The 68,246-nt window shown below is 34.3% G+C and overlaps 10 protein-coding genes, 1 long non-coding RNA gene and 2 pseudogenes across 14 annotated transcripts; 6 read left to right on the top strand and 7 right to left on the bottom strand.

The window, feature by feature from the left end:
• Window positions 1-1,315: 1,315 nt before the first annotated feature.
• On the bottom strand, window positions 1,316-5,409 carry LOC147552509 (non-specific lipid transfer protein GPI-anchored 7-like). Its single transcript, XM_086669426.1, has 3 exons — window positions 4,895-5,409; window positions 4,710-4,760; window positions 1,316-1,633 (listed from the first exon to the last, which is right to left on the bottom strand). The coding sequence occupies exons 1-3, from the start codon at window positions 5,205-5,207 to the stop codon at window positions 1,521-1,523; spliced, it is 477 nt and encodes a 158-aa protein (XP_086525552.1). The 5' UTR covers window positions 5,208-5,409; the 3' UTR covers window positions 1,316-1,520.
• A 2,376-nt stretch (window positions 5,410-7,785) lies between these two features.
• On the bottom strand, window positions 7,786-8,930 carry LOC147552508 (uncharacterized). The gene is made up of 2 exons (XR_015238237.1): window positions 8,812-8,930; window positions 7,786-8,113 (listed from the first exon to the last, which is right to left on the bottom strand). It is a non-coding gene; the product is annotated as an uncharacterized LOC147552508 (long non-coding RNA).
• Window positions 8,931-16,082: 7,152 nt separating this feature from the next.
• On the top strand, window positions 16,083-19,710 carry LOC147552507 (dimethylallyl, adenosine tRNA methylthiotransferase). Its single transcript, XM_086666018.1, has 8 exons — window positions 16,083-16,891; window positions 16,994-17,140; window positions 17,224-17,321; window positions 18,341-18,413; window positions 18,501-18,561; window positions 18,646-18,731; window positions 18,826-18,915; window positions 19,477-19,710. Exons 1-8 carry the CDS (start codon window positions 16,793-16,795, stop codon window positions 19,537-19,539), a joined length of 717 nt encoding a protein of 238 aa, XP_086522144.1. The 5' UTR covers window positions 16,083-16,792; the 3' UTR covers window positions 19,540-19,710.
• A 2,550-nt stretch (window positions 19,711-22,260) lies between these two features.
• Window positions 22,261-25,018, top strand: LOC147552506 (uncharacterized). The gene is made up of 4 exons (XM_086666017.1): window positions 22,261-22,477; window positions 23,155-24,062; window positions 24,147-24,287; window positions 24,422-25,018. The coding sequence occupies exons 1-4, from the start codon at window positions 22,411-22,413 to the stop codon at window positions 24,701-24,703; spliced, it is 1,398 nt and encodes a 465-aa protein (XP_086522143.1). The 5' UTR covers window positions 22,261-22,410; the 3' UTR covers window positions 24,704-25,018.
• Window positions 24,655-31,690, top strand: LOC147552504 (nitroreductase family protein). Of its 3 annotated transcripts, none has more exons than XM_086666015.1 (4): window positions 24,655-27,082; window positions 28,213-28,402; window positions 28,509-28,672; window positions 30,275-31,690. In XM_086666015.1, exons 1-3 carry the CDS (start codon window positions 25,430-25,432, stop codon window positions 28,634-28,636), a joined length of 1,971 nt encoding a protein of 656 aa, XP_086522141.1. In that variant the 5' UTR covers window positions 24,655-25,429; the 3' UTR covers window positions 28,637-28,672; window positions 30,275-31,690. The 3 variants fall into 3 exon arrangements, with proteins under 3 accessions (XP_086522141.1, XP_086522140.1, XP_086522139.1); XM_086666014.1 differs by having other exon boundaries at window positions 29,295-31,690; XM_086666013.1 differs by lacking the exon at window positions 30,275-31,690 and having other exon boundaries at window positions 28,509-28,792.
• OTP70 (Tetratricopeptide repeat (TPR)-like superfamily protein) lies at window positions 29,861-31,690 on the top strand. The gene has a single exon (XM_086666016.1). It carries the CDS (start codon window positions 29,861-29,863, stop codon window positions 31,550-31,552), a length of 1,692 nt encoding a protein of 563 aa, XP_086522142.1. The 3' UTR covers window positions 31,553-31,690.
• Window positions 31,691-31,824: 134 nt separating this feature from the next.
• On the top strand, window positions 31,825-32,776 carry LOC147552503 (pectinesterase inhibitor 7 pseudogene; annotated as a pseudogene). Its single transcript, XR_015236942.1, has one exon. The product of XR_015236942.1 is annotated as a pectinesterase inhibitor 7 pseudogene (transcript).
• A 532-nt stretch (window positions 32,777-33,308) lies between these two features.
• LOC147552502 (pectinesterase inhibitor 9 pseudogene) lies at window positions 33,309-34,340 on the top strand (annotated as a pseudogene).
• A 273-nt stretch (window positions 34,341-34,613) lies between these two features.
• Window positions 34,614-38,016, bottom strand: LOC147552501 (endoglucanase 8-like). The gene is made up of 7 exons (XM_086667629.1): window positions 37,738-38,016; window positions 36,666-37,073; window positions 36,365-36,457; window positions 36,092-36,250; window positions 35,737-35,851; window positions 35,387-35,550; window positions 34,614-35,249 (listed from the first exon to the last, which is right to left on the bottom strand). Exons 1-7 carry the CDS (start codon window positions 37,951-37,953, stop codon window positions 34,926-34,928), a joined length of 1,479 nt encoding a protein of 492 aa, XP_086523755.1. The 5' UTR covers window positions 37,954-38,016; the 3' UTR covers window positions 34,614-34,925.
• Window positions 38,017-40,370: 2,354 nt separating this feature from the next.
• Window positions 40,371-45,823, bottom strand: LOC147552500 (hsp70-Hsp90 organizing protein 3-like). The gene is made up of 7 exons (XM_086667628.1): window positions 44,413-45,823; window positions 41,908-42,196; window positions 41,525-41,610; window positions 41,176-41,399; window positions 40,954-41,020; window positions 40,792-40,851; window positions 40,371-40,662 (listed from the first exon to the last, which is right to left on the bottom strand). Exons 1-7 carry the CDS (start codon window positions 45,328-45,330, stop codon window positions 40,549-40,551), a joined length of 1,758 nt encoding a protein of 585 aa, XP_086523754.1. The 5' UTR covers window positions 45,331-45,823; the 3' UTR covers window positions 40,371-40,548.
• A 359-nt stretch (window positions 45,824-46,182) lies between these two features.
• On the bottom strand, window positions 46,183-48,980 carry LOC147552499 (Plant invertase/pectin methylesterase inhibitor superfamily). The gene is made up of 3 exons (XM_086669477.1): window positions 48,471-48,980; window positions 47,189-47,527; window positions 46,183-47,064 (listed from the first exon to the last, which is right to left on the bottom strand). Exons 1-3 carry the CDS (start codon window positions 48,970-48,972, stop codon window positions 46,373-46,375), a joined length of 1,533 nt encoding a protein of 510 aa, XP_086525603.1. The 5' UTR covers window positions 48,973-48,980; the 3' UTR covers window positions 46,183-46,372.
• A 3,185-nt stretch (window positions 48,981-52,165) lies between these two features.
• Window positions 52,166-55,311, bottom strand: PDLP8 (plasmodesmata-located protein 8). The gene is made up of 3 exons (XM_086672396.1): window positions 54,406-55,311; window positions 52,771-52,878; window positions 52,166-52,367 (listed from the first exon to the last, which is right to left on the bottom strand). Exons 1-3 carry the CDS (start codon window positions 55,175-55,177, stop codon window positions 52,363-52,365), a joined length of 885 nt encoding a protein of 294 aa, XP_086528522.1. The 5' UTR covers window positions 55,178-55,311; the 3' UTR covers window positions 52,166-52,362.
• A 4,488-nt stretch (window positions 55,312-59,799) lies between these two features.
• On the bottom strand, window positions 59,800-61,079 carry LOC147552497 (auxin-responsive protein SAUR36-like). Its single transcript, XM_086665174.1, has one exon. It carries the CDS (start codon window positions 60,521-60,523, stop codon window positions 60,020-60,022), a length of 504 nt encoding a protein of 167 aa, XP_086521300.1. The 5' UTR covers window positions 60,524-61,079; the 3' UTR covers window positions 59,800-60,019.
• Between the last annotated feature and the right edge of the window lie 7,167 nt (window positions 61,080-68,246).

Here is a 68,246-nt window from a genome sequence, read left to right as displayed (position 1 = left end):
CGTCAAAATAACTACTCACTCCCTGTAAACTCTTTAATTATTTTTCTTTTTTTTCCTCTTTTCTCCCTCCAAATAACTCAATATAATCTCGGTTATTATTTTAATATATTTTTATTATTTTTCTTTTTTTTCCTCTTTTCTAACTCCAAATAACTCAATATAATCTCGGTTATTATTTTAATATATTTTTATTACTTCAATATCTGTATAAAACCAAAATATTTGATAATTTTGTATAACATAAATATAGAAATTTGCGTGCCCGGCACGGGCTTTACCCTAGTTCAAAAAAAATGAGAATATTTACATAGCTAACTAATGTTTATTTTAATCTTGTGTTTGTTTTAACATACATGATAACATTATTCTCAAGATGGTTAGGTTTTTAGAACGAATCATCATTCTATTGGATTTATCTCATATTGTCAATTATCAAGAAGGTGGGTGATGCGGGGAATTAAAGGAATTTTCCGGGGTACAAAGTTTTGGAAATTATTTTTTTGTTTCTTCCAAACACTTAATATTTTCAGCTTCTTCCTCTCTCACCGTGAACTCCGACAACCTCCATAAATTCCGACGATATTTTCACGACAACACTTCTTCCTCTTTCTCTCTCTAATTCCGACGAAGGGGATGAACCCCTTCGTCAGAACCCTAATTTCCAGACGATACCAAACCAGTCTCATTTGATTCCAGACGAAACCAGATCTCGTCTGGTTTCTAGACGAAACCAGATCTCGTCTGGTTTCTAGACGAAACCGAGAAATCCGACGAAAGAGTTCCTCCCCTTCGTCGGAGTTAGAGAGAGAGTGAGAGAGAGAGAGAGAGAGAGAGAGAGAGAGAGAGAGAGAGAGAGAGAGAGAGAGAAGAGAGCGAGAGAGAAGAGAGGGGGAGAGTGAAGAGAGAGAGAAGAGAGAAACATGAGAGAGAAGAGAGGAACAGGAAAGAGATAGAAGAGACAAGAAGTCGCGGACCTTTGTCGAATAATTCCATCCGACGACATTTTACTGGCGACTATAAGAGTGTGTGTTTCGTTCATGTTTTTTTGTGTTTCCACTTTTTTCTCCGAAAACTATTCTTGTTTCCCCAAATGATCACCAGCCATCGGGAATTATTTGTTTGTTTTATATTTTTTTCAGCCCAAGACTACTGCTTTGTTGACCTGCAAATTATTTATCTTCTACACGAAACCCGTACCTTAATTCTGGAAAATTATTCGGCCTTTGGCCCAATTCGCCTATCCAAACTTCACATAATGCTGTCTACAGATATATATAGCCTAATAATACTGAAAAAGTAGAATTAACACAATGTATTTCATACCAAAATAAATAAAACATTCATATAATCACATAATAAACATCCACACTGATTTCATCCAAATGATTTAAAAAAGTGACATCCTTAGATAAATGAATAAAATCTTCCTCTGATTTGGGTTCCATCAAACAAATACTCAACGATAACAAACTCGAAAATAAAATGAACTAATGCAGAATATAAAATGCCAAAAATGGCACCTAGTAAGCAATCATAAATCCCCAGAACAAAAGTATGCTTGATAATCCTGTCCATGCCATTTTGCTTGAGCTTCCTTTATCAGATCCAGGAGCCCCTGGAACCCCTGGTACTCCTGCAATAAAAACGTAGTAAGAAAAAGAAGATTCAGTGCCTGAGGTATTATAAATCCGTGAACATCTCGTGGTCGGTCACCATTTTTTCTACTTAGATTCAGTTCCTGAGGACCGTTTTATTTTCTTTAATTTTTATTTTTCGAGATTGCCAACCCAAATCTTCATGAAATGTTGACAATAAATGGTTGGATTGTCCCAAAAGGGTGTGATAACTATATAATTGGGAGTTAATTGAACGCTGCTGTAAGAATTTTCTATTTTCTTCATTTTTTTTTTTATAGAAAGTTAAATCAATAGATAAGTCGCGGGTGTCGGTTCGTGAAAAGTATATAACTCCAACAACCCTGATAAAAATAATAGAATTGCATAAGACTTATTATGCCCTCTATCCCACCCTTACACGAAAATTCGGCTACCTATTTCTAGGGGTGTCAACTAATGCTTAACGAAACATAGAGCATTATCTGAATACGTCTTGAATTATCCAAATTATCTGGTTTCCGAATGGATAGCATACTTGCCATCTGTATCGGCATCTGATTTATTCAAAAATTATCCAAATCAAATAAAGCTTAACAAGACTTTATATTTGCATAACATGAGCAAACAAAAAAGATGTAATACCTCTTATGAGAAGTCATTTGATTATAGTGCCTATCTGTAGGAGACTAAATCCTTGATATATGATTTCTAGTAAGAACCCTTTTAATTCAGTTTATATCCTTATTTCCCCTAATCTTTGTAGTGCACTCGAAGTAAAATATCATTATCTAATATTTTATATGTATTCAATAATTATGTCTTTTATTTAATGTATTTAAATATGTTAAATATTTTTTTGCAGATATTTCCGGCTATTGACGGTGCAGTATCTGTATCTGAATATTCGGAAATTACTATACATATCTGTTGACAGGATTATCTATTGCGAGCAGAGATCTAAGCTACATGTTTTATATGCAATTATTAATTTCATGTGCTTCCTCCTGCATATAACTATATAGGCTAAGACGAAGAGCTTAACATGAATCTCCTCTTTTTCATGTTGCCATAAAGAACATGTCCTTTAAAAGACCTTAGTTTATATCGCCAGACGACTCAGACATATTAACCACTAAACAAATTGTCAGTGTGAGAATAATCCACATGGGAGAAGGGGTATCTAACAACCAATAATACAATGCATATAGGTCCGCTCCACTCATTGCCAATGAGTTTTGAGTTTGATGACCACAAATTTAACCATCAATAGTTTAATCTAGATCATCTCTGTTCATTGTCAATTAATTTTAATTTGGATGACCACAAATTTAACAGTAGACATTTTTCCACTTTTTACATACATGGACTACTTGAGGTTGACACTTTACTAGCAAATCACTTTCTCACAAAAATATCACAAGTTTATCACTTTACTCTTTATTGGATTCTTACTTTCCATTGTTATTTTCCTTTTTCTTTTTTGACTCCATTGCATGGAAGTTATTTTCTTAAGGGCAAGTCCAATGTGGGGTTCCCCTGAATTTCGAGAGTCCCGGGGTTTTCTCAATTCTAACGTTGTCCTCCCAACAGGGGCTCCCAAATCCAAATTATGTACGTGCGCGATGTACGTATGCGGAATTTTGATTTCAATTTTCGACTATGAATTATTGTTTCAAATACAAAATAAAAATTTGATAGTATGAGAAGATAAAAAAATTTGAAGAAACAATTGAAAAAGAAATGATTTCAAACAAATTAACATTTTTAAAAAAAGAAAAGAAAAATACAAAACTATTGAGGGGATCCACCCAATTATGTCTGTTGGGGAAGCCTCCAACGATTATAATTGGGGTTGGGAGCCCGGGAGGGTGGGGCTCCCAGCCCCACTACGTTGGATATGACCTAACACCCTAGAATTTTTTCACCATCTATTTTCAACAAACTTCTAAAGGGCCAAAAAACAATTTTGAACAAAAAAAACCAAAGTCAAAGGCGTGATTTAGAGGAGGGTCGAACGTGGACGGGAAGGAAAATAGATGGTCAGAGAAGAATTAATCAAAAAACCCATCAACGATTAGGAACGGGATTTAAACCTTGGCTGCTCTGACGCCAATATGAGCAAGTGGTCGAGTTGCCAAAGCTAGTTTTATGATTTCATATTCGTCTAAATTCTAAGTACTAATTTAATACTGACCCCCTAACTACATCCAGGGTCAGCCAATAACTAGCTCCGTCGATGGGCATAGCTCTTTAGACCATGTTAGGAGCATGAGAAGTGAATGCGATTACTAAGAATCAAATTTTCACATTGTGTTTGGTTTGGGGATCCCAAGGTAGGAATTACAATCTTAGGGAATAAAGACCCTTAAAATCAATCTACACGATCTATACCAATCTTATTCGAGACCAAATCAAACAATAAAAAAAATATTTACAGTCGTCGAGAGTTACATCAATGGAATAATTCGGATTGTTGTTTTAGGTTATCACATTCTTTCACTCTCCCCATCGTAAATGTGGATTTTAAGGGGTTTCTACAAATGAATAAACTCTATTCGAATTCTTCATGACTCTACATAACAAAATGTTTTCTTTTGTGGACCAAGCACATCACATGGCCCTTGATCAACTAAAAGAAAGGTATTTAATATTTGTTGGCCAGACAAACATGGCTGTCATCCTTCCCCATAAGCATCTATTCTAAATTATTAGTACTTCCATATCTTTCTGATTTTAAATTATTATATTATATTTTTCCAATTTTACTGTATTGACTATTTGGTATTTTGGTGTATATCTTTTAACAAAAGAAAGAAAATACCACTTGGTTGATTTTTAACATTTTAGTTGCATATTTTTTCTCCTCATCAAATCCCCAAAGGGTTGAGAAAACAAAATTGATGACCCAAAATCTGGTAATGAGAGAGGCCTAAATTTTCATATTTGAAGCAAGCAGAATAAAAAATGCTTGAAAAATCTGGATTTACCACATCAATTGGGATCTTTCCAGATTTACTAACCATACACCACCTTACGAAGAAAATCAGAACAAAGGCAGAGAGAGAAAAACAACAGAGAAAGAAGGAGAAGTACCTGGAGGAGTTAGGGTGGCACTGGGAGAAGGGGCTTTGGCTGAGCCCGAGGCTGAATCAGAGCAAATAAAAATAAATAAGTACACATAAAATCGCCGGTAACCGATTCATGCACCGATTCCAAAACCACAATAATATTAATTTTGAAAGACAAATAGGATAGTATGGGAGTGAAAGAAAGTTAACCTTGTTTGCAAAGATTGGAACCAACAGAGACACCACAATGTTTAGGAAGTTCAAGGGCTTGGGTAACATTAATTCCCAGAGATGGTAATAAACTTGGATCGTTGTAAAGTTTGCATAAACATGGAAGTTGTTTTTCTATAGTTTCTCTAAGCGGTTTACAACATGACTCTGGTGGTTTTGTTGAGTTCAAGAAAGTTGCACAAGGTATCAAACCAGAAGTACAATCTCCTTGTGCTCTTGTTTTTTCCATCATACAAATACCCAATACCACCACCACCATCATCATCAAAACACTAATCCTGGAAAAACCCATCTTTCTATTCTCTCTCTAGAACTGATTTTCCCTCTTTCTCTCTCTAGAAATGATTTCTCTGTTTTGCTTTGGTGTTAGGTTTGCTTTATAGTAGTAGTAGTTGAGGAGAGGGGTAGTTTTGAGTTTTTGGAGGAGGAAGAATATTTTGTTTTTTTTTTGAAGAAAGATTACAACCGTCTCAGAAATGGTAATTTTGACTGTGGTAGGGTGTGGCAGAATAAAACTGCAAATTTTGTAGGTTGTTGCCACGTTTTGTGAATTTAAACTTTAATTTCTGCCGTCCACACTAGACTAGTTGAGGTGAGGTGAGGTGAGGTGAGGTGAGGTGAGGTGAGGTGAGGTGAGGTAAAGGAAAGATCTCCCACGCATAAAGACCTTCGTCCACGACGAGATAGGGACTTATTGGCTATCTCCAATACAACACTCAAATTGAAAAATTTTAAGTGTGACTTAATTTATTTTGAGATTTATGTAAAAAGTCCTCTCCGATGCAGCATTCAATTTTGATCTCAAAATGATGTGGCATCATTCAATGTTGAGATATCTCAAGAAGAAATTCAATATTTGAGATTCTTTTAAAGATCTCAATTGATCACTCAATATTCTCATATTAAAAATAAATCTAACCATTTAGGAAATGACACCTCGTTATTTTTAAATTTTTTAGAGTGTTGCACTGGAGATGTCTTTTCAATTGAGGATCTCAACATTGACATCTAAGAGCATCTCCAATGCAAGACTTAAGAAAAACTCTAAAAATCTTATGTGTCAAGTGTGAAAAATGGATCTTTAAATATTCTCTTTCCTATTTGGCTATTTAGAGACACTCTATTACAAAACCTTCACCAATACAACACTCAAGAAAAACATTAAAAACGTATATTTTGGTTTAGAGTCTCTAAAATGAATCTTGACACATCACTTTAATGATTCATGTTGAGTTTTGCATTGGAGATGAATTTTAAAGAAAAACTCCAAAAAATTCTATCTCACGTTATGAGATTTAGAGTTTGAGTGTTGCACTAGAGATACTTTAAGAAAAAGAAACTCAATTGAACCTTGACACATAGGACAATTTCAGTTTTTTTTTTTTGAATTTTGCATTGGAGATGCTCTAAAGGACGTATCTGTTTTTGGCCTAAAAATTGTTTTTTTTTTTTTTGTCTTCTAATCTTCATCTCCTCATCTTTCTCTTTCCTTATCTCTTCCGCACTATTTCTCTCATACGGTGCTCTCTCTTTGTCGCGTTCCCTCTCTCACGGTCTTTCATAATGTATCGCTCCCTCTTTTACTATCAATCTTTCTCTTTCCTTTCTTTTACCGTCAAAGTGTGTGCCACAAAGGCGGTGATTCAACAGAACAAATCATTCGTAGCTAGAGCTTGTTCGATAGATTTAATCGATCTATTAAAGGTCCAAGAGCTCCGACTAAAATTGCTCTAGGTTAATTCTGTTTCATTAAACACAAAGCAAAGAATGATCTATTTCTGATTTTAAGTGCTTTTGGATAAAATAATTGATACGTTAATATTTCAATAATTCCTTCAGAGATTCCTTCTGTATTTCTGATCAAAATTCGAAGATCTAATGAACGAGCTCCCATGACTGTTACATGGACTAAAGTGGCCACTTTTACTCCACTTTCAATTTAAGGATTTGATCGAAAGGATGACACGAAAGAAATTTGATCTGGTTTAGAAGACATTGAGTCACACCCCGATTCACTAAGTTGAAACATAATGAGTAATGCAATAGATCTTTAATTACATCTTATAACCCTCAAATACTTTAATTTCTATCATTTTCTCCTGCAAAGAATCTGATTCAAATGAGATTTACAAAAGAGTCCATGGGTATATAAACCAAAATTAATTTGATAATAGGTCTATAGACCATTCTTCTTAGATTATGGATTTTTGGTCCTTTTACAAGAAGGGTATAAAGTATGGCTAATTTATTGGGTAATACCAAATGTATCCCAAATCAAAAAACCCCGGGTTTTTTGAATTTACTAGGGTTTTAGGAAACTTTCCCAAAACCCGTGGGCGTGATTTGTGGGGGATCTTTATTCAGCCGAAACAGATTGGATACCAATCTTCATAAAGACACTTTCTCTCTCTAAACCTACTTCATTTGGGATTTCAATCGGTTTAATGTACCTTGATTTTAGGATAAATTTAGGAAAAAACGGTTAGATTCTCACGAAAATTTCTCTCTTCTATAATCTGTTTAGAAACAAAATCTAAACTTTCCCAAATCAATTTTCTCTCTCTTCTTTACAGATTTAATATGGAGATTTATTAGCCAAAAATATGGAGATTTATTAGAAAAAAAAAGATAGAAACAAATCATAATTTCTCTCTCCTCTAAACAGATTTGGAAATCAAAATTTCTCTTTCCTATTATCTGAATCAATCTAGGATCAATTTAGCGTGATTTGGGGGTTAATATACAAAACATATATATCACTTTCTCTCACTTAACTTTCAGTTTTGGAAATAGTATATTTTTCTGGGAACATTAAAGCAGCATTTGTTTTCGTTTTTACTCATACATAAATACAAATCGAATACAAATTATGAAACAAATACGTAAATTATGTATTATTTATGACGAATAAACCATCATTAGTCAAGTATACAACGTAATTTATCAAATGTATTTGGGTCTTGTTCAGTAAATTACACATACTTTCTATTACATAACACATAATTTCTTTTACATTACACATCGTTTACATTCTGTTACCAAAAAATCGTTTACACTATATTGTCGAAGAGCATATGTAGTCTTGAGCAGGACAAACAACATTTACACTATATTGTCGAAGAGCATATCCAAATGATTTTGCACCACCAGGAAACAAATGACCAACTTCAGTAGCAAATTCCATAAGTAACAACAAAACTGCAAAAATAAAACATATACATTTGTTAACAAAACAAACAATTTACTAGAAACAACATGTATAATGGAATAAATTATGCATACTGTTTGTTAAACTTCATAATGTGTTAGAAGACAAACATAACGTTAGTTCGAATCACAAGGTCACTGTTATGTGAAAAAATATGTATAATGTGCAATAAATTACATATAATTTTTGGAACATTTATTGTACTATAAACGGCAACTGTTTTGTGAAAAAAGTACGCGTAAAGTACATGTACTTTATATTTGAGTCCGTCAGTGAAGATGAATCTGATCTGAAAAAAACTTCAGTAATGATTAAACGAAAATCTTAAGATACATACCACGAAAATTGAAAGATATAGAACATACCTAGATTCAATAAAACATTAAATATGATATAAAGATCAAAGATTTCATTATTGATATTAAAATTTTAGAGAGAGAGAGAGAGAAGTTTAGACTTCCATTTCAGATCTATCAAAGATGGAAATATATATTATGACTTATGAGAAAGATCTACACTTGAATCGTTTTTTCAGAAATAATACATAACAATTTGATACAGTTTAAAAAATTAATTATTAGATCTTAAAAATGAATCTAAATACAAAACAGTAATATCAAATACATGTAAACAAAAACGAAATCTTACAAATGAATGTTCTCATTATGATTTTAGCAAAAATAATTACCTTCAAGAATTGATCTTCGATAAGTTTAATGGAGATGAATGTAGAGTTCTGATGTTAATAGTGGTTAAACAACTAGGTTAATGTTCTTGAAAATGAGATATACTATATTACGGTTACATATTAGATTTGTTAATATTTCTTTCATTATAATTCTGATTGGAGAGAGAAAGATGGAGACAATTAAGGAAATGATATATACATGATTATTTTGGCAAAAACGGTTACAAAAATATATGGAAAGGTTATAATAGGTATTAATAAGGATTAAATATTATAGAGATTTGATATTTCTCTCGAGATGAATACAAATGGACTAGATCTCTTTTATGATGATTAATTTGGTTTTTAAATCCTTTTTAGGATTATAGAGGATTAAATCTCCTATTAGGACCCTATTTTTGGTCTATAGACTCAAAAATTATTTACAAAATTACATAAATTTGAAACAACAGTTCACCCCTAAAAACATATTCTCTCTAAAGATCTTGGTTAAAGAATAAAGACACGAAAATAAATGATCTATAAAGAGAGAACTGCAACTACAAAATGTTGTTTTTTAAAAGATATAGAGTATGTGTTACGACCCACAGTCCCACACTATCACCTGGTATCCTTGGGCAGACTCATTTGAAAAATAATCTATAAGGTTTCCTGAAGATATAACTAATTAAATATAGAAGAGCTAATATTCTTTTTAAGGATAATATTATAAATATGGTTTTTTTTTTGTTGAAGTATAAATATGGATTTGATCCACTAATATTAGTGGATGTGTCACGTCTATTTCATTTAATATCTTTTCTTATGTACTATCTTATAGAACTTCGTAGAAAATTGAAAACTGAAAATATAAATCTGAACACGATGAAATCTAAATATTTAGAGATTACTTTCGGTGATTTTTTCAAACAAGATAAGGTCCCGTTTGCAAAATGATGTTCATAAACTAAAGGTATGTCGGCTTGGTCTTAATGTTTTTAACTAATTAAGCTAGATAAAAATATATTCATTATGTTTCTATACTCCTCAATCCAAAGTTTTCTTTCTATCCAGACAATAAATCTTAAGACCTTCTTGCCAGATCAACCTCCTGTCATCACAAAATTGTCCCCTCCTCCCCAAGGATACCTCAAAATCAATTATGTTGCAGCTTGGGATAAAGCCTCTCTGCTAACTTATATTGTCATTGGTATTTCAGACTGCACAGGTAGACAACTTGCCAAAGGATCCACCAAGCTCCTCAGCAGAACGGTAGACGAAGGAGAGAGCAAAGCATGCTATTTTGGAATAGAATGGGCTAAGCAACACAATATAAATCGAGTCATTTTGGAAAGAGATTCGATGACTGTCTCCAACTTTTTGAATGGACGACATAGCTCGATTCACTGGACTGCTACTCATGTTTTGAAAAAAGTCAAGAGCATTGCTTCTTCACTAGATCATGTTACTTTCTTGTTTGTTAATAGGCAGTTCAACAGCTTAGCTCATAACTTAGCTGTAAACTCTAGAAAGACAAAAACTTGTATCTTTAATTGTCTTTCTTCTTGCACTCTTTCTCATTGTAATATCTTAAACTTTAATCAATAGATGTTACTTTGTCTCAAAAAAAAAACTTCTTTTTTTTTTTGTTGGAATTGGATAATCAACTTAATATGAATAACTCTTCAACTAAAAAGAAAAACTTAATATGAATAACATGTCCCATGGCCCATGGGGCACCACATAGTATAGGAACCTATGACCTTAAAATATTCAAAAATATACTATTGAGCTATGTAACCTGTAAATATTCAAGAATGAGTTATTCAGCAACTCTAACTTAGAAATTTCGAAAAATGAAATGACATAGAAATGAAATTGTGATGGTCTCCTCCCTCAAGTGAAATATATTAATATTGCACATCTTATCACGATCAAAATTTTAAAATCTATTGATGTTTTAAATGCTGGCAGTGTGACTCTCTCTACGGTCCTACCACATTCAACAAATTCAATATTGTAAAGTCAAATGTTTTTGTAATTTATTAGAAGAATTATTATATAGTATTTGTTTAGAGAACTGACTTGGAAAGAAGACTTTGCTAATTCTATTAGAATAAAGATGATAATTGTCACATTATTATCCATTTTTTTTCGTTGAAACATTGCATTAAATTAACACTTCAAAACGTTATTACAATACATATTAACTAAAAGATAAGTAACATTATTTCATGTCTTAGTTCTATTCTTCTTCCGCGCCCATTTCGCTAACTTATCCGCTGGAGAATTCAATTCTCTTTTTGTATGCTTGAATTTGACACTGACAAATTTGCTTGTAATTTCTTGGATTCTTCGTATGCATCACGGATTGCCATTGAACTGAGTGACTTTTGTGTTGTATATGCTTGATGATGTTGATATTATCACTTTCTATGATGATGGACCTGTAATTATTTTCATCCGTCCACGAGAGACTTTTGAGAATTGTCATTGCTTCACTTTCTTCCCTGTTTCGAGTCCTGGTGGCAAAGACTTGTGCTTCTATAGGATTCTGCATTATGGACTATTAGACTCATTTCTGTGATCGATTCAACCGAGGTAAAAGATGCGTCAACATTTATTTAGTCATATTTTTATATTATTTGTTCGATACCAAAATATCAACTAGAGGGATATAATATTATAATCTACTCTAAGTTGTTCATGTACTGATATTGAGTAATATACTAAAACTTCCGAGTTAAAACTCCATCCATCATTCACATTGGTGGTGCCATCTAGAGTGAACTTTAATGAAGTAGATAGAGAGCTCTCAACATGGCCATTTATTATACACACTTGCCTTTTTGACCAAAATAATGCTTAAATTTTGGGTGCCATTGAGTCATTGTTGGCCATCCTTCATTAAAGAAGAACTTTTCCCCTCGTTTCTTTTTCAAATTTGTTCTCCTTCTTCCTTCTTCTCCCCCAATTTTTTTTTCTTTTCTTGTTCTAAATAAAGAGTCACTGACACTAGCAGACCTTCGGTAAACAAGGTCAAGAGAAGGAGCAGAAAGGGTTGGGATATCTAAGACTTTTCTACCCAATCCTCTAACTTTAAGAAGTACTTTTATCCTAAATTCTAGATAAATATATCTAATATTTAGAATATAATTAAAATTCCATTCCAAAGTTTGTTATATCTCAATCCCAGCAAGCTAGGGTTATGTTTAATAATCATGTTTCATTCATGACTGATGACTTTGGGCACAAATTATATGACTAATTGACAACTTGTCCTTGAGTTTGAACAATTCTTTTCTCATATGCCATAAGTACTCCTCCATATATTAAACAACAAAATTAGGTTTAGATTTCCATATGAGTCGGAATCTAAAACAATTTCATCTACTAATTTCTCAAGAAACTAGATCAAAACCAACTAATGCTCAAATGCCCTATAAATCCACAAAAATATATTATGTGACATCTTATGCCGATTTACTTCGGGCTATTGCTGATTCTAAATAAACAAATACAAAGAAAACTTTTACGTATCACATGAAGAAATGTCTCTTCTAAGAAACCTCCAAAGACCAAGGTAGACGACAAAGTAGGAGAGAAAACATTTTTGGAAGTTGAGTTATGAATCAAACAAAGATATGTTGCTTTGGAACTTCAAGATTTGATTTGTTCAAACTCTTAAAACAAAATTCTTCTGTTGTTTATAGACTAAGAAATGGAAATCCCATGACTTTTATGTAGTTTTTGTTGTCATTCACACTTTTCTTTACGTTTCCTTCTCCCTTGTCACTCATCAAGTGTGAATCCCTCATTTTGAACATTATTTTCTTTCTCATCATTCACACTTTCCACATTCACATGCACACTCTTTGAAAATTTGTATATACATTTCTTACTCATCTATATTCAAACAAGTCGATGGATTTTGTAGGGTATTATTATTTGGGTCCGTGGGTATATAGACCAAAATAATATTCAAAAAAGGTTTATGATCCAATCATCCCAAAACATGGATATTTAGTCCTTTTACATTATGGACATAATAACCCATTCTTTATGAGAGAACTACCGTCCATGTCCCTCCTACAAAAATCACGGGATTTTTAATTTTCCAGGGTGAATTTGGAATGTTTCTAATGTGGGCGTGATTTAGGGGATTTAACGCAACTAACTATAAATCCGAAATTGATTTTTCTCTATCTTCTAACCGTTTTGGAAAGCAAATCTATTTCCAAATCAATTCAAAACAAAAATCGTAACCAAATCAATTTTCTCTCTCTTTACAGATTTGGAAACCAAATCAATTTTCTCTCTTTTACTATTAAATTTTTTTCAATTCAAATCAATTTTCTCTCACTTAACTTTCAGATTTGGAAATAGTATATTTTCTAGGATCAATTTAGCGTGATTTGGGGGTTAATATACAAAACATATATATCACTTTCTCTCACTTAACTTTCAGTTTTGGAAATAGTATATTTTTCTGGGAACATTAAAGCAACATATGTTTTCGTTTTTACTCATACATAAATACACATAGAATACAAATTATGAAACAAATACGTAAATTATGTACTATTTATGAGGAGGAAACCATCATTTGTCAAGTATAAAACATAATTTATCAAATGTATGTGGGTCTTGTTCAATAAATTACACATAATTTCTTTTACATGACACATAACTTTTTTTACATTACACATCCTTTACATTCTGTTACAAAAAAAAAGTACAAAATCTTCATTGGTTCAAAAATGGTGCCCATCCATGTACTCTCCATCAGTTTCGTTGACTCACTTTGATTTGATGATTCTCTTTGAAATTTCATCTGGTATATCAAATCTATACACATAAATACACATACATTAAAGAAAAAAAAAATCATATATTGTATTATAAACTACATGTACGGTTTCGTAAATTATATATAATGTTTGTCAAATTTTGACAACATTTGAAAGTTTTGAGTAGTTTGGTAAACTTATCAAGGCTACTATTTTAGGTGAAAAGTACACGTAATGGTAAATAAATAATACATAATTTATGTGCACTTATACATAAATTGTATACATAATGGTAAGAACATGAAGATATACGTAAATTATATATACTTTATTGCAAAGTACACGAGATTTGATAGTAAAGCGAAGTATTTCTACTAATGAAATGAGTACTGTTTTGGTGTTAAAGCACGGGTAATGTTCTAAAAATTACCCATAATTTACTATATATTATGGTAATTTACGATACAGTACATGTACTGTAAATTCTGTTATGAGTAACCGTACGAAAGAACAAATGTTTCATAAATTCGTACGGATTGAAAACCAGATCTGAACAAAAAAATGAGAATATCATTAAGCTTAAACTACAAATCTAAAGATATCCTTTTTTGATGATTGATTGCAATAATGTCAAACTCGAGTTGAAGGATTAAACATCAAGATCAAAAACATAAATGAAATTTTAAGAGAGAGAAAGAAAATAAACATCAAACATTTGATTGATGATTGATAATCTGATCTCACGAAATATCAGAAACAACAGAAGATTAAACATAGATCTAAAGAAATATGATATTATCACTGGATGCAAACATAACATACTAACTTTGAAGGAATCATTGAATAAGGAATAAACATAAAGATCTTAAAAGTTATGAAAATTTTAGGGTTTTAGTTATAAATCATTGAATAAGGAATAAACATAAAGATCTTAAACAGTTATGAAAATTTTAGAGAGAGAAAATAAACATCATACATTCGAAGTTAATGAATTAGTAAACAGATCTTATAGATATGTATCATAAATCTGATACGTTTTATAATAGAGCGAAATAGTTAGGGTTTTAGTTATAAGAAGAAATATTAGATATTAACAATGGTGTTTATAAAGATTTCGAAAGTATTAAACCTGATAAATGATGAATTTGGACAACAATATAATGTAGAAGAAGAAGATTTTCTGAGTTTAATGGAGGTTTGTCAACTAAATCGATTTTAGAGAAATCAAATAAAGAGTTTCAGTTACTGAAAATAATAAAGATATCCTTACTTTGAATAGAAACATGATTGGAGAGAAATATGAAAGATAATAATGAAGATATCCTTACTTTGAATAGAAACATGATTGGAGAGAAATATGGGAGATAAATATGGAAAAAGATATGCATAGATTTCGAAGATAAATTTGTTATAAAATATGGAAAGGTTAGATTAGGGATTATGAAATAATATTTATTCTAGAGATTTGTGTTTTCTCTCTAGATGAGACCAAATGGACTAGATATCAATTTATATTATTTTTTTGGTTTTAAAACCCTTTATAGGATTAGAGAGGATTATATCTACTATTAGGACCTGTTTTTTGGACTATAAACCTAAAAATTCTTATTATTTAATCTGTGTGTACATATATCATATATGTATCCCTCTCAAAAACTCCTTCTTAGAAACTCGAAATATGCTATTAAGTATAAACATACGTGACTCTACCATTATCCACCCGAAACTCGACTATACACCTGTCCAGATAACAAGCCTATAAGTCAGGTCATATAATGTCTCTATTATGTATCACATAATACCTTTTTTTTTTTGTTGAAGATGTATCACATAATACCTATGACCTTTCTTTGGTGATTTAGATAATTGTGTTTTTTTTTTGTTTTTTTACATTAGAGCATCATCTCCAATGGGACACTCAGGGCTGAGGCCCTTAATTTGCCCTTAATTCAAATTAAGGGCCCAACCCCCCAGGTCTGTCCCCATGTCTAACAGGCGGCCCTTATTAGGGGCCGGCTGAACAAGGGCTAAATAGTCCCAACGCCCAACGGTGGATGTGATCCAACAATGATCTAACGACTAATTTAAAAAAAAATTTAGTTAATTTGATTAATTTTTTTTAAAAATCTAACAAAAACTCACAAATATGAAGAAATTGAGCCCCTTTGAATCATATTTGGACACCACTGTAGCATGTGCAATTTATAGGGGCTAGGGCTCCCAAATTCAAAATTGAGAGCCCTAGCCCTAACTAGACAAGCTCCAACCCGGGAGCCCACCTTCCCGGGCTCCCATACCCATTCTTGTTACTGCTGGGAGTCCCCAACAACAAAATAGGATAAAGGAGATCCACCTCATATTATTTTTATAATTCATATTTAATTTTTTAATAATATTTATTTCATTAAAAAACAAATTTATTTAAAACTTTTTTTTTTGTTAAGCTAATTTTATTTTAAACTCAAATGCGTATAACTAATATATAGAAAAACAAGTAAATTAATGATGAAAGATTCGTTAGTTGTTGAGATCTTTGGTATTCCAAAAGTGCTTTGTAAGATCCGCCCTTAATTCTGTATAAACTTTTCTGCTTCTAACTCGGGCAAGACGAGCAAACATTTCTTCGGTAATATCTGACCTATGAAACACTGATTCTGGCCCATGAAACACGGGTTCAAGAACACTCCCATCACAACTTGTTGTAACATTAGATCATTCATTTTGGTAAACTTTGAAATTCAAAATTTATGGTTGAAATTGAAACCAAAATCACACACACGTACATTTCACATGTATATAATTTGGATTTGGAAGCTCTTGTTAGGAGCCCGACATTGGAATTGAAAAAATTCAGGGGCTCCAAAAACTGAAAGCTCGAATCCCTACATTCTTCCACTTGCTCCAACATAAGTCTTCCAAGGGACTATTTTTCGTATTTTATTTTGAGAAATTTTATAGGGGCCTCTCATAAGTGCTATAGGCACCTCCTTCCTTCACACTCAAATTTACCTAAAGGGAGGCGCCTGTAACCCTTATAGGGCGCCTTTAAAACTACCCTTTTATTTTTGAGATTCATTAAAGACTTCAAATATGCCCCAATTGAAACAGATAATTACACTTGATCCTGCCACTTATCAACTGCAAGTATCAGCCCTGTGCACATAGATAGGAACCAGAGGGAAGAAAGAAGATAGGGAGAGACAAGATAAGCCATGGCCTCCTCTATTAGCATCATGAACTCAAGCATCTTCCTCCGTTCAAGCTCCACCAGAAGTTCTTCAAGACCTAGAATTGTCTGCAGCGTTGCATGGGTCTCTCTCTCTCTTACTCTCTCTCTCTCTTTTTCCTTTCATTTTAGTATAGAATTGAGTTCAGGATTTCTAAATCAATCCAATTTGGGTATGTGAAGGAAGGATCCAGAAGGTCTACTAGGTCCTCCCCAAACAGGACATATAGCAAGAGCTGAGTTCAAGAAACGTCTTGAAAAGGATTCTGATGCTCGTGAAGCCTTCCAACGTCAAGTTCTTGAAGAACAAGAACGACGTCGAGCTGCTCGTGAAGTAATTCCTATTTTCACTTTTCTTCTTCCATAACTCTGTTTCTTAAACTTGCTTATTAGTATAATTGTCTTTCTCTTTCTTAGGCTCGTGTTGTGCCAGATAACCCTGAAGATTTGATTGAATACTTGCTTGATACAGAAGCTAGAGAGCTTGAATTCGAGATTGCTCGGATAAGACCTCAGTGAGTTTTCATTTATAAATATTTCTTAAGTTGTAATAATTGCCTCTATGTTATGACATTTTGAGCAACTTCTTAAGAGTACTAACCTGATTTTGTGAGAATAATCCCACATTCACAAAAGGAAATCCTCGTTTAGGTAACATGAGCACATGTGACTTTTGAGCCTACATGTGTGTTGGCGTCGAATTTAATCTCATTTGTCAATAGGTGGAGATCATACTAAATTGCCCGCGCATTAGAAATTCTGAAGTTGATTAGTCTTCTCTTTGATGTATGTGTGACTATTTTTGTTCAAACTACCTAAGAAGTTGGTTAATCATGCTTAGCTAGCTGCATCTTCTCCTAGTTTTATCAAATGTATGGGGATTGTTAGATAATATATGTGTGTTTGTATGTTTGCGCGCGAGTGGGCAAACAAATTAACGAGGTGTGGTTGGGGCATGGCATGGTGATTGAATCTTCCCCATTGCGCTACGAAGGAGCTTCCCAAGTTGGTTTTCACCAACTTGATCACTCTTTCTTTGTTGTTGATCTGATAGTTGGTTTTAAAAAGTCTTCTATCACAGAGACAAAAATCTCTAGGACCATTTTTGTATACTCATAAGTTATAGTCTAAGAACATAAGTTTTAGATGTTTTTCTACCAACATTAGTATATGCTCAAAGAGGAATCGACGAATCATGTGGGCTAATTGTCGCGGAAGCAAAAGTACGGATTAAACCCACTGCTCGGATTTGAGTTCAAGAAAACGTTCTTGTATGGTACTCTTAGAGTTAGTTATGATCAAAGAAGAAAATAAATAAGTGAGACTAGATAGAGGAGATTCATTTAGACATCCTTACAAGTGATTCAAATGAGAAGACCACAAACAAATTCTTGACCCAGGATCCTCTTTTAACAGTTTTGTTAGTGATCTTAATCGGGAAGTACGTTTAATCTCTTGAAGAAAATAGAACTTATTGTCAATAATTTTTTATTTTCTTAAGCAACAGGTATTGACAGACAATTATTCTATGCAGATTAAACAAGGAGTTTTTCTCCCATCTTAAATTTGAATTGGGTCAACTTCGGTTCGCTGTTTCGAGGACTAAGGTTGATATTCAAGACCTCCATTTTCAGCATTACCTTCTGCAGATGATGGTTGAAATAGTATAAAATTTTCGATTGTTGTTCTTGCAGGACATGGAGGATAGACTAATCGAGCTAGAAGCTATGGAAAAGGTTTTATCAGAAGGGACTGGTAATCTACAACTTCATTTGTTTGTCTAACAGAATCGACAATACGGTTTCTCGTAAATTCTAATCTATATTTTTTGTTCTACAGAGGCTTATGATAAATTGCAATCAGAAATGATTTCTGCAAAAGAAAACTTAGGCAAAATATTGAGATCGAGCGACGTAAAAGCAACTGTACGATACTATATACTCTTCGAGCAGTGGAATTGTTATTTTGTCTTTGTGAACTTCTATTTTAGACTCATATTGTTCTATAAAATATGTGCAGTTATTAGATATGGTTGAGCAAAATGAGCTGAATAGGTCTTTATTGACACTTCTTGATGAAAATATTGCAAGTGCACACATGGGTGATCAGGTGACACAAAATTTCATTTCTTTTATCTTTATTGAATAGGTTCTCTTAGGGTTTATGTAAATTTTTTAGATCTGAAATCTGACTTGGGTTCTTTGATTGATACAATTCGAGTTTCAATACATTTGTTTTCTTTTTCATTTCTGACTTGCCAAATCTGACTCGTTTGAACATATGAGTCGGAGTTACTTTGGACATTTTTATCCAATATATTTTAGGTTGAATTAAGAAATGGATACCTGACTTAGGTTAAGTTACTACATTATACTCGGACAAGTCAAATGTCGATGAGTTAAATGCATATGAATGAGACATAAATGAGTCAAATTTAGAAATTGAGGCAATGCCCTCTACTGTATGACCAATGTTACCTGGAAGGCAGATCACACTAATATGTATTACTGGTAGAGAGGTACCCGGTACCTAGAAATAGAGAGGAGAACCCAATATCCTGTTTGTTAAGGAAGGCAGGAGAATTTTCGATAAAAGTGGTTTGACATTGATTAAATCCTCAAGGTGGTGATATTTGAAATCTAAAGAATGCATATTTGGCTTCTCTTGCAGAAACAAGCAGCAGAATTCATGGAGAGGGTTCGTTCAGCAGTTCTCAAGTACATAACTGTGTAAGGTTCAAATTTTTGTGGGTCGGTAAATGCCGTATTTCTTTCTTCAGTAGAACTTCTTGCATTTTATATCTGTATCCATGTAGTTTATCTTTGGTTATTCTTTCTGGTGTTAGGATTGGAATCCTGAAAAACTTGCTTGCCAAAATAAATTATGTCTCTGGTTTTCTGTTTCTTTTGTTTCTCCATTTTACTTCTTTTCAGCACAACACTTTAGTGAGTTGTTGTGGAAAACTAGTAATGCTATACCGAAGCGAGATATTCTCATCTATCAAGATTATTCGAGGATCGAAGCGAGACTGTAATCCATTGATTACGATCTCCAGACTAAACCGCGTAAAATTCCTGCTTTCTTTGTTTCAGTTTAATTATGAATCTAATACATCGTAGAATCTTGAGTTTATTATCATCCTTATGCTTTTCTTGTTTCTCTTTGTTATGTGTGAAGAATTAATTGTAAAGACAACAAAAAAAGTGTTTTCTAAAGGTAAAGGCCCAGTGGAAGTTATGAAATATTTGTTTTCCTTGCTTTCGATTGAAAGGTGCGACCCCTATTTATATTGCTTTAAGATGTCCATACAAGGTAGCTACAATGGGTGAAAGGAGAGGGAATACAAAGAGAAAAGATCTTTGGTGACACTTACCAAACAAGATTATGTTTTTTTTTTTTGAATTGTTCAGCGTGTGCCTCGAACCTTGACCTCTAAGGTGAAAGATTATACATTTTTGAAAACTGTGTTGTTTATATAGGCTTGCATTGCGGTAGTGAATCACCGACTTAAAGAAGTCCACGTGGTACGACCGTTAATAAAATCTTTCTAATCACAGCGGACATGATCTTATCTTGAAATACGACAAGTGGATATTCAACGATATCTAACCTTCCGCGTTCATTTCTCTCTGACAAAGCAAAGTTCATAGTACCGAATATACTTTTGCAGACCTCATGTTCCGAATTTCAAGTTTAAGAGTTGAATCAGATCCACCCCTACATAGGCCATTAAGAGCATCTCCAATGCAACACTCAAACTCTAAATCTTAGAGTGCCACATAGGATATTTTAGAATTTTTCTTTAAAAGTCATCTCCAATGCAAAACTCAACATAAATCTCTAAAGTGATGTGTCAAGATTTATTTTAGAGATCCTGAAGAGGACACTCTAAATTTAGAGTTTAGGCCACATAAGCAAATCAATTAATTTTCAACCAAAATGTAGGCCTTTAAAGTTTCTCTTGAGTGTTGCATTGGAGAAGGTTTCACAATAGAGTTTCTTAAAATGGCCAAATAGGAAAGAGACCATTTAGAGATCCATTTTTCATACTTGATACATAGGAATTTTAAAGTTTTTCTTGAGTCTAGCATTAGAGATGCTCTAAGTCATGATAGAGCTCATGGTGCATGGGAAACTCGTGCTGACCTTCCTTGTTATGGCTCAGGTGGAAGAGGTGGCAGAGTTCTCTACGACTCTACCGAATCTCTTTCACTTTTGTGCTTCGTTCTTAACCTTAGAATCCTGCTACTTTTTCCTTGGTTTATGTCCACCAACCAAGGTCTTTTTTTTTTCCAGCAGATCACCCCTTAAGCTTTGTTGTCAAACTATACCTCCACATCTTGAGATAAGGCAAGAAGGTAGTCGAAGCAAGCTGGCCTTCCCCATCATTGACATTTCTCTCGGATTCAAGAAAACTCAGGATGTGGAGCATTCCTCTGCAAATCTCCTATCCCACAACAGGTTGTAGAGCTGACTCAGATCCACCCTTTTGCCGACCTTTAAATCATGACAGGACTCAAGGGGCCTAGGAGACTTATATCGACATCCCAGGTTAGGGTTCAGGTGGTAGAGTTTTCTCGGGTCACCTTTTTATAGGTTTTGCCAAGGTCTCACTCGTGCGTATTCAAATGTTTGACACGTTACACCTAAGTCGCTGAGGTGACTTATTTGATTGGTGAAGGCTGACCAATATTTGGTTCAAGTGGGTTTCTATTTTTTCTTTCTTTTGGGTTGATATTGTTGTTTTTTTGTTTGATTTAAAATGTTCAAAAATCGAGATTCAAAGATATCTCAAGATGACAACATTGAAATATGGTCCAATTGCGGATATGTATTCTAGCTACATTGGCATCATCTTCGAAATCAAGTCGAGTTTAGCATTAGGGAAAGTTTACAAATTTTAAAATAGTGTGACACTCAAATTTTCTAAGAATGAGCGTCGCATTAGTATGCACTAAATAAAAAGGTAAATAAAAAGAAAGTAACGAGTCAATGAAAATATTGAGAGCCTTACTCGAAATATGCGTGGTACCTCTTTTTGTTATAAATAACATAAATTTTACTGAACTGGTAAATCTAATTGCGTAGTATGGTGATAACTCCAAAGTATGAATAAAAATACGCGTAAGATTTTGAGAAAATACAACTTTCACCTTATATGTCCATTACATAATTATATATCACTCTTCTAAACCACATATCAATATTCAGTTTCACGAACCTATTACATATTGTGAATCTCTGAGCTACAAAATGTCATCTACCTGAGTCTTGTTAGGCTCTTGAGACAGTAACGAGTTTATTCCGAAATAAAAGAATAATGCTAGAAGAGTCTGCAAATCAAACTCTACTCTAAATCTAAAGGAAATCAATTACAGTATCTCGATTTTTAAGTCAACTCTCTGTCTCTCTCAATAGATTTTTTTACTCTCGATAGGTAGATGATTCCTATTTAGACCCGGAGTAACTTGTAATATCCTCTACCTTTACTCTTTCCAAAAAAAAATTGGAAAATTGGGAAGCCATCTTTACTCCGTCTAAATTAAGCCTTTTTTCTAGGGTTCTTCCAATTTTCAGTGGGTACCCTCTCCGACGAGATCAGACATGAATCTTGATTCCGAAGAATCAGTTGCAAGGTCTCTCCTGGAGCTCCAGCATAACCTCAACACAGGCAAGCTGTTAACTACTAGTGGATTTTACCTCTTCAATATTTTTTTGTTCAATTTGATCGGGTCTTGTTTTGCCATCCATTTCACAATAGGATTTTTGAGCTTTACCATCTCCTGATTACTTTCTTGGTTAGAAAAGCAATAGATTTCTCTGTTGTTTGGAAGAGTATTAGGGTTTTGACTAAAACCCAAATCAGAAACCAGTGAAATCTGAACTATTTCTCTCTCTCTAGATGTGTTATCATGGGTATGTGTCAAATTGTAATGTTATTGAGAAATTGGGTATCTAGACCAACTACTACAATCTTAGTTGAAACCCTTAGTTCTAAATATCTTTGTTTATTGGGTACTAAATTCTACAAATTAAAGGATAAATAACTCTAATCTTGGGAAACTTGAATTGTTTTCGTATATGATACTTTGATTCTTATAAATCTTTTAGATCTGAGCAACTAATTAGGTTTGTTTTATCTTACATGGTTTGTGCAACCAGTATGGTTGCATATGCATAAATGACTTATTTTTACAGTAAATGTCTGAACATATCTATTATCTAGCAACATTACTAGTACTGACCGATGTGTGCAACCTCTCAGGTTGCATCGCCAACATCCAACATATATATATATATATATATATTCTCATAACTGTGATCAAATTAGTTGTTGTTTGCTTTCAGTGACAGGGAAAGAGGAGGATAACAAGAAGGAACCAACACAAGAAAATCTTGTTGGACATAGCATGGGTTTGAGGAAGAAGACTTTTCAGAAAACCAAATCTAAAAGTTCGGAGGAGAAAGGTACAAATAAGAAAGATAAACCCATCATAGATCAAAGTGGTGAAAATAAAGACAAAGCAAGAAATAAGAGAAAAGGAATAAAGCATAGTGATGCAACAAAAACAGGTAAGAAAAGAAAGGGTAATGTGGGAGGAAGGATAAGCTTTAGATCAAGCCTCCAACTTCTTATTAAATGCATTACTAACTTCAAGTGTTTCATCAATGAGAATCACAAGGAGTTGATGATGAATACTCCATTCGGTAAATTGTTCAGTATAATATACAATGGAGATATAACCATCAATGAAGCACATATATCAACGGAAGCAATTCTTAAGATAATGAAAACTTTCGATGTTAAGACAAAGCAGTTCAAAGTTGGGGAAAAGAACATTACGATGACATCTAATGATATTGCGCTACTCTTCGGATTACCTAATGTAGGTGATGAGCTACCAAAGGACGAATTTGATCACAAGAGTAGTGCATTTGTGAAAAAATATTTCGATGGGAAACCGAAGATTAAGAAGAAAGATATACTAAAAAGTATGAATGATGTAATAAGAAATGAAGCAAGAGAAGTAGATAGCGATGTGGATTTTGTGAAGCTTCTCATACTTTTCATGCTAGCGACATTATTTTATGCCAATGCTATAGGAACACTGCCATGGAGCATAATTCCTTCAGTAATTGATTTAAGTGAGATCAAAACATACAATTGGGCGGCCGATATTAATCAAGATACTATGGATAAGTTGTCAAAGTACGGAACCATTTCGAATATAGCTGGTTGCCCACTCGCAATTCTAGTAAGTATATAGATACATATTTGTTGATAGTTGAGTTGGCTAATTGATGATGTATTAATGGGTGAACTCATATTTTCTTTATAGTATTTCTTTTGTGAAAGAGTTCAAATTATTGGGAAGACCATGGGGAAAGAAGATATGCTGCCAAGAGTTGCGAGATGGGACTTACAAAAACTTCAATGGAAACTGAAGCTTACAGATCTAACCAAGGTTGCCAATCAAATTGTAAGACCGAATCCCCTTTTTCATTTGATAAGATATGATGTGTTTATCGAAGTCTCGAAACAATACTTTGATGGTTAGAAAACAAATGAGCTAAGCAATCTTGATCTCACATATTGTCATACGTTTCATTTCAGGTTCTGGATGAGTGTATTGAGGTAAGTGATGAGGAGAAACTTTTGTTGACAGCACCAGCGAGTGTGGAAAGAGGAAATGAGACAAAGGTTGGGAAGTCTATAAGGAAGAAAGAACAAAGGGAAGAAACTATTTCGGTGAGTGAGAGGTTATCCAACAACAATGTACAGATGGAATTGATGAAAAAAATGATTGGAAATCAAAACAAAAAGATAACTGCGTTGACAGATATGGTGAATCAACTTCTGAAAAGGGTGGAAGAGTTGGAAAAAAAAGAAAGATAGAGAAGAGTGAAAAATCAGAAGTTGGACCGAAAGATAATGAGGTTGAAGAGGTGGAGAAAGAAGACTCCATGTATGAAAGTCAACGAAAGAAGAAAGGAAGGATGAGATCAGAGAGAGATTGTAGTTGATCTTGAAAAGAGGTAAGCCAAAGATGGATAAAATGTTTCAAAAAAGAGATGATTATGTTTTAGTGAATCAAATACGAAAGTCTGATATTGAAGTTATACTATTAGTAAATAGAATGTGATATTGTAATTTTTGTGGAATCAAATACAGAAGTTTTAGTAAATCAAATACAGAAGTTTCAAAATCAAATATTGAGATATGGGAGACCCATTTGTTAACGCTCTCCTTTTCTTAAAGGTCGGTGTTTCAGGAAAATAAGAAAAAATTCAGATGAAAAAGGTGGAAAACACTCTGGCCGGCACCTCCGTAGCTCGTCTTCTCTATTTCTTCTCTCTCTCATCTCTCTCTAAGTTCCGGCGAAGAGAGAGATGCTTAGAGAGAGATGACGGTGGTGGGAAAAAAAGACGGAAAAATAAGAAATAAAAATATCAAGAATAGGTAATGGTCGGACGAAACAATTTTTTTTTTTTATTTCCGCCCAAAATTTTCTCCCCTCCAAAATTTTCTCCCCTGAAAAATAAAACTTTCGAGAAGACGTGAGAAACGAACAGAAATAGAATGAAATGAAGACACTCTCAAGGACAGAAAATAAAACCAGAGATGCCGCCACTCCTCCATGCCCGGATCTTTCTCTCTCATCACACAAACTTCATCCCTTCCACGACAATCACTTCTCTCCTTAATAACAACAACAAGAAAACAAGATCAACAATCACAATCTCAAGAAGAATATCAACCACCACTTCAATCTCAATGTCTTCTTCTTCTTCCCCTGTTATTCCTCCCAAAGAAGAAATTTCAAACCCACACAACAACGAACAAGATCAAGAGGTGGTTTTGAAATACCATAATCAAACCAAACACAATTTCACCAAGTATGCTAGAGGACCTCACGGTCTTGATTGGGCAAATCAACCTAACCCATTTCGTCGCTATATTTCTTCTCCTCTTCTCTCTCTTCAACACTTCCCTCCTGAAGAAATCCCACCATCTGATCAATCTTCTCCTTCAGTTTCTTACTCTTCTGTCTTTCTCTCACTACCATCTCCAAAACCCATCTCTAATTCATCTATTTCTCAACTGTTCTATGATTCTCTCGCTCTTTCTGCTTGGAAAACTACTGGGTTTTCCACTTGGTCCCTTCGAGTTAACCCTAGCAGTGGTAATCTTCATCCAACTGAAGCTTATATCATATCCCCACCGATTCCTTCTCTCTCTAACTCTTCTTTTATTGCTCATTACGCCCCAAAGGAGCATTCTTTAGAGGTTAGATCTGAAATTCCATCTGGGTTTTTCCAGAATTCATTTCCAGAAGGATCATTTCTTATTGGGTTGTCTTCAATTTTTTGGCGGGAAGCTTGGAAATATGGGGAACGAGCTTTTAGGTATTGTAATCATGATGTTGGTCATGCAATTGCTGCTGTTTCAATGGCTGCTGCTGGACTTGGTTGGGATGTTAAGCTTCTTGATGGTCTAGGTTATTCTGATTTGGAAAAACTTATGGGTTTAGGGTTAGGGTTTGGTTCTTCTTCCCCAAATTTTAAAATTCCATCTAGTGCTAAAAAAGGTGAATTACCCGAGATCGAATTCGAACACCCAGATTGTATTCTTCTTGTTTTTCCAAGTGGAACTCATGATTTTTCTGTAGATTATGAAAATTTAAGTTCTAAGATATCTTCATTATTCTCCAATTTAGAGTGGAAAGGAAAACCTAATTCTCTTAGTAAAGAACATGTCTGTTGGGATGTCATTTATAAAACTGCTGAAGCAGTGAAGAAACCATTGACAAGTAAAGATGAGTTTTCTGTAAACTCATTTCAGAGAAGTGGGTTAATTTCAGAAGAGGTTTATAATGGTTCTAAATTAAGGGAAGTTATTAGGAAGAGGAGAAGTGCTGTTGACATGAAGAAAAGTTATGTAATGGAGAGAGAAACCTTTTATCAAATTCTTTTGCACTGTCTTCCTTCTGGTTCTAAAGAAGGAGAGAAACAAGGGAAGCAACTTGCGTTGCCATTTCGGGTTCTTCCATGGGATGCAGAAGTTCATACTGTTCTGTTTGTTCATAGAGTATCTGGGTTATTGAGTGGTTCGTATTTCTTGGTGAGAAATGAAGGTCATTTTGATGATCTGAAAAAAGCAACAAGATCCGATTTTGAGTGGGTCAAACCAGAAGGTTGTCCCGATGATCTCCCTCTGTATAGACTTGAATCAGGTGATTGTCAAGTGCTTGCCCAGCGACTTTCATGTCATCAGGTCTGTTATTTTATTTCTTACCTCTTCTAGGAGGAGTATATTTTATATGCATGTCTTAGGAAGTATTTTGAACTTGCTTTTGGAAGCAGTTGAGATTCATCTTTAACTTAAAACTAACAACATACTAGCTAGAGTGTTAGACCAGCGTTACCAGAAACTCTATCACACTTTGACACCTTGTACATAGTGTACTCGTTCGCCTCCCATGTGGCCGTGTTTGTGTGCTTTCACTGTTTCACATCCCAATACTCCATATTTGGCACATCAAAGTTTTGAGCTCTATGGAGATGGGATTTGGTCGATTACCGAGGTAAATTAGATATGTATTATAGAGAATAAACGTGGGTTCTACTATCTAGTAATTATTATGGGTCTAAAAAGATTGATCAAGCAGGTATATAATTTAATTTTCTGTGTATCCATTTATACAATACTAAGAAATATAAGTAACAAAGGGAACACAAGAAATGGTCTGTATGGAGACGATAAGACAACGTCATGGTCATCCAAAATATTTATTTTTTAACAAGAACAAATTTTTGTATTGATATAGAATGGTATGGTCATCCAAAGTAAACAAGCTTTTCTAGATGGTATCCCAAGTCCTATCTCCAAAAGTATTTCAAATTGAAACCGATGAGGTCTCCAATACAAGAACTCTGTGTGGCATTAGCTTTAACACCAAAAGTATTAGCATGGCCTGTTTAGTTTCTTGGATTTAGCATCTAATCTTTCGCGGAACTGCTCTAGTTCTGTGTTGGTTCGAAGATTTCGGGTTTTCCGATGACCTTTTAGTTTGTCTATGACTTATCTTTTCTCAGCTGTTCCCCTGCGTTTTTATTGTGGTCCTTAATAATCTTTCGTTCCTTTTTGTCTTAATTAAACTTCTTGTTTCTCGAAGAAAATGTGAAGAAATATCTCAGAGTCTCTAAAGATAGCTTCTATTCAGATTATTGAATAACTTGCGAGATTGCAAGCCAAGAAAGTCGTCCTTGAAGATTAGACTATAGAAGGAATACAAAAACCTTTCCCATCACATCTGAAACTACGGATGAGCTAACCATGAATTATAAGACCGCACTAGAATATTTGTTAAACGATATCTCATTCTTAGGCTGGAATTTATGCAGGAAATAGCCTCGGATGGTTGCTTCAGTCTCGGAATGGTAGCTCGTTTTGAGCCAGCTCTGCGTGAAAAACATGCATGGATGTATCCTCGGTTGTTCTGGGAAGCTGGAATTCTTGGTCAAGTTTTATACCTTGAGGCTCACGCAGTTGGCATCTCTGCCACTGGAATAGGTTGTTATTTTGATGACCCTGGTAAGTTTCTTCTTTTGAACACTGTTTTTGAAAGTGTTGATAATGTTCTTAGACACCGCACACCGTAATATACCTAAGAATTTGTTTTTTGCTATTTTTGTTGCAGTACATATCTACCTTGGGCTGGAAGGATCAAAATTTCAAAGTCTTTATCATTTTACTGTGGGAAGCCCAGTCGTCGACAAACGGATAATGAGTCTACCTGCATATCCAGGCACTGCTGTTGACACTTGAGCGGTTGAGGCGTTGAGCCTGCCATCATGTTTAAACGTAAAGCCTTTACTATTACAGCATTACCATTATATATTTAATACTCTAAAAAGCTTCTAAAACTCATCTTGTCCAAATCCCATATCATAATACGAAAAGTAATAATGTGGTAGGCTTTTAGCAGTCGGGCAACACAATCGTATCCTGTACTTACATCTTCTATGTTAACCGGAACGTCGTGAATTCGAGTTGCTCAAAGGATTCAGCCTGGTCTAGAACCCGGCTCGTCTACTCGTAGGTCTGCACCTGACCACCACCATCACTCCAACCACAACCAACCATGCCTCAGCTAGTACCGACTACCGTCATAACACTATCCGACATAACCAACACCATCGACATCACGGCCAGCCACCATCACTGACCATATGCCACCACCATAACCCCAACCCCACCAATCATGCCTCGGCCAATATAGTCATAACATCATCACCACCTGTCAGTCATCACAAGGTCCACCGCCATTGTATTGTTTTAGTTTTCTACTTTCCAGCAAAAGAACATATATTACATGAAATAGTTGTCTACTTTATGTTGGTAAACGATTCCTAAAACATCGTCAAGTAACTAAACATGCAACTCCAACCTAATGCCCGGTGTAACGACCTTTCTTTCTTGTTAGGTGTGTGTGGTATTTGTGCGCGCTCACGATGTAAGTCAACCTACAAAAGTAATATTCTAAGCAACAAGATAACTACAAAGATAAGCAAAAAGGTGTAGAAGAGTTTATGGTAAATTTTGAGCGGAAGAGCCCTACCTCTTAAATAGTGGACAACTGAAGATTGAAATATATAGTGATTTTGTAAGCTACAATAACAAATGCAAAATGAAAGTTATCTAAAGACTAAGGAAGCAAATGACTCTTTGACTTTCCACTATTTGGAAAGTAGGGTCTTCTTCTCAAAGTTTACCATCAATTCTCCTATGTACGTTCTCTTGTTGTTTATCTTTGTAGTTGTCATGTTGTTTGGAATATTCCTTTTCTAGTCTGACTTGTACTGAGAGCGCGTGCAAGTGCGGCACACGCCTTACCTGAAAGAAAGGTAGCGCGCAAGTGCGGCACGTGCCTAACCAGAAAGAAAGGTCGTGACACGAGGCAAAACTCTAGGTCACAAAATCATGTTTTTCCCACAATTATTTCGACCCTAAAAACCATGGGGATAATTTCATATTTCCGTTCATTATGAAATGAACCAACTCCCACTCTGTTGGTTTTCCACAAACAATTACCCTCCAATTTTCTCTTCCATGAACTCCATTAACAACACCTCGACCAATTTGTTTCATACTTCAATCTCTTCTTCCTCCCCACTTTTAATTAAATCTTTTCCATTATTCACCCATTCTTCTTCCTTCCAAATCTTCAACGCCTTCAAAAGCAAGAGAAAGAAGAGACAAGAACAACTCCGGCAACGCCAACAACATAAAAAAACCAGACCTTCCTTTACTTCCCCAACTCCTCTCTTAATCCCTCAATCTCCTTATACCCTAACTAAATACCAAGCTCTTGATTCTGTTATTCAAGACCTCAAATCTTCTATTGATCGTGGTGTAAAAATTGATACCCAGATTTTTTCTTCTCTTCTTGAAACTTGTTTTCAGTTACAAGCATTCTCTCATGGGATTCAAATTCACCATCTTATTCCACCAAATGTTCTTCGAAAAAGTATAGGTTTATCGTCGAAAATTATTCGGCTTTATGCCTATTGTGGGCTTGTGGAAGATGCACACCAAGTGTTCGATGAAATGCCTAAGTCAAATAAATCTGCATTTCCATGGAATTCACTTATCTCTGGGTATGCCGAGTTGGGTATATATGAAGATGCATTGTCACTTTATTTTCAAATGGAAGAAGAAAATGTTGAACCTGATCAATTCACATTTCCTCGGGTATTGAAAGCTTGTGCTGGACTTGGTTCCATTCGAGTCGGGGAAGCTATTCATAGAGACGTAGTTCGTTGTGGCTTTGGTTCGGACGGTTTCGTCTTAAATGCACTTGTTGATATGTACTCAAAATGTGGGGACATTGTGAAAGCTCGAAAAATCTTTGATAAGATAGTTGATCGAGACTCTGTTTCATGGAATTCGATCTTGACGGGTTATATCCGGCATGGTTTGTTAATGGATGCGCTCGGAATATTTCGCGAAATGCTCCTAGATGGATTTGAACCTGATTTTGTTGCCATATCAACAATACTCGCAGGATTTTCATCATTGAAGCTTGGAGGAGAAATCCATGGATGGGTACTTCGAAGGGGTTTCGAAAAGAACTTGTCTATTGCTAATTCTTTGATTGGTGTGTATTCAAACCTAGGAAAGTTGGATAAAGCTCGGTGGTTATTTAAAACGATGATAGAACGAGATATCGTTTCATGGAATTCGATAATTAGAGGTCATAACAAGGATTTACAGGCATTGGTGTATTTCAAAGAGATGGAACAATCGGGTGTTTGGCCAGATAATATCACATTCGTTTTGTTACTCTCAGCTTGTGCTCATCTTGGGTTAGTAGATGAAGGGCGAAGTTTGTTCAAGAAAATGAGAGAGAAATTTATGATAAATCCACAAATGGAACACTACGGTTGCTTAGTGAATCTCTTAGGAAGAGCGGGTTTGATCAACGAAGCTTATGAAGTTATAGTGAAGGAGATGGAATTTGAAGCTGGTTCTACTGTTTGGGGAGCTTTACTATTTGCTTGTTCTGTTCATGGAAATGTTGAAATTGGAGAGACAGCTGCATATAAGCTATTCGATTTGGAACCTGATAATTCTCATAATTTTGAGCTTCTTATGAAGATTTACAGAGATGCAGGTAGATTGGAGGATATGAAGAAGGTTATGAAATTAATGGTGGATAGAGGATTGGATTCCATAGATTGAATACGGTTTGTTCTAATCCTCGACGAAACATTACTTACGTGTCATATCATTCGAACTTCTTCGATATATCTTGTGGGTTTCTTTGTACTGGTGTAAAAAGTAAATAGGGTTGTATAGAAGACATTTTTTTAACTCAAATAGTTTTCGATATGCTCTTAAAAAATTACTAAACCAAACGAGGCCTGCCATATCCAAATGCGCACTCTTGTTAGGTTTGAAACAGGTTGAGCAAAATCAAAATTTTAAATCGAACACACGATTTCAACTTTACACCAACTATACACCTTAAATGTAAATATAGAACAACAGTTTCAAATGTAGTCCTCTATATAAAGCAACTCTTCATACCCACCTTTCAACTTCCTATTAACTCAAACCTAATTCATCAAGAACTCTAACATAGCCCCATCTCTAAAATAGATCCAAAACCCTAAGTTTTAATTAGCTTCCCATGGGTAAAATTTACTTCCCCTTTTTCTCTCTCATTCTCTATGTCTTTCACATTTCTTCAACCACATTAGCTCAATGGTCACCGGCGGTCGGTGCAACCAATTTCATTAGGACTTCTTGTGGTCAAACCGAATATCCGGTATTATGCTTTCAATCACTCTCTATATACAGAAACCAAATTCAACAAAGTCCTAAACAATTAGCCCTAATTGCATTATTAGTAAGTTTAGCTACAGCAAGAACAAATGCTGGGTATGTGGCAAGACTGGCAAGAGATAATGGAGTAAAAGATAAAGACCTGAGTGCTATAAAAAGTTGTGCGGATAATATGTATGATAGTGTGGATAGATTGAGTAATGCTATTAAGGAATTAGGGCAAATGGGTCGGGTTGGAAGAGGTCAAAATTTATTGTGGCAAATGACTAATGTTCAGAATTGGGTAACTGCTGCATTAACTGATGAGAACACTTGTGTTGTTGGGTTTTTGGATCATGGGTCGGCTGATAATATTAAGACAGCTATTAAGGGAAGAGTTATTAGGGTTGCAGAAGTTACATGTGTTGCACTTGCTTTGGTTAATCTGTTTGCTGAGAGACCCTATTGATTAGATTAGAAGTTTCACTTTTTAGGGTTTGGTTTACTTTTTTTTTATCTTGGGGGCGTTTGAAGTGGGGTTTTAATGTGATTTTGTATGTTGTATTAGATCTCAATTAAGAAGAATTTTATGGTTTAAAATAACCTAAAATGACTAGTATTATGTTGTGATGTAACTTTCAATAACGTCTAAAATGGAGCATACATTTTCTTTTCTTTCCGAGTTCCCAAGACTTCTTTTGGTCCAATAAAGACTTTAGGTGTGTGGCCAAGGAAATTGTTGATTACCTATCATCTCATAACATAATTATATTATAATATTATTCCTTAAGATTTTGAAAATTTGTGTTTGAGAAGTTAATAATATCTTTAAGTAATAAAGTTATGTTATCTCGAAGGGTAATCGAGATTGATATGAAAATCAATACTACTATTATAAGGTTCTATAATTTTGCCATTGATAAGATAATATATAATAAGTACTAATGCTTTTATGCACCCACATTCTAAAGTTCTTTCTCGTTCTCAGGATGGGGAGATTTCTCTGGCAGAATTACCACAAGATCATTCTATGTCTTAATGATGTAATGACTTCTTTGAGAGTGTCGGTATTTCTAATTTTATATTCGATTTCGCTAAAATAGAATTTGGGTAGCTACCCCGACCACATATTTTTGTTGGAATTTCGGTTTGCAAATTTTTTGCTAGAATTATCATATGGAGCAAGTGGTCATAGTCAATGATTCTTCCCTAGTCTTTACTCTTTCAAGTCAGTCTTCCAAGTTAGGTTTGGAACCCAATATTGGTATGAAAATCAAACTATAAAAGACCCCCAAAACCTCTTTACACATTTAACCCAATTTTGATCTAATTTCAATAACCATGTCCCAAGTTTACCTTCCCTTTCTTCTTTTCCTCATCCTCTCTCTCTTCCATGGATGTTTATCCACTTCACCAAAAAGCTTAGGTTCAACTGATTTCATCAAAACTTCTTGCGGGTCAACCCAATACCCGAATTTATGTTATCAATCCCTCTCTATATTTAGAAACAAAATTCATTATAATCACAAAACATTAGCTCAAATAGCTTTATTAGTTAGCTTATCAACTTCAAGATCTGCTAAAAATTATGCCAAAGTGATGGCCAGAGCTAAAGGGATCAAAGGAATATATAAAAAAGCTATGGAAGATTGTGTTGATAATTTGGGTGATAGTGAGGATATGTTAAGTCAGTCTGTCAAGGAATTCAGGCAAATGGGTCGGGTCAGAAGTGGCCAGAGTTTTAAGTGGCATATGAGTAATATTCAGACTTGGGCAAGTGCTGCACTTACTGATCAGACTACTTGTCTAGATGGGTTTTCAGAATATGGGTTGGATTCTAAAGTTAAGGTTGGTATTAAGAATAGAGTTGTCAAGGTTTCTCAATTTACAAGCAATGCACTTGCTTTGATTAATCGGTTTGCCGATAAGCCCTTCTAGTTCATTTATTCTTTTTTTTTTCATAAAAGTAATATAGTATCTGTGTTTCGAATCCAAACTCTAAAGGGTATAAATGGACTTGGTAACCACTCTAACTAGATAAATATTTCTAGTTAATGTGATCGTGCTAGATCAAACCCTAATTTAGCTTCTATTTTGACCATCTGAAGTTATGTTATTGTTGATCTCAATATTTTCGAAATTTGATAAGTGTGTCTTTATGTTGGTAATGAATAATAATAAAATCACTTATATTCTTTTTCAATTTTGTCATCTGTCTTTTTCACTCTTCGTGTCGGTTGGTTTATATGATTTTTAATTTTGTCATCCCCCAACCCCACCACGGCCCCACTCTCTCTCTTTTATGTGTCTCGGTCGCTCTGTTCAAATTATTTGAGTTGTTTCTTGACAAATTTTATTAAACCGAGTGGTTTCTATATTTTGCAACAAAAAAAGAGTAGTGATTTCTACATAAATTGAGAAAGGGAAAAGGGAGACGTAATAGTAAAAAGAAAAATGATAACCAGAAGCAGTATGATTGTTTTAACTTTTTTTTTTTAACTTGAAGAACAGTTAAAATGGGAACGAAAAATAGAATTTGTGAAAATAAGAAGTCAAAAAGGTGAGTTGGTCATAAGACGGGGCAAATGTGAATTGATTTAGAGGGGGGCAAATGTGAATTGATTTAGAGGAAGTGAAATCCAAGAGCTTTTCCAAATACAAAGACCCCCTTACAAAATAATTGAAATAGCTTATTATTGGAGCAGTTCTAGTAAATTCCTAAAAAAGTGATCTTCAAATAAGCTATTCATGGTTACACTAATCTCCTACTACTACTAATAAACAAACATCAATAATGCTGAGAAAAGTAAGCCAAGAGGCCAACAAAAGGAGCATTTATGTAAGTTGTTGGCTCTGATTGACGAAATTCATATCTAGAATCTGGATATTGATCATTGAATAAAGGTCCTCCAACAAGTGCTCCTGTCAGTTCATTAGGGTTAGGGTTTTGGCTTTCAAAGTATGGTGTCCCTCCATGGCATTCAATGTGTATTGGGTGTTCATCAATGGATGGTAGAGATGAGGCTCTATGATGTATCCTTTGTGGAAAACGGTTCCCATATCCTACCATATATGACATCCCAATAGGATTGCTCCCCAAAATGTAGTCAACCTACATAGTATATACAACATTAAAAAACATTGTTAGTTTTTAATCATAAGCACATACTTATAATTTCTAAGATTAACTTTCGAACATATTCAAACGGTAGCAAGTATGATATATATGCTTGTGACATTATGATTTACCTGGCTCTTAGCGATTGCAATTAGCCTATCTGAATCTACAAGTTTATTGTCGCAGTAGACAACTTGCTTAGCATGTTCCAAATATTGATTGTAAGTAAGTAAAATAAACGAAAGGGCGGTTGGATGTTGTAGGTTACTTCCTCCTTCTTTGAACATAAGCCCACCTGAATTCATAAGTTCAAATTATTACCTTCAAAATTGTAATGTAATCCCTTGAAAATGATCAATAAATTAAATCTCATATTATAGATAAAATATTTAAATAATCATTAAGATAAAATATTTAAATTTTATGTGTGGTCAAGAACAAATTGGGTCAGTTTAAGATCAAAATAAAATAAATATTTAACCTGGAGAGTAGTCGACTCCTCTGGTAGACGAATCAGGTAGGAGAGTACAAACAAATTTATCTGCATATAATTTGTATTCTGTGTTGCCAGCGGGCAATCCTTTCATCAACAATTCCTACAAAATATGCCCGAAAAAAATTAAGTAGAATTATTCAAAAGAGAAAAAAAACCTTTAGCCTCACAAATCAAATAAAACATAGTATTAAAATTTCATCTCCTACAAAGGATTTTCTAAAAGGGGTTTGCAAGAAATAAAGGAATCTTTTAAACATAAGAAGAGTTTTTGAGGATCAAAATCTTGTTTCAAGAAGGGAAACGAATTCGAACTTCATTAGTTGTGATGTTTTATACTTACTATTGCAGCAAGAATGTTAACACCTGCGTGCTTGTCGTCCCAACCAAATTCTCCAAATGGTCCTCCTTGAGCAGGAAGATTCATTTGTATAACATAATTCCAATAGTTCATGATATTTGTAGCCTTGTACAACCATAGAGCAGCCCACACCAATTCATCCTACAACATTGATTTGATAAGAAACTTCTAAATAAAAGAAGATTTCACAAATACGACTACCGGATTACAGACTAAATGAATTGATTGATTTCACAAAGAAGAGTACTTGACTACCTGGTAACCACCCCAGTCGCAGTAGAAGGGACACACGATTGCCCCAAGACAATCGTTATAATTTCCTTGGTATTTATCTGCGAAATAAAATACCTGCAAAATAAAAAATCATCGAATAAATTGAACAATTAGTAAAAGTAAACTTGCTTAGAACATTTGATTAGTATGTCATGGGAAAATATTATTAGCAACACTTTATGAGTGTCACTATTAATATATTTTTAGGTGACAAAAACTCTTGGATAATGTAGCTAAAACTTTTTAGTGGTGACAGAGCTAACAACATATGAGTAGAATTCACCTTTCTAGCCCTATCAAGGAGCTGTTTGGAATAGGATGGGTTAGAGGATCTAAAGACAATGGAGGAAGCAGCTAATGCCGCAGCTATCTCAGCTGAGACCTCTGAACCGGGATGGGTTGCATTCACAGCATAGGCGGTTCGATCTGTATCCATGTCCTCTGGCCTTTGCCAACAATTATGGTCACTATAAGGTTCGGCTACCTGCACGTAAACCACATTAGGAACACTTGTTGACTTTAGAAAGTAGTCTGTGCCCCACTGAATCGCGTCCTTAGCATGTTGTAAGTCAGAGCCCATGGAATCACCGAACTCTATGACACTCCACGCTAACGTTGTTATGGAAAAAGCCATTGGAAAATTGAACTTAATGTTATCGCCAGCATCATAGTATCCCCCTACTAGATCCACCTGTGGAAATAACAAAATTAAATAAAATCAATTCAAACGTGAATAGCGAATAACCAATCATATTTTCGTAGATGATTTATTGTTCTGGAAAATAACAATGCATCAAAATGAAGAAATAGATGAAAATGTATTGAAATCGAAAGATGAACAACAATTCAATTTAGGAACTAAAACTTTGTTAACGGAGGTCCATGAAGATTCAAAATATTAGACCTAAGGTCCAACTAGGGGATGACCCAACCATTTGCTTTTTAAAGACGTATAATTATCTTATTATCTTTCAGATGTCAATAAAAGTTATGTATATTTAGAAATGATTTTCAACGAAATTTCAAAATATTTTTCATAGTATTAGATATAATGAAATGTTGTCTAGATTTTGCATCAAATCCTTTGCAAGAGTAATAACCCAATATCGACGGTTATTTTGGCGGCAGAAAAAATGGTCAACTATGTAAAAGAATATTGTTGGCAGAAAATAAAGATTTTTGTGTGTATCTACAATTAAAAAATTTCGGAAGCAAATAAATGTTGTTTACCACATTCGGAACAATAAATTTTTTCTAATTACGAAAAGGAGGTGAAATTTCCTCCTAATTAGACAAAAAGCTTTGTATAGAATAGAAAAGAAAGACAAGGTAAAAGAGGAATGAATGGATTATACCCCATGAGAATGACCATCATTAAGAGCAGAATCCTTCCTCCAAGTCATCCTTTGAGTAGAAGGTAACTTTCCAGACCTTTGACCTTCAAAAAACAATATGCTTTTTGTCAATGCATCTGCATAGTTGTGAGCAGCTCCTACAGATGAACCATCCCCCATAATCCCTAGTATCATCACTACAAACAATACTCCACAACAAGACGAATACCTCCCCATCTCTCTATCTATATCTATATCTATCTCCTCTTCTCTTTCTCTTTGATCTTTCTAGCTAAGAGTAACTCATTTTGTTTCTCTCCATCTCTCTTATATAGGTTTCATTGTAATAAATCAAAATGGAAAAATCAAATCAAAACGGAAAAATTAGAGAGGGTGGTGATAAGGATCCACATTTTAGTGGGTAAATTCATTATATTCCACTCTAACATTATGGGATACCAAAACTCTAGCCACTTGTCCTTTTTGGTTATCAACAATTTCTTGGTTAACCATATCTCCATCATTTATAATGATAAATGTTTTATTCACTTAATTAATAATTAATATATGTCATATAAACATTTTTCCAGTTTTAACAAGAAAATGCTAGGTTCTCCAAACAAATTTTACTGGTTTTTCCAATTATAGACGAGGGTCATCATAAATTCTTTTTACTTTTAACTAACTAAAAGTCAACTACTCTTGTGTAGGTTCATTGTAATGGTTCAAAATGGAAAAATTAGAGAGGGCTGTGATTAAGAGTCACATTTTAATTCATTTCATTCCATTCTAATATCATCGGTTACCAAATTAAAATTGAACTCTAACCACTTACCTTTTTTTTGTTATCAACAATTTCTTAGTTAACCCTATCTGCATCATTTATAATGATAAATGTTTTATTTGCTTAACTGATATGAACATGCCATATAAACATTTTTCCAGTTTTAACAAGTAAAAATGCTAGGTTCTCCCAAAAAATTGTATTAGGTTGTCTAATTATAGACGAGGGACGTTATAAATCATAAATTCTTTTCACTTTTAACTAATCAAAAGTCAACTACTTGCATGTTAATCAAAAGATTCTAAAAATGGATTATAAGGGTTTTTTTTAAAGTACACGGTAAGTCATAATTTTTTTTCACTTTTAATTAGTCAAAGTTTGCATTCTCCACTATGCCTATTTTATTTTGAATCCGTAGTTTTTCTCAATACAAATTAAGAACGCATCACTAATTTGTTTATTATTTAGTGGAAGTGTAGATATATTTTCATGGGACTTAATTTGTGTTGCCTCAAAAAAGGCTTGTTCGGATGTTCCTATACATGTCTACACCTCCATAATACAATAAACACATTAGTGATGCATTTTTGTATTTGTATTAAGAAAAAATCAGAGACACTTAGTTTTACCAGACAGACTCATGGTTATCGCCCTCACGACTTACACCCATTTTTTACCCAAACACATTCACTCGTCATACACACTCACATTGTGGTCAAAACCCTTGACCAATTCAACTCAAAAAAATAACCGTTGACCAATTTGTTCTCTTTCCTCTCTTCTTCTCCGTCTAAAACTTCCACACGATTTTCCTCTTTTCTCTCTTCTTTTCCGTCTAAAACTTCCACACGGTTTTCCTCCCTAAGGGCAACTCCAATGTGGGGGCTTGGGCTCCCAATTTTGGGAGCCCTTGAATTTTGGGAGCCTCGGGGCTTTGCTCAATTCCAATGTTGGGCTCCCAGCAGGGGCTCCGAAATCAAAATAATATACGTGTGTGAAGTACGTGTGCGAAATTTTGATTTTAAAATTCGACTATAAATTATTAGATTTCGACTATGAATTAAAATGTGATATTATTCAAGAAAGATAATTTCAAAAAGATACACAAAAAAAACAAAAAAATTAAAAATTAGAGAAAAATACTTAAAAATGAAGTAATTAAAATAATAAGAAGATTAAAAAAAAAAATTAGTTAAAAAAAAAATTAAAATAAAGTGGGGTGGACCAAATATGGTCGTTGGAGCTCCCAACGGCCATATTTGGGGCTCCCAGCCCCACCGGGAGCCCAGCCCCGGGGCTCCCGGGTTGGAGGCAAGGGGCTGGGGCTCCCAAATTCAAATTGGGAGCCCCAGTCCCCTATACATTGGAGTTGCTCTAACCCTCTTCTTCTCAAGTTCTGATTTTCATTCCCTCTCCACATAAACAAATTCTTTTTCATTTTTCAAGTTCTGTCTCTCTTTCTTTTTCTCTTTTCTCTTTTTTTCCTGCCAAATTTTTCAGAGAGTTTAAACTAAATTTCCCTTTTAATTTAAATCTCTCCAAAATGTACTAAATTTTTCCTAACTTGCTACTATAAAATTGAATACCATAACTTTAAACTCAAAAACTTAAAATTTTAACAGAGACCCAAATCTTAATTTGTATGAATTCAAAAGTTTTTATATTGCTCGACGAACTTTCTTTACTTCTATTTTTTTAGTTTTGTATTCCCAAACAAGCAATAATTTGCTTCCAAAACCAGCCGGAAAGTGTATTACTGATGGGGTCCCCTCGAGAAGTCTCCGGGATAAATGTTTCATAGACAACATTTTCACAAAGCTGCCTGAGAAAAAAATTTCACTAATTCATGCCATAATGGGGAAAGATGAAGTTAGCTAAATCCTTGTGTTTAATGGTCTCATTTTTGAAATCTGACAAACTCACTTCTTTAAACATATCAATTCTAATCCATTGAAATACACAAATAATGATGACGACGGAGTGATTAAATATTAGTCCAGACTGTTTGCTTATATACTTCTCTGCTTTTCGTCTATCTTTTTCCTTTTCTATTTGAGCTGAAGGATTCCTGCGCTAACCAACTTTTGTATCTTGTTCATCACCTCTGGATTCTTCAGGTGATCTTGTGCTGATCTTGGATTCTCTTGCAAGTCCGTCAACACCTTTAATTTTATAACCAAACAATAATGTCATAAGTTCATACATCTATTTTGAGAATCCACAGACAAGACTAGCATTTTTCGCTCGAGAAAGTTTAAAATCAGTTAAACAAGGACTAGCATTTTTCATACCTGTCTCATGATTGGGTCCGATAAGATGTTCTGTACTTCAGGATCTTGCATGCCCCTTGCCTGTAGAATCAAAAAAATAGGGAATGTGCATTGCTTATGAGTTTTATGACACTTTGTGATATGGTTAAATAGAAGCTGATAAGAAAAAGAGAACCAACTAACCTGTCTCTCCTTCAACTCGTCGGGGTTAATGTCACCACGGTTACCCTTGTTAATTTGTTCAACACACCTGCACAGAAATTTCTATACATCAACATCGCTCTCGAAGTAAAGTGGGAACTGCTTTCTAAATGTTATGGGCTTCTGGCTAGGCTGTAGCCGACAACCCACATCCTTCCTGAATAGATCGAGTGAGAGGATCCATGCATGTCGAAATATCATTACCTTCTAACACCATCCATAAGTTCTGGGTTTTTCTGGTCATGCTTTAGCCCCTCCTGGTATGTCTCTAAAGCTTTGTCGTATTCCTTCATGAAGAACTGGATAGCACCTTTCCTAGTGTAACCCTTGGCAAATGTTGGATCGAGCTCAATGCATTTCTCTGCATCCTTCAATCCTTCAGGTAAGGCTCCCAGCTTCGTGTAGCATGCTGCTCTGTTACTATATACCTATTATGAGTTGACGCATGCAAAAAAGTTAATTAATAAGACGGAGAAAGACCTGGGGTTTTCAGGAGTAATCATTCAAGACAAAAGACTGAAAACAGATGAAAGATAAATTGAGAAAGTAGTACCTTGGGGTCTTTTGGGTTCCTTCTCAAAGCTTCCGAGTAATGTCTCACTGCCTCAGGATACTTTTGCTGCTTGAAACACTCATTGCCTGTACATTACATACAATGAAATAAGGGATCCCACAATATTCCAACAATTTTTTTTCGAAAGACCACACTGGATCTTGAGTCATGTGGCTGACAAAGTTCACATCAAGTTTCTAAACCTAAACATATGATATCAAGATCAGAAAATAAAACAGGAAATAAAGGCCAACCATATATTTAAGACATAAGACAAATACCAGACTAGGGAACGAAGGAAGAAGGATGATTACAACAAAGAGCTGAGATACACGAAATATTTATAAGTAACAGAATTGTACGATGATTAGAGGTCTGTATACCTTTCTCACGCTCCTCGTCTGCTAATTTTGGATCAAAATACTCTTGTTGTTCTAGGTCTTTTTTTGCTTTCTCGGCTTCATTCAGCTTCTTTAATGTATCTGGGTTACGATGCTCGGTGAGAGCTTTCTGGAATGCCTCAATAGCAGGTTCATAGTCCTTTGATGATTTTGCCATCTTCACATAAGAAGTTCCTTTCCGAGTCAATGCCTTTGCAATCATCTTGAAATCTGAGCGAAGTTCTCTTCCCCTCTCTACTGCTCTATCACAGTCCTTGATGCATTCATCATACTGCACATGAAAGTTGACCATGTCATTTCAGAAGGACCGTGTACAGCGTTTTAGATACCACTAGTACAGCGTTTACTATGTTACTCCAGGCCATAAATGCAGAAATAAATAGAAAATGTTGGGAAATTAAGAATACATGTAAAAGTGAACCGAGGATGAGTAGAAACACGAAAATGTATTAATCAATGATTATGTGGAGAAGTTGCTAGCCCATGGAAATGTAAGGCCAGATATTAAAATGGATAGAAGCTGAAGGTGCAAGAATTTTACGATTATTGTCATACTAGTGACTACTGCTTAGAAATATCTGAGGTCGGTCATGCAGAGAGCTAAATATGTTACAACAGCTTACTATTAGTGCACTTTCCCAATTATTGCTTATCCAGTTTATTATTAGAGACCACACACCAACTTGCAAATGTGGATTTGAAGCAATTCTATTAGCCTCCGTAACTAGCATCCACTTGATCCTACACAAATGCACCATCAAGCAACCCGAAACTTGAAATATTGCATAACAGATACAATCACACAGATAAGCACTAATGTCCTAGATTGCATTATGCCGTTACCACCTCATTGGAGATGCATCAATGCTCATTTTACTATGTGGAGGAGAAGTCGGTCAATCACTTGCATCTCAAATGAGACGTTACATGGAAAAGCTGGTGCGTTCTTGTAAGTGCAACGAAGATTAACTACGTGGAAGTTGGAACCAAGAAATGTTAAGGACTTGATTGGGTCATGGGGCTAACTTCCAATTCCTAGGCATCATAAGAAAATTTGGTTTTAAATATCTCATGCAGTCTTATGGGGAATTTGGAAAGCAAAGAATGAAGCTACTTTCAAGGAGAAAGAATTATTCGTGAAAACATTAAACTTTTCGATCTCTTCTGTATTATTGGGACTAGAGGAAAAATTGGCATCTTACTTTGTCTTTTTGTAACTTCACATTAATTTGGGAGGTTATTTGCGGCATTATGATTTGTGCAACTACTTATATTTGTAGTTCTCCCTCCACAGTAAATTCCATTATATTATAGTTATACAAAAGATCTTGCTGTTGTTAAAAGAATAGAATCAATACTCATTCAGCTGCTACTTATAAGATTAGAGATAGGTAATTATACCAAAATTGCTTCAACAAGATAACTACCTAATACATCAAACATTTACTCGCTACAGATTTAAGTTACCCAATTCATTAATCAAGCCTGTCTCAGCCAAGGTAGGCTAAGAAACTCGAGAGTAATGGGGAGTACTCAACCTTGATGCTGCTAAATAAGAGTGAATCTCGAGTTTGACTCTAAAATAAAATGTTGCTTGCCTTGCAAAAAAAACCAAAAAGAAGTGAAATAGAAACTTATAGTATCCTAGACTCAGGACTCATGGCCCTCCAAAATGAGATACCTATTTCACTTTTCACTTAATACATTACTTGTTACTCAGACTTGGGACTTGATTCCCCTACTAAATGAGTTATTCAGATGAAGTCAAACATGGGGAAAACAAATACAAGATATTGGACTGAAGGCCCATTTTAAGTTTTTTAAGTTAAAGAAAAGTTATGCTTTGTTTGGTTAAAACCCAACATTTGTCATTTGTTTGGTTAAAACCCAACATTTGTCATTTGTTTGGTTAAAAACTCAAATATTTGTATTTAGTTTGGTTGAAAACTCAATATTTTTTGCAACCCTTTTGCAAGCAGTAGCAGCCCTTTTGCAAACCAGTTGCAGCTCTTTTGCGAGCAGTTGCAAACCTCTTGCAATCACTTACAAATCTCTTGCAAGCAATTACAAATGTAACAAATCTCTTGCAAGTACTTGCAAATTATGAACATACCTAGGGAGCTCAAGACTAGAAAAAATCGAGTTATCCTTTTTCACCAAAACGAAAAATTTATAGGGAGATTTGACCAAATTTTCCAAATCAATACTCACCTCCACTCATGCCAAAGTTTGCTTTATAATTAACAACCAACAATCATAGTTATGTATTATTTTTAATCCAAGTTATTTGAGCAACCGAAGTTATGTCTTACGATCTGCTCTAAGGTAACATGTCACTTAATCTAAGATAAGAATTCAAGCCTTCGTGAGAAATGCCAAGTAAATTGAGACTACCCTAATCAAAATTATTTCATAAACCTAATATGATGAGCAAGCATTCTATCAAATCTAATTGAGGAAAAAGAAAAATGGAGTTAAAGACCATACCTTTCCCATTTCCAGATAAACAGCTGCCCTATTAGTAATGAAGGAGATATCTTCATCATAAAGTTCCATTGCTTTAGTATAATGAGCAATTGCAGTATCAAAATCCTTCTTCTTATAAGCAGCATTACCAAAATCTTTCTCCTTCTGTGCCTCTTTTTTCCTCTCAATTGCTTCCTTTTCCTCGTCGGCCGGTGTATCCACCGGTTCAGGTTGTGGCTCCGATTGCTTCTTCACTGCTTCACTCTCCTGTTGCTTCTTCTTCAACTCAGACTCAACCACATTATCATCATCACCATCATCCCTCTCCATCATCTCTTCTGGTGTGGCATTACTCATCTTAACATTAAATAAAACACCAAGAACTTTCATCATTCTCTGATCAGACAAATACATATTCATATTATCAGGATTCTTCTGAATATTTTGAATCATCTTAACAAAATCAGGTTCTTGAAGATACGCTCTTGTTGATGGATCAGCCATTAATTTCGCCCATAAATCTGGTCCTTGAAAGATATTACCAAAAGGAGATGAAGATGAAGAAGAAGAACGAGATCTAGAAGAAGCAATAGAAGATTTAGCATCAGATAATCCAGATTTTAGGGCTTCATTATTCGGATCAATTTCAAGACCTTTAGTATAAGAAGAAATTGCTTCTTCATAGTTATTAAGACCAATGTAAGCAGCACCAAGACGACTATAACCTTTAGACCAATCTGGTTTAAGTTCTACTGTCTTTTTTGCATCAATTAGGGCTTCTGAGTACTGATGAAGTGATGCATGAGCTGCCGAACGATTCGAGTAGAGTACATGATTAGTAGGAGCAAGATCAATTGCTTCAGAGAAAAATCCGATTGCTTCGGAGAATCTACCGGCGGAGAAAGCCGAGTTACCTTTGGCTTTTGCTTCTTCCGCCATTATCACCACCAAGATGCAGTTTCAGAATCAATGGCTGCTTGATGGGAAAGCAGTTCTAGAGAGAGAAAGATAGAAAGGTAGTAGAGTAGGTCTAAAAGGGGTTTAGAAGGACTCTGGTTCTACGGGGAGACGGTTCAATTAGGTTTTGGAATGTTCGGTGGTCGAGGAGTTAGCACTCTCCGAGATTTTGTAAACTGGTTCGAAGTATTGGAGATGGAAACGAGGAGTTGCCTGGTCAGGCGGTACAGACTAGGAGAGCTACAAGCTAGACTTCTAGAATGTTTTTTATTTTCTTTGGTGGCAGATAATGTGGGTTGGGTTCTTCGTAATTAAGTAATACCACTCCTATGATACACTCGTGTCGTATAGAAAAAAAAATACTACAATTTTATACGGTCCAACGAACTCTTTAATTACTCTGCTCTCATGACAACTCTAGACGACTCTCTTTTTCTCTTCAAATGTTTACCTGAAAGTTATCCAAAAGATTTATACTGAAGAAAATTGAACCGAGTGTTTATAGAGTTAGTCACGATTCTACAAGATGCATCTTCATTGGGTTGTGACAATCCAAAACTTGTGTTTTTTCACAAGTACGGGGTCGATAATTTCACTCAAACAATATAATAGATTTCAAACAATCGCCTACATGACTGAAATTACCAATAGAAGGCAGGCGACATATAAACAAACATACATATGTGATCACAGCAAGAGATACCATGCATCAGAAAAGAAAACTTTTGACTTTAAATCTTCCCTACTGAATAGATATTGGGTTTGCTTACGAGGACCTCAGTTAACATAGAAGATGAGTAATACTACAATATTAGTTTGTTTAAGAAGCTCCAAAGTATACTTGATTTCTGTTAAAAACATAGAAGAATCTCCACTACTACTTGGGCTAATACAAAAGGTTACACTCCTCTTACATTCCACACACTTACACTTAATATAAGCTTATAACTTAGGTTAATACTCGCATACCTTGTATATCTAACAGTAATACATACACTAATTTCACATTCAACTCCTCTAATCATTAAACTCCAGGTGAGAAAGGTAAACCAGTTTCAGGTATCCATGATTCTCCTTGTATAAACTTACTTACTGTAAATGGCCATACATCACTTTCTTGATTCAAAACATGAAATCCAACCCATTTTACTCTGTTACCAGTAAATGCACCATCTCCTGAATTCATATACTCACCATAAAACAAAGTTGAAAGCCCAAAATCACCTCTCCATTCTTTCCACCCTCTTGGATCAATCAACCCATCAAGATCTGTTTTCAAGAACACAGTTCTTGAGTACTTCTTCCATGGCCTACCCAAATAGCTCTTAAATTCTCCTTTCACTGCTCGAAAATCTGGTGCTGGTAAAACCCTTGATCCATGGATTGATATCCCCGTGTTCTCGTTCACGTTATCTCTTCCTTGGGCTGTAATTAGGTTACTTTGATCATTCATCGGCCTCCGAATGTAAATATTACAGTTTTGAAAAACAGCTGCTGCATTTCCGAAAATGAAGTCGATGGTACCGTAAATGTCACATTCACGGTAGAATTGTCGTAGAGAATGTACCAAAAGTGTGTCTTGATAACCTCTAAAACTACATCGGTAAAAGGCTGAAAAGTCGGAAGCTACTCTTAAAGCTACTGCTTGTTCTTTTTTAGGTCCTGCTGTGTTTTCAAATGTCATGTCTCTTGCCCAGAATCCATCTCCGGATACACCTAAAAACGAATATTTAAAGGAGAATCAGTAAGACCATTTCATTTTCAATATCTATATAGTTAGCTCGAAAAGGTGCTCTAAAATCATTTCCACTTAAGACACTAACACATGTAAATTCCTTACCGAATGTGGCCGAACTTAAAGTGGTTGCACCGTCAATGACATTACGGCTACCCGTGACTATGGTTTTGTCGATGCCATCGCCGACAAACATCACATTCTTCATGTCTCTACCAATCTCTACATTCTCGACATATACTCCTGATTTGACATATATAACTACTCTTGGAGGGTTGTCATGGTTTCGCCCTGAACGTGCAAGTGCAGCTACAACTTCATTGATGGTTTTGAAATTGCCAGATCCATCCTTTGCTACCACAAAATCAAATTTTGAAGTAGATGCATCCCAAGATGCTAAAAGTCCTCTATTTTGGTCTGATTTTGGCATCGACGGCTTCTTATCTGCAACAATACCCACAAGAACAACATTAGGCCCACCCGTCATGTGTGAACTCTCATCTTTCTATGAAATTAACCTTGACATGGGCTAGTAAGTAAAAGTAGAAGATCTAATACCATACGTGTTAGAATAGTCTCACACTAGAAATAGATATTCTAATAACCTCAAAAATTCTATTCATCCCTCCGTTTTGGTCCCTCCCCCAGCCCTCCGCTATTGTGGCGACATATCACTAGAGTATATTTTCTCACCATTCTCTCTCCAATTATTCCACATCAAGTGATATGTCGCCACATCAGCGGAGGGCTGGGAGAGGGACCAAAATGGAGGGATGAATAAAATTTCTCTCCTTTGTGTCATAGAGAAGGGGAGTTCTAATGGTGTCCCTTGTTAGTGTTATAGGCCTCCCTCAAGGCAAGTTTGTGGGGAGTTTGTGAGCGCACCTTTAACCCTCCCTTATAAGAGGTGCCTTTAAAATTTCCCTTGTTATAATAAATCCCTTGATATCTAGGATGGTCACATGTGCCCTATGCCACCAAACAAAGAAAAATGAAAAGTGTGTCAAGTTCACATAACCCAAAGGTGAAGGAACAAAGAAAAATGAAAAGTGTGTCAAGTTCACATAACACCAAAGGTGAAGGGACGTGTGAGAGTAGTCTCGTAGAAAAAAAATACTCTTATAACTAAAACTATAGGTGGGTTGCACGTGCTCCCTGTCGCCCAATCCAAAAAGCGCACGTCTTACGTTTACATAATATCGTCTGCGCGTGAAAATAGTCTCACATAGAAGAAATGATACTCTAGTTATTAATCAACAATATCTAAGTCTACTCGAGTCATGGCCAACGGGTTGATTTTGAAGTGAGTAGGATAGGCACAAACTTATCTATATGCATTTGTTAGAAATAAAAGGAAAACATTCATGACCCAAAAAAAAAGACAAACCTAAAATCTCACTCTTGTTATGGTTGTGATGAAGTCCATACAATTCTAAAGCCTTACTTAGCACAAAACTCAAATTTTGATGGACAACTTGAAGATCAGGTACCAACATTATTCCCTTCTCATGAACTCCATCCAAACAAAACCTATGATTCGTTAACACCCCACTCAACCACGCCCTACCATCATCATCACTACTAACGTATCCGAATGAACTTCGAAGCTTTCGAAGCCGAACCTCACTATCTTGGTAAAGCTTAATACAATCACTAAAAGCTCCTTCGATATTACCATGATCATGATGATGATCACTAGCAACTTCTTGTTCATGATCTTGGTTCATAACTTTAACCCGGTTCATAACATGCATAACCATATCATGAGCGGTTTGTATAGCTTGTTTTCGGTCAATTTTAGGGCTTGAGATGCATGAAATGCTAGTGGTATTTGTTAAGAAGAATAGTAATGATAGGAGAAAAAAGGTTGAAAGTTGTGAAGAAGTCATTGCGTTCTTTTCTAGGTTATTGTCCTCATAAGGTCGTCTCAAAAGTTACAAAATGAGGGCAGTGATTTTTTTTTTGTTGAAAGATGAGGGCAGTGATTTGCTACTTATAAGGCAACTAGAGTCGGTACTTGACCACTTTCATATTCTTGTAGCTAGCCAAGTGGCATATTATATAACTATTTTTTTTTTATACCTCTCATCGTGACTAATCTCATCTAAAAAAAATTGAAAAATGCTATTTAGTCTGAAAAAAAGTCGAGTACCCGCCAAAAGTAGATGTGTCAAGTTTCTACTGTTTTAAATGTTTCTCTGTCTCCACATGTTTACGCTAACATACCATCTTTAGTGCGTAATAATCAGATTATCATTTTCGAACTAAATAGTATTCTTAGTCCATCAAAATTTATCTAAAGGTGAATGTGGGATGGTTTGCTAAACAACTATTATCAAAAAAGTTATAAGAAGGGATTAGGATGCATATGAGAATGAGAGATGTATAGAGGCAGAGGGGTCTACGTGGGAGGAATTTAGAATCTACAAGTGGGGAGTGAGATGGCTAGGTTATGGATGATTGACGTGTTATGTTCAATGATGTTTTATAACATCTGTATGTAGTTAGCTTGGATTTACTGTTCTTGGAGTTTTGTCTTTCTTGGTATTTTATGTACAAAAATGTTGCTGAAATTGCAGCAATTTAGGTCATTTATTAGACATGGCAGGCAGAAATTAAGATTTGTCTATATCTATAGAAGAGAGAGATAAATAGGCAGCGTTGAATATAAACAAAAATCAAGTTATCAAGTTAGGGGATTTTGGCTGAACTTGACCTACTTTGCCCTAAAATATTCTTCGTCCAAAAAAACTTTGGTTAGACATTTATAGGGAGGGTTCTACAAGATGCATGGTTTATCTAAAAAACATAAGGGATCAACTTTGTTTTGAGTTTAATAATTAATTTGTTTGTATTATTGTATACCACCTAATTTTCATTCCCATCTTCTAACTTCACCTTCCAACCACCACCACCACTTCCAACCACTTCCCACCACAACCCACCACCTTCGATCACCGCTACTAGTTTTATTTCTATCCTTCTCTGTTCTCCATTTTTATTCTTCGCTCGAACAAAGAGAAAGAGAGAGAAAAAGTTGGTGGGAGCGATTGGAGATGTTGAGTGGTGGTTGGAGGTGGTCTGAAGTTGTGGTGATGATCGAAGGTGAGGGTAGAAAATAAATCAGTTGATTTTTAGACCAAGAAAAAATGTGCCCCCTAAGTCAATTATGTTTGACTGAAGTCAATGCACCAAATAATATTTTGGATGTCTCAAAATAGTGGACACTTAAACTAGTACTCCAAACTACTACTACCAAAGAATATTTTGGACACATATCTATCAACTACTACTCCAAACTAGTAGTAAACTTTCCACATTTTGGTAGGCACTTAAACTATTGGCCCAAACATCATATACGCCTATTAGATTTTCTGGTATTTTATTGGCACTCCCTTGATTTGATCTTTTCTCAGGTTACGCTTTGGTCAGGGATATTTTGACATTGACCTCCACTCTAACAGTAATATTAAGGTCTACACCTCCGTTTTATTGGAAATAGTTGATATAGATCCCCAGCTATACATCTTGGACGAAAATATCTCTCTCTCTCTCTCTCTCTCTCTCTCAATCTCGATCTCTCGATCCTTTGTAAAGTAAACTATGAAACCGTTACAAAATACAATATTAAATCTCGGTTCAAACTATGAATAACCACTGACAAGTATTGAACTAGGAAATAAGAGAACTAGCTAGAGAAAAATTGAAAAAAAAATGAAAACATCAACTAGATTTTTGAAGCACAAACCTTGCATTGTGGACCTTGTGGTTTTAGTTTTATAGAAAGCAAACCATCAAGATTTCCTTCAATAAATATCTTATTTTAGTTCCCTCATTTCTAGTTGAATTTTGAATTATCTTATGCAAGATTAGATCAGTGAAACAAGAATAGGAAATAGTACAAATTTGATAAAAGAAAAATGGCATTTTTATCCATTGGAATTCTATATGATTAAAAAAAGGTGGCATTTTCGGCACTTTTTCTTTATTTGGTTCATTTGAATCGAAGTTTATCGTAAATTTTTCAGACAGGTGGTCTTAATGTAGGATATTTTTTTTCAAAAGATTGTGTATTTTTGGTGACTCTTAAATTTGTATCTTCTTCTAAAAAATGTAGTTGAACACTATTTTTCGTCCCTCTTCTTCATTTGATTGTTCCTGTGATTGTCTCCCTCTAAATGTCATCAATCTAGCATATCTTAACTTATTTGAGAAAAAAAGACTATTACTCTGAAATGAACACTCGATTGCATGAATACGAAAGCAAAATAGGGCCCAACTTTTGGAATAAAAAAAAAAACATATTCTCCACTAAAGAAGCTCCAAAGGCCTTAAGTGGTTTATATACCCTTTGGCCTACAAAATAAAATTCAAAATTTTGAAAAGCTATGATGGGTCCATACTTGACATAAGTGAAGACCAAGATAAACAAATTTGGGAGATATGAATTTGTTCAATAAATAATAATTAAGGCAAAAAAGATTAATCATAAAAACCAATTATTGGTTAAATAATTGGTTCATTATTAAAGAGATCATCATTATTATGTTTGAAAATAATATTATCCTTTCTGTGAATAAGAAGATTTGGATGGCAGACCAAAAGAAGAATTTTACCCTATTAACAATATATGGTTATTTTAATATCAACTAGTGACTTAGGATATGAGAATAATGAGATATGATTCTTCTTCATAAATTTTAAGATAGAGAAGTTCATAAAGTATTAAAAATAAAATTAAAGCAAAAGAAGGTGAAATTGTTAATGGACATCATAACTTGGAATATTTCCTTCTCTCTAACCTATTGGACAAAGGGATGGACACTAGAAAGCATACTAGTTTATACCTTCTTTTTTCTTTGATCCCCTCTTGCAAAGAATTCTTCACTACTATTACAATTCATTATACGAAATTTAGTTTTAAACAACTAGTAGTTATGACTAACATTTTTTGTTACAATCACAATCGTTTTTACCTATAAATAACTGCTACGGAAAAATGGCATGTCATTACAACTACAGTTTTAATTGTTTTTTCTTGATTTCTAAAACAGATTTCCACAGTTTAAGTTCAACTAAAAATGAGAAAATTGTCGAGGATTGATTTGAAATTGCTATATCAAAATTAAAGCAACCACTTTGGTGCACTACATTGTATTATTTATCAAAGAAAATAAAAGAACATTTTGACAGAAGAATAATCATCATAAGGAAATTTAGTTGCAACTTGAAGTACCATTTATCCAAATTGGGCAGATTCCACCTTCCATCATCTTGATTTATGCTACATGCAACAATATTTTGAAAAGGTTATTTTTTTTGTTTACAAAGAAATGATTCAGCACATAATAACAAAAAAAAAAGTAGAAAACAAATGTAAAAGATATACCCATTTAAGAAGAAATTTTGATGTTTTTTTTGGGTTTTATGGAGATATATACCCATGTAAAAGTAGTGTTCAAAAGAAATATACTAGATTAACATTAGGTTTTCAACAACAAAAAAAATTAATATTAGGTTGTAACACTCAAATGTTTTCCCTAATTTAAATCTAAGGAGTCATAAATAAAAGAAATAAACAGTCTAAAATCTGACTTGGTTGAGTCAGACCTTAAATTAGATTTTATATTTAAAATGAGAAAAAACATACACTATGTAAAAATGAATTGGTGTATTTGAGAACGTACCAAGAGCTTTGCGCAGAAAGGAGAGGAGAACGACGACCAGAGCGAATCCTGCTAAGACACCGACAATTATGGCGACTGTTTTCCCCACTTGGTCCTCACTGGATGAGTCTACGAGTGCGAAATAGTATTACTTAATGATAATCAGGAAAGTAAATCACTTTGCTCCCATTACTTTCTAATAGATGATGAAGTTTTACAAATTGTATGATATTTTCAATGAGCATAATCTCCATAATAAAAATAATATTGTCATGATAGCAAACCCTCTCTTGGTTTTTTTTTTGTTGGAACATCAAGCCCTCTCTTGGTAATTCACATTTTTTTTTGAACTAAGTCTTTGCAATAGCTTGTACATATTCATAATCAATTAGAGCATGATAAACTAACTTGAAGCTTAGGGAGTATAAGAGATTGGGAAGTTTTGAAGCCAAAGAGTGAAATGAGAGTCAAACTTCAAATTTACTTATCTTTCATGTTTAATGATAGTTAAAAAGTTTGTGAACAAAAGGAATGAATAGTAGAAAGTTATAAAACTAAAATTAAGGAGTTCTTTTAAAATTTTGACCATGGTAACTAGTCAAAAACAAAAGAAATGATGACTAAAGATTCAAACAATCCCAACTCAAAAATAAAGAAACAAAGGGTAAAGAGAAAACTAAAAAAAAAAAGATTAAAATGACAGAAAGAAACTACTTTATTTTGTAAAAGAAAACTAGATTTGACTATGGCCTTCTTCATCAAAAAAAAAGACTATGGCCTTAAAAAAATTCCTTAGTGGTTTGGTTTGGTTCTGTCTTGGGATAATAACCCTTACGAAGTTTTCCACATTATTATAAGCTTTTTTGCTCTATTCTTTTTAGAAGTTAGGATCAGATGTCTAGGTTTTCCCGGTAGACTTAATCTTTCTTATTGCCTGCTTAAACCCACTTGAAAATTTATCAAAACAAACTAGTGAATGAAAAAATCAAATCTTCGTAAATTAGCGAAAGAAATTCTAGACTTGGGTTATGTACATTAAGTTCGACGTTCTTACCAATATGACGAAAATTACTCAGACATCAATGGAAATAAAGAATATAAAAATTGGTTTTAGATGCCTAAAGAGTTGAGAGAAGTAACACACTATTAAGTTTTAATAACTTAAGTTAAATATAATGTAAGCTTAGTACAATATTAGTTATCTTTCCACCAAATCTCCAGCTTTCCCTAAATTTGTGTTTCTATAGTTTTATGTATATGCTAGTATTTTAAGCTAGGGTGCCAAAATGGTTCTACAATTTTGGTTCTTTGATCAGAACCAGAACAAGAAATGAAGTAAGAATATTTCCCGAAAATTAGAACAGTTTAAACTTGTTTACAACTTTCTCTCTTCTCTTACTATTAGATATCTCAAATAATGTCTATTTTTCCTTTAGGTGGGATTTGCAATTGAGTCTAAGTTGACTGGTGTCAGATTTCGTAATGTTTGTATTTGTCTAACTCGTAATGTCTGATTAGGAAAGATTTTGAATCTATTTGGTTGAGACGAGTCAGATTCGGATAATGAGAGGAAAAAACAATTAAGCACGTTTAAAAACTAGAACTAAATCAGTAGAACTAGGTCAAAAAGACATGAACAAGGATTAAGAACCATACCATTTGTAGAATCATAATAACCAGAAGCCCAATAACGAGCATAACATTGTCCAAGATAAACATCAGCAGCTGAAGCTGACCCACAAGTATTCTTAAGCTTTCCTACAGCTTGAGCCAAACACATCGAACAATCGGAAGGACTTAAATCACCTAAACACTGAGCAAAACCTTCCACCAACCCTAAACTAGTAACACGAAAACTCGTTGAAGCTTCTAAATCAGCAAGAACATCGTCTCGTCTCTTAAAAAATTCGACATCATTAGTAGTGCTTTTACTACACTTCTTATACAAAATCGTCGTATCAAGTTTACCCAAGAAATCATTATTTTGATATCTTATATAACAACCATCTAATTGTAATCCAGCCGAAAAAGAGTAAGGACAAACCAAATTTATTTGTCCAACTCCATTTTGAATACAACTAGTACAATCTGATAATTTTAGGTCACCTCTACACTGATATAAACCGTAAACGGCGGGAGAACCGGGATTAGATGAGTCGTTTCCGATGGCGAAACTATTATAGGATGCTTGAGAAGCTGAACCAACAATAGAAGATAATAAAGAGTTGAGGTTAGATTCATATTGTGAGTCTGGTTGGTATCTTTCTTGAGAACAACCTCCATATATGAACATGTAAGCATTTACATGGTGGGTATGGAGAGAAAAGAGAGAAAGTAAGAGAAAGAAGAGTGATGCAGAGAGTTTTAGAGAGAGATTGAAGAAGATGGTGGTTTTAGGAGAGAAGTGTGTTTGAAGCTCCATAAACATGAAAAGACTTTGATTGGTTTTGTTTTTCTTGGTTTAGGGATTTTGTCTTAGCTTTGTTTTGTTTTGCTATGTTCTTTGGAGGATTGGAATTGGAGGAGGGTTGGGTATCACTTTCTTGTTTAGCCTTTTGCTTTAAAGAAAAGTGCTTTTATTTTAACAGTCTTTAGCTTACTCAATTAGTGATCATAGAGAGTACTATTTGAGGCTGAGTCAAGTCTGTTTGGTCAAATGAGCTCAAAATTAAAATTCAATGGATTTATGCACCTATATGACCATATATATTGGTTAGCAATCATCACCATGTACTTGATTTACCATTGATGAAAGAGGCAATGAGGATTAAGACATTAATGGGGACTTGATGAATTTTTAGTCTTCCTTGATTGGAAGAAAATGTGGGTTGAGATTTAAGGGTAAGATATGAAAGAAAGGTGTGGATAAGAAGCTATATCGGCGTGTCGATGAGATATTATTATATAGGCGCCCGATTCTTGTCAATAACGCCTTTCCTCTAATAACACCCCTTAGTCTTTAGGTAGCGGCTAAAAACACCCCCTTCAAAAACCTAGCATTCCCACCCCTAAATGTCCAAGGGTTTGAATGTTTATGGTTCACAAAATTAGTTCAGATGTACGGACTTTAAAATGGCACGAAACACTTTCCTTTTTTCTTCCTTCAGTTCTTTATCACTTAAATACTAATAGAGAGATGCTAGAATCACAAAAGATTTTGACAAAAAAAAGTTCCCAGCTGATGTGGCGGTTGTGATTTTCATCTCTCAACGGCCTAGATTTGGTTAAAGTTTGAAACCACATCAGCTGGGAACCTTTTTTTTGTCAAAATCTTTTGTAACTTTATCATTTCCCATACTAAAATCACAAACCTTCTACCTTTCTCTATGTTAGAACTTCTGTGGAATAATAACTTTTTCGTACTCTAGGAATATGTCAAGGCAAATGAACCAAGTCAACCAGAATGTGAGTGTGGCAGGTAATAGTGAGTGTATATAAAATTTCCCCTTTTCCAATTTCACAAATTAGGATGGGTTACTTCAAGTAGACATTGGACTTCAAGTGTATATAAAATTTCCCCTTTCCTATATTACAAAACTTCTATACTGAGGAGCCATCTTCAATTGTCGTGCAGTGAACGTACTTACTGTTCTTTTATTTAATAGGAACTTGTTTATTCTTCTAAGTGTAAGCTTTTACATCTCTACCATTCCGTATTTCTTTTAGACGACTCTAATGATATAAGTCTCTATCATGCCACAAATTTTCATGTCCCCACATTTTCTTTAAATGGTGGAATTGGTCGTATAGGTTGGAATTCTATTTTTGAATAGTTATGCTAATAATAACAACTTTGAAAACATCTACCGATGACTACAGGGTATTTCACCCTGTTTTCCTACTTCAGTTTTTAGGCTAGTTAGATTTGGACACAACTTATAATATTAAATAGAAATAACCATTATACAAAATGTAAAATAGGCGCAAGTGAGAGGAGCCCATAGTTGACAATGAAAAGTTAGGCATGCCAATATGCCATGATTACCATAAGATTTCATTTATCCTAAATCTTGACTAAGATAAGCAACCTCCATGGGCCCTTTCATGGAGAAAAAGAGGAGAGGAAGATGAAGAAAAAGAAAAGAATGAAGGAACCATGGAACCATCCTGGTGGTGCTACCCCGTAATTTCCATGAAGGTTTAGGTCTCAAGTAAAAGTCAACTTCATCAAACTAAATTACCATTCACTTGGAAAAGTCTTTTATACGCAGGGAGCGGCTAAAGGCCCCGTAAAAATTTGTAGGCCCCCAAATTGCACATGAGAATGAGACCCCTCACAATTGTGCTTAACGTGGAGACATACAACATTTTCGCCGGGAGCCTTTAGCGGCATCCTTATACATAATACGTTTAGCTAAAACTTGTGCACGTATGAGTCTTTTTCGTAATGACCATTTAAAAACATAAAGAATACTGTGCAGTATAAAATTTAAACTTCGAAATATAAGACGAAAACAAACTTCCGTACAGATTCATCGGTGTTTCTTGAATATTTTTAGGTTTCTTCTTTCTTTTTTTTTGAGACGGTTTCTTCTTTCTAACAAGTGAAATAAATTATATATATTAGGGGAGTTAACATGTACATTTATTAAGTGCATATATACTATTGATTGGGAGATCGTTATCATAATTGTCGTGCAATGGTTGTGCTCTCCTCTACAATTATTTTAATAGAATTGTTTTTGTCTTCTCTTTGTAGCTTTCACATCTCCATCATTCAGTCACCTTGATTTAAACTACACCGATGATAGTAACAAATTTATTAAGCACCGCTTTTATCTCAAAGGTGAAATTTGTCCCCAATTCATGGAAGGCTCACATACCTATGTATATTTCAATTAATCAATCATAATATTTTCACTTAATCATAATCGCCAGAGGGTAGCTTAGCTGCTTAGGTTATTTTAATTATGAATAGTTCTTTAGAGTACAACACTTTAGTGGATGGTTTAGAGATGAATTTCTCGACGTGTAAACGTCTGCGTATACCCACAATCTCAATGTACACACCCCAATGAGACATAGTCGATCATGAGGTACGTTGTCATGCCTTATATTCTAAACACGACGGCGTTAGCGAGAAAAGGTCTACCGCGACCGTAGAGCGCAGTGGACACCTAGTATCTTATAAGAGTAGAAACGAGCCTTACCCTCAAAAAAGGAAATCTAAAAAGAAATGAAGTAAAGAAAACAAATGTTTGATTTGAGAGGGGCTCATCTTTAAAACAGATAGGCTGATGAGGTTAGGGTTCTTAAAAGAGTTAATTTCCATTTCACCCGAAGATGGTAAAAGAACATCCAGAGATCGAGAGAGAGAGAGAGAAACGTTACAAATGGAAGGGCGGCAATGTCAACACTTGGTTGTCCAAGTAGTTCAAAGTGTTGACGTAAACTCTAAAAACCTGAAGGTCCTATGTTCGCTTCCCATGGGAAGTGGAATCCATGTTTATAGCACAAAAGTCGAAGGTCTTTATCTGGACCCTAAATCAAAAAGTTTGAAGATAAAACTACATGTTACACATTAAACCCAAAATATCAGTGTGAAATGGATGCCGCATTATTTAGTTTGATTTTGTTTCGATATTTTGACGTGTAAAATTCGTGTCCATTATGTTCAAGCAACTTTTATCATCTTACCTTTATTACACGACATTTATTTCATTATTTGGAAATCTTATCAATCACATCTTCTTGCATAAAAAAGGATTCTACTCAATCAGATGGTGACATTTATATCATGGTCCAACCATGGAAGGGTCAAAATGTCAAATAGTTGTTTTCGTGAAAAACATGTCTACAAATTTATTTCCATCAAAGAATTGTATCATGTTGTTTTTATTCATAAGATTGTAGTTCTTGTTTGTTCTCTCAAAGATTTTAGTGAAACTATCATGAAGTAACAAGATTCCTATCTTCTTAGTGACTAACAATTCAAGTGTACCCACTTGTACTTCCCACTAAATTATGTGATTCTGAAATAAAGAAAAAAAATATTAAGTAATATGGTTATTCTAGGGTTTTATTACGATCTTTCAAAAATCTATCGCGGTTCTGATAATATATTGAGGAGAGTGGGACTTATATACTTGCATTCTTTGTTTAAACTTTGCTATCAATATTATAAAAAATTCCTACAATTGTCTAATCGAAAAGTTAAAATAGATATATTGAGAAACTAAATTAAAAATGACATATGAAGTCCTTATTTTTGTCTACAAAATTTCAAGAGCATGCAGAAAATTTGAATTTTGCACATTTATAAGAAATATTGAAACTTGACCAAAACTATTTAGGAGGGTTTGACGAAGTGGTATGGCAGTTGTGGACTTGTGGTCATACATGAAATACTATTCAGCCATAGTTGAACATAGGAGGTAGTATGACATAGTGGAAAAGTAAAGAAAGTTTAAGGCGCCCACAAAACTCCCAAAATTGGTGAACTTTCAAAATAAGTTCAGAACACCATTCTACATGAAAGGTTTGAATTTTGCGTAATTTTGACATTGGCAATTTCTTTTTCTAATAATTAATAATTTTATTAAAGGAAAACTAATTCAATTTCAGTACTTCTTTTTATTGAAAAATTTAATTTCCCTACTTGTTTCAACTTCTAATATGGGCAACTTCGATTTCAATAACACATTAGTGACATCAGTATATTTTCATAAAAATATTTATCTACTATTGATGAAAAATATATTAGGAGGTAAAAGTTCTACTGAAAGGGAACAAAAAGATCTATGTGGCTTTTTTTTTTCGTTGAAACATCTATGTGGCTTGTTGTGGTTTCTATTTCTAATGATTATAATCTTCTTAAAACCTATTTTTTTGTCCCTAACATCACTCTATTAAGAGTGCTTTGTAAATAATTATATAAATGTTTGTTCTTCAGGTCACATATTCTGGATAAACATTCAATTTTTAGGTCACACACCTTAAATATTTTTTTTCGAAAGTCGACTACGATCAACGTTAGTCGTTACATTTGACACCCTAATTTTGTTCTAACTTTTAGTTATAACTACACGTATAAAATAATACAAAAAGAACTTTAACCAACAATTTTCAAATTAAAAAAAACATAAAAATCACAAAATCCCTTCAAAATAAAACTAAAATCCTCTATCACATCCAATATTAACAACAATTATAAATGAGCCAGGAGAAAAAAAAAATTAAACCCCTAAACTTCTACAACTAATCACCCATCATAATCAGAATTATTACCGTCGCACCTTCCACCACCACATGAGACGTCCTCGGGCCACCATCAACATCCAATAAATCGTCTCCGGCGACCGGCCGAGATTCTTGTTTTTACATCTTCAAATTCTGAAATTCGACAAGGAATTATAATTCCACCAGGATGTTCAAATCCGTATTCCTTTTCAGCTTCTTTTAAAAGCTCACCAAATAACGGATCGTTAAAATAAAAAACCGGAACCAAGACCCGTCTAAAATCATCTTCTTTATCTCCTACATAAATAGCCAAGTATCCTTTAGGAACTGAAACGGGTTTCGGGTTATTAAACGGGTCACGACCCAACCGAGAATAATCTCTAGCTTTTGGTGATAAGAGTTGTTTGGCTCCTCGCTTCAAACACTTCCCCCAGTTGGAAATTTTCGTCATCGTCTTGTTTTTATAGTTCCGGGTTTTCGGATCTCCACCTAATAATCTCTGGTACCCGGATTCCTTTCTTCTTCTGGGTTTTAAAACCCAACTAAAGACCCGACAAACTCTTCGCCCAATCTTGAATCCTCTTAATCTCCTCATTCTAGAGAGAGAAAGTGAAAGAAATTACAGAAGAGAAATAAAGAAAAAGTAGAGAGAGAGAGAGAGAAAATGGGTATATAATAGTAATATAATATCAAGGAAAAGGCCATGGATCAGCTACAGACATGATTAGACGAGAAAGAGTGAGACAAATTTCAGAGAGAGAAGTTGGGATATTTGACATATTGGGTAGGAGGAAAATTAATTGAGAATAATGAGATCTTCATCTGAATCTCATGAAATCAAACTATTTTTTGGAGCTTAATTTTGTGATTTTATTTGTTCAGTTGTAGCCTAGTGTGGTGGAGATGAACAACTAAAACAGAGAGGTTTTAAAACTGAAAACAGAAGAATAGGGGTTTCCCACTTCCCTGAAGAATGGGTGTATGCTGGCTGATTTTATAATATAAAGACCTGAAAGAGTCAAAAGGATATAGAGAGAGAAACTAGAGAGAGAGAGAGAGAGATGGTTGGGGAGGGATGAAGTTATAGTCGGGGACTCGGGGTCTAAACTGTAGGGAGATAAAGTCCGAAAAATGAAGAGAGGTGATGGTTCGCGGTTATGTCACCACAAGAATAGGAAAGCCAGACCTTATAACAAAAATAAGGTGTGAATCAATAATACCTGTCAGATCTCCTCTATACCCAATTGAATATCAAAAGGTGGCTTAATGTCAACAATACCATTTCAATTTTTTACTGACTTTTTTTTTTTTTTTTTTTTTGGGTTGCAAATTTTTTTCCCCACACTTTAAAAATTAAAATGAGGATACATGTAGTTAAAAGCACAAACAACTGTTTGCTCAGTTAGTTTGCTCCGCATTTACTTTAAAAACTAGAGATCATATGTTTGACAGTTAAAGTTAACCAACAACTGATAGCTCAGCTGATAAGACATGTAATCCTAAACCTTGAAAGTTCTAAGTTCGATTTCTAATTAAAGTGAATTCTATGGTTTATTCAACTTGGGTTATTAAAGGTGTAAATAATGCAAGTCAAGTTGGACTTTAGGGCCGTTTTTTCTTTGTTTTAAGTTCGATTTCTAATTAAAGTGAATTCTATGGTTTATTCAACTTGGGTTATTAAAGGTGTAAATAATGCAAGTCAAGTTGGACTTTAGGGCCGTTTTTCTTTGTTTTAATTCGACGGTTGTCGTGCTTATTCAAAGTTTATTTTCGTATTATATATTTATATATTTTGTGCATTTCTCATATGACTCCTAGTTTATGACTCATATGCCCCCTAATTTGTTAACTTTCAAATAGTTCTTAGAATATCCTTGTTTAATTTTTCTCGTCTCTCCTATCTTATTCTTTTCAGGTTTTTTTTCCTTCTTCATCTTCTTTCATCTATTGACCTCAGCTAATGGAGTATCAAATTTCTTGTCTACAAAACAATTTTTTTTTTTAAAATTTTCAACCTCTTCAATAATCTTCCTAGACTTTCTATCTCGTCTTCTTAATATATGTTTGGTCCTTTAATTAAAATTGTAAAAAACATGTCCTGCAAAGAAAAAACATGTTTTTAACCGTCTATTTTTCTGAGTAAAATAAAACTTCAATTGCTACCCAAACATATGAGATCATTTTAATCATTCTTTTTTCCTTATTATCTAGATATTGCAAAGGGGTTTTGTTAAGACAAAATGGCCATGGGATTTCTTAAAGATCATATAAACTATGCAAAAATAAAGCCAAATAAGTCATAAAAATAACTTTAGATTGAAACTAGGATTTGCTTTTATATCTTTAAGGTATATCTTGAGTTAATCTTTATTTTAGGTAATTTTGAGTTTTAATCATTACTCTCATTATCACAAAACAATGTTCCTCTTTATTTATAACCGTTTGGTATCTAAAAGACATCTACATTTTAAAAGGTACACTTCTAGATTATTTTTACCAAATATAAATTACTTAAAATCATATCCAATAGCTTTATCTTATTCATATCGTTAACCCTTTGATATCGGCTGTAAAACTTTTACATTCTTGACATAGTGATTAATTTTTGTTTGCAAAATGCTATATATGTGAATATGTGATGACCATGGTGGTTGTATCATTTTAGTTAGGAGTGTCAAAAGCGGTATCGTGTAAATATAACATGGAGTATCAAATTTGTTTAGGTCATCTCCACTCATTGTCAATCAATTCTGAGTTGGTTGATCACAAATTTAACATGGTATCAGCGTTAGACCCGCATGTAATACACTTAAAAGTCACACGTGCTCCAAGTCACAAAAAAAAAAAAAAACACGTGTTTGGCTCAGGACTCTACACGCGAAGGGACTGAGAATACTTTCAGTAGAATGGAAATCTCGCTTTTCTACAAAACAAGAAAATGGAAATCTAGCTACCAAGATTATACTTGCATAAGTCCTATCTGATGATGTTTAAACTTGACTTTTAAGAATCACTCAAGATAAAGAAAACTACTTCTTTGAATCTCGAACTCTCCTCGTCCATTTGGGGGATTGGGGGTGAGTGGGTGGGTGTGGGCCCGTAATTAGTAACAACATTTAACAACAATAATGATCAATGTTGTTTAGGTATTGTATAATGGGTAATGTTTCAATATTGTTACTTAGAGCATCTCCAATGCAAAACTTAAAAAAAATTCTATTTGGCTTATGTGTTGAGTCTCAATTGAGATTCTCTTTCCTATGTGGTTAACTTGAGTGTCTCTAATTCAAGTCATTCTCCAATGCAACACTCTAAAAAACTCTAATAGATACACATGTCATACATACATTTAATATGAAAAAGTGGTTGAGAAAGAAAAGCTTTCTATTGGTTCAAAAATTAAATTTGATGACTAGGACACTTAAGACTCTCAAAAGAGATCTCAAAAATAGAGTTTCTAGTTGAGACATCTTAAAACTTAATGCTTCCACATCAACTTAAGATCTCAATTGAGTTTTGCATTGGAGAGGTTTTTTCTCAAAAAAAACTCTAAAGTCCTAGGTGGCACTTAAGATTTTAAGATTGAGTCTTGCATTGGAGATGCTTAGATAACAATATTGATACAGAACTTAAGATAAATTGTGATGCAACGTTTGCCAATGGAAGGGCGTCGGTAGCAGCAGTATGACGAAATGCGCAAGGAGAATTCATTATGGACTTTGTCAAAAAGTGCTCCACCTCGACAGCAGTTGAAGCTGAAGCTCAAACAGTTAAGTTAGCCATTGAGATGACAAGCAGATTACTAGAGTATGTGTGTACAGTTAGTTGAAGGAGACTCAAACAACCATAAGTGCGTGTTCGAAGAATTTAGAAGAAATTCCTTGGCGAATTCGAACTACAATGAGAGAAATACGTAAGGGAAAAGAAAAGCTTCGGGACATAAAGTTCAACCACTGTATGAGTGCAAACTTTGTAGCTCACTTATTGGCGAAACTAATTCCAGTTTGGAGCAGATATTGGAGATGTATGATTCTCCTTATCTTGTAAGTCAGTTGACGGCAGATGTAACCAATATATTTTCTCGCTCAAGTAGCTAATAAATTTAGGCATTGGCCTCGTTTCATCAAAACAAAAAAAGAAACTTAGATAGCTGGAATTCCAAATCAACCCACTAACATTTTACCAATTAAATGTTGGTGCCTAGTTTTTTATCGTAATGTGATATTGTACCTGTTCTTTTATAGCATCGTTAATTCAATTAATCGAACTCAAGTGCAAAAGGTCGGAATTTTTCTGTCAGGGAATATACTGTAACTCTATCTATAACAACTAGACAAGTACGAAAATGAGACTTATCGCCGGGTCATGTCAACCGTATAAGCTAGTGAGAGATCAGTGGTCCTAAAATTCCATTCCTTCTCCTTCACAACTTATACATTTTGATCTCTTCAGTAAATGGTCCCATTTATATAATACAAACCTAGTGCCTACACAAAAGATCAAAGAATCTAAAAACAAATTAGCCTCGATATAGATTGGACTTGGGACCACAAAATCATGGGGCTAATCGAATCCTAATTAGTGGATGGATTTCGAACCAATATATTGTAAAGTGACTTATTGCAAAAGTGATTTGCATGGTGAATATCAGAGGATTGTTAGTCTATTTTGTGTTAATATTAAACTTATGGTGTTAATAAGGCCTATAATTTAGAAATTTCATCAAAAATTTCACTGGAAGTAGAAACACTTAAAAACTTCTAAGTTGATTGCACAATATAAATATGAAGAATTTGAAATTGGGAGGGAAGGTTGGATTTACCTACCAAATAACTGAATTTCAAACATAACATCAAATGGCTTCTAAAGCTTACATACGTCACATGTCAGACCATCTTAGCATTATTTCTCTAATATTTATTTTCTAGGTTTCTCTACATGAAGAATAGTACTCCATCACATTTTTCCTCTTTTGTTCTTAAATGTTTTGACTTATTATAATCATAATTTTGTTTTCAAGGGTGGTTGAAGTATTGACCTCTCTCTATAGTCTATTTGTCTGCAACTAGTTGAAAGAAATTAAATTCCTTAGTTTAATTCTTATTGTAATCGAACATATTTTTAGGCTTTTGGTATAGGAAGAGCACTATTTAGTAAAGGCAGTGCATTAGAAAGGTCAATTTATGTATTTGCTCTTCCTTTACTAAATCAGTTTAGGGAGGGCGTTATAAGGATCATTTAATAAATAGTGCCAAAATAGAAGGACTTAGATAAAAATTAATAATAAATCTAATATTTTATTCACTTGTAGTTTCTCTCACATAAACAATCAAAACCCTAATATCGTCACTACTATCAACATCACCATTAGTATTAAAAACTTGCAAAGTTTACCATCACTGTAGTCTTAGTTTCGAGCTTTTAATGATTCCTCAAGATCTCATGGATGAGGAACCACCGTTAATGAAGGAGGCAACCTACATCAAGAAAGAAGATTCTTTTCACTTAAACGTAGACATCGACTTAAACAAGGACATCGACTTATACGAAGTTACCGACTTAAACAAAGACATTTATAATGAAGATAATATGTCTCGGGTAAAGAAATATCATTTTCTTGTCTTCCTCTATGGTTGAACAAACGTTTTAGGGTTTTAGGTCGTTTTTTTCGTAAAGAATTTTCGGTTCGATCGTCTGAAAAAAGACAACAAATTTCGGTAGGGTCGGCTGAAAAAGACAACAAGTTTCGGTCTTAACGGTTGAAAAAGATGACAAATTTCGGTTGGGTCGATTGAAAAAGATGACAAATTTCGGTCGGTCCCGCTGAAAATAGTAATAAATTTCGGCTGAGATGGCTGAAATTAGTCTGTTTTTTCAACCGCTTTGACCGAATTTTTTTAAAATTTCCAGTTGGTATCCATGAATTTTTATTTATGCTAAGCGAAATTTCTTTTATGTGAATGTCGCTTATATATTTTTTGAGTTACATCCTTGTTTGTATTCTTCATTGCGATATTGATACTTGAAATCTTCAAAAGTTACTTTAATCAGTGTTAAGACCCTAAAAATCTATGGAGAAATCAAGCAATAACAAGAATTACAAACTCTCTATGGAGATGAGTGTTGTGTTAGTCATCTAGGGTTTAGGTCGAACATGATTCTTTCTTCTCTCTCGAAGGCTTTTAGTCGAACAGGAGGATACTCTCTTCTCTCTCTTTTGGTCCAAAATAGTTTGATGGGAGGGACCAAAGTATAAATTTGGAATATTAAAAAAAAAAATGTTTATCCCTCCTTATTCTAAAAAGAGTGTTCTCCCTATCTAATGCACTGCCTTTTCTAAAAAATGCTCTCCCTATACCAAAACCCTATTTTTAGAGCTCTAATTTATTCTCCAATGATTGTTAAGATTATCTCTTTAATTAACAGTTCTTACAAAATTAATAACTAATATCATATTACGGGCTAAATTCAGCAGAGTATTGTACCTTAGGGTTCATTTAATAAGATGGAAAGATTAATACCAATTGCTTATTTAATAAAGATAGACCTCCTAATGAAAAATAAAAAGATAAAGATTATGGAGAAGAAAAAGAAAAAAAGATCAGAAAAATATTATTGGAAAAATGTTCCAACCTCCACTAATTGAGGTTCACGAAGATGATGAAGAAAAAATATAGGGTTCCAAAGGAGATGGAAGAATAAATTAAATAAGGGCGCTGAAAGATAATCCTAACCTTACTTCTTGTGGTGCCTATAGTGCATCCCTTACTCTTCCTTTGCGTGTTTGGGCTTGATTTGTGTGGTGCCTATAGACACATTACTTGCACCTCTCTTAGGATTTTTATTCGGCCGACAAACCTTGTTAAATTCACGATGAAGTGATAACCGGAGAGATAAATTGACATAGTTAGGTTTGTTATGTTGGTTAGACATAACTGAACGAATAATTTATTCCTCATTCTGTGAGTATCAAATTGCATAAATGTGAAGAAAAAACACACTTCTTCTACTGGTTTTTGGGATGAGATAGTCCCAATATCACTTGGGTCCAAGGAAGGAGTATATAGGAGTTAAGGACCACATTAACAAGTGGTATGGAAGTCCAGATTTTACCGAAGCCCGTCAGATCCATTGTTTGAGTAGAAAATAGTCTTCCATGGTCCGATTGTCGAATGGGTGAAGGAACCCCCTCGCATAGCTAATGTGGGACTAACAATGAGAAGCTATTGTTACTACTAATGTAAAACACAAATGTATAAAGTTATGATGGCTTGTTATAAAACAAAACATTGGACTCAAAATACAAGAAAGTGCCCCAACCAAAATAAATGTCTAACTAACAGTAATGAACTATGCCTACTAAAATGTTTTAAGTTTGCTTTAAGTTGAGTGGAAGTTATAAGTTATGCTTTCAAATTTGAAAATGATGAGAGAATTTTGTTAGAATCTAGAATGGGGGAAGAGAAAGTGCATGATATGCTTTTATATTAGATTGTGATAAGAGGATATCTTTGTCGATTTCAAATTACATATTTTCAACTCCTACATCTATTTAATTGAATAGTTTTTTTGCTTTCTTTTATTATTAACTATGAACCCGCAATCTAACCATTCATAATCAAGAATTAACCATTGCGATTTCTAGTTTTGAGATTAAAATTATGTTGAAGAAGAACTTTTGAATAGCACAACGCTATTCCAAACTTCTATGATCAAGAGTAAGATACTTCTCTCGGCCGTGGAGAAACACATAGGTTTCCATTATCATTGGTTTAATACTTAATTGCATCTATTTCTACTAATTAAATTGAAAAGTTCAAGGATTTCAAATTATAGCATAATGTCACTCTTCTTGGTCATATCGAAGTTTTCAAATGTTTGCTCTAGTGAAGAGGTCCAAGAGAAGATCTTTCGGAATGGAGCGAAATGACTCTAGATTGTGGTGTCTCATATGTTATACATTGAGCTAGTGTATTATCACTCTTTAATCATGATCTTCTAACTCGTGATAAAAATAAAAATAAAGTATTTGCTTCTAGACTAGCACTCATCGTACAAAGTGACCCTGAGGATTTTTAATTTCGTATATTAGTGAGGTCTATAAGATTCAAAACCTAGACAAAGTTGGACTATTCAACTTTCCAAGTAATAACCTTGAGGACTCGTTTATTATGATATCTCACACTATGTAAGCGTCGTGTTATAACCAAAAAATGTCATCTAATTTGATGATATGACATGAGTCTTTGACGCAACGTCATTAGGCCATTGAATGTGATTGCTACATCACATGATTGTTTAAGGATAAATATGCAATT

The sequence above is a fragment of the Eschscholzia californica genome, unplaced genomic scaffold (assembly GCF_041429995.1).
Source record: "Eschscholzia californica isolate CP2 unplaced genomic scaffold, dmEscCali1.0.p SCAF_3, whole genome shotgun sequence".
NCBI lineage: Eukaryota > Viridiplantae > Streptophyta > Magnoliopsida > Ranunculales > Papaveraceae > Eschscholzia > Eschscholzia californica.
Note: the sequence above shows the minus strand (reverse complement) of the source record. Positions and strands in the feature narration are given on the sequence as shown.

What these genes read in the sequence shown, in the direction of transcription:
- LOC147552509 (XM_086669426.1), bottom strand. Translation starts at nt 5,207, where the DNA reads ATGGGTTTTTCCAGGATTAGTGTTTTGATGATGATGGTGGTGGTGGTA. An exon ending in TTCCAATCTTTGCAAACAAG is followed by an intron (nt 4,761 to 4,894) that starts GTTAACTTTCTT and finishes GCTCTGATTCAG; the next exon opens with CCTCGGGCTCAGCCAAAGCC. An exon ending in TGCCACCCTAACTCCTCCAG is followed by an intron (nt 1,634 to 4,709) that starts GTACTTCTCCTT and finishes TTTTTATTGCAG; the next exon opens with GAGTACCAGGGGTTCCAGGG.
- LOC147552507 (XM_086666018.1), top strand. Translation starts at nt 16,793, where the DNA reads ATGGCCTCCTCTATTAGCATCATGAACTCAAGCATCTTCCTCCGTTCA. An exon ending in TCGCTGTTTCGAGGACTAAG is followed by an intron (nt 18,414 to 18,500) that starts GTTGATATTCAA and finishes TTGTTCTTGCAG; the next exon opens with GACATGGAGGATAGACTAAT. An exon ending in GTGCACACATGGGTGATCAG is followed by an intron (nt 18,916 to 19,476) that starts GTGACACAAAAT and finishes CTTCTCTTGCAG; the next exon opens with AAACAAGCAGCAGAATTCAT.
- LOC147552506 (XM_086666017.1), top strand. Translation starts at nt 22,411, where the DNA reads ATGAATCTTGATTCCGAAGAATCAGTTGCAAGGTCTCTCCTGGAGCTC. An exon ending in GTTGCCCACTCGCAATTCTA is followed by an intron (nt 24,063 to 24,146) that starts GTAAGTATATAG and finishes TTTTCTTTATAG; the next exon opens with TATTTCTTTTGTGAAAGAGT. An exon ending in CCAAGGTTGCCAATCAAATT is followed by an intron (nt 24,288 to 24,421) that starts GTAAGACCGAAT and finishes GTTTCATTTCAG; the next exon opens with GTTCTGGATGAGTGTATTGA.
- LOC147552504 (XM_086666015.1), top strand. Translation starts at nt 25,430, where the DNA reads ATGCCGCCACTCCTCCATGCCCGGATCTTTCTCTCTCATCACACAAAC. An exon ending in AGCGACTTTCATGTCATCAG is followed by an intron (nt 27,083 to 28,212) that starts GTCTGTTATTTT and finishes GAATTTATGCAG; the next exon opens with GAAATAGCCTCGGATGGTTG. An exon ending in TTGTTATTTTGATGACCCTG is followed by an intron (nt 28,403 to 28,508) that starts GTAAGTTTCTTC and finishes TTTTTGTTGCAG; the next exon opens with TACATATCTACCTTGGGCTG.
- OTP70 (XM_086666016.1), top strand. Translation starts at nt 29,861, where the DNA reads ATGAACCAACTCCCACTCTGTTGGTTTTCCACAAACAATTACCCTCCA.
- LOC147552501 (XM_086667629.1), bottom strand. Translation starts at nt 37,953, where the DNA reads ATGGGGAGGTATTCGTCTTGTTGTGGAGTATTGTTTGTAGTGATGATA. An exon ending in TCCTTGATAGGGCTAGAAAG is followed by an intron (nt 36,458 to 36,665) that starts GTGAATTCTACT and finishes TTTATTTTGCAG; the next exon opens with GTATTTTATTTCGCAGATAA. An exon ending in TTGCAATCGCTAAGAGCCAG is followed by an intron (nt 35,250 to 35,386) that starts GTAAATCATAAT and finishes TATACTATGTAG; the next exon opens with GTTGACTACATTTTGGGGAG.
- LOC147552500 (XM_086667628.1), bottom strand. Translation starts at nt 45,330, where the DNA reads ATGGCGGAAGAAGCAAAAGCCAAAGGTAACTCGGCTTTCTCCGCCGGT. An exon ending in AGACGAGGAGCGTGAGAAAG is followed by an intron (nt 41,611 to 41,907) that starts GTATACAGACCT and finishes TGTAATGTACAG; the next exon opens with GCAATGAGTGTTTCAAGCAG. An exon ending in GGAACCCAAAAGACCCCAAG is followed by an intron (nt 41,400 to 41,524) that starts GTACTACTTTCT and finishes AACTCATAATAG; the next exon opens with GTATATAGTAACAGAGCAGC.
- LOC147552499 (XM_086669477.1), bottom strand. Translation starts at nt 48,972, where the DNA reads ATGACTTCTTCACAACTTTCAACCTTTTTTCTCCTATCATTACTATTC. An exon ending in TAACAAGAGTGAGATTTTAG is followed by an intron (nt 47,528 to 48,470) that starts GTTTGTCTTTTT and finishes GTATTGTTGCAG; the next exon opens with ATAAGAAGCCGTCGATGCCA. An exon ending in TTTAAGTTCGGCCACATTCG is followed by an intron (nt 47,065 to 47,188) that starts GTAAGGAATTTA and finishes ATTCGTTTTTAG; the next exon opens with GTGTATCCGGAGATGGATTC.
- PDLP8 (XM_086672396.1), bottom strand. Translation starts at nt 55,177, where the DNA reads ATGTTTATGGAGCTTCAAACACACTTCTCTCCTAAAACCACCATCTTC. An exon ending in TTATTATGATTCTACAAATG is followed by an intron (nt 52,879 to 54,405) that starts GTATGGTTCTTA and finishes TCGCACTCGTAG; the next exon opens with ACTCATCCAGTGAGGACCAA.
- LOC147552497 (XM_086665174.1), bottom strand. Translation starts at nt 60,523, where the DNA reads ATGAGGAGATTAAGAGGATTCAAGATTGGGCGAAGAGTTTGTCGGGTC.